Consider the following 72,089-nt stretch of genomic DNA (forward strand, 5'->3'; position numbering starts at 1 on the left):
AATGGTTTTTGCTGCCATAATAATTTAACACATTCTACATACAGATATCAATTTGTAATGTTTATAGAATTAGTACACACAAGATATTTGTCCTGCTCCTTGGTGAGACTGAATGACAAAGTAGTTTCATGGGTAATTACCCATCTAGAACAGTTGTGTATGGCAAAATCAATGTGGGGAAATCTACTCTGTGGGGTAGTAAATGGAATGGCCTTAAGGCAGCATGAGGTATTTACCCAAGAACATACAGTGATATTCACTATGGGGGAATTACTTATCAATACAGTTCACACAGGGGAAGGAGCTTGCCAGAAAGTAGCATTTACAGTAGTTCAATCAACAATGTTGCATGGTTGGTTAGAAGGACAGGTGAAGTTATCTCGTCTGGAAGATGTGGAGTTCCTCCACCACAAATGGACAAGGGTGTGATTGAATTTCAGGAGGGCTCCAGGAGTCCATGAGGCTGATCCATGCAGAAGAAATCATAACAGAAGGCACCTTAATAAACACTTAATTCACTTGAGTTATGTAACAGTATACCATTTATCACTCCCTGAATAACAGGTTACAACAGTATTATTGTTGCCTTCTGCAATAATTTCCACAGTCTTAGGTGTCTCATGTAAATGTATCCCTATCCGAACTTTAGTCCCTACTTTTTTATTAGTGGAGCCAAAACCTCCACTACGGGTAGTACTGGTGGGTGGTTCTTTGATATTTTAGCATTCTACTTTTAAACATGGTATAATTATTAATTGACACACTCTTGCTCCTTTAAAAGTTATGAATTGGGGAGGCTAGGTGGCACAGTGGATACAGCACCAGCCCTGGAGTCAGGAGTACCTGAGTTCAAGTCCGGCCTCAGACAATAATTACCTAGCTGTATGGTCTTGGGCAAGCCACTTAACCCCATTGCCTTGCAAAAAAAAAACCAAACCACTAAAAGTTATGGATGTATAAGAGGGAGGATACACCTTGATTTCCCCTCTGTAATCACTATCTATAGCTCCACTCACCACTTGTACATGTTGAATAGCAATGTTTGATCTGGTGATTAATTGACCATAATGTCCTTTAGGGAGGTCAATTTCTTTTCCTTTAAAATGTGACCCATTATCACTCTGTGTTTGCATAGGTGAACTGTAATATAAAGTTATAGCATCTCATGTTTTACAGGTATTCTTTTTGAGTAGCTCTTTTGTTGGGACAGGCTTTAAGTACTCCAGAATAGGTGTCTATGCAGGTGCAGGCATATTGATACCCTTGACTAAAAGGCAAAGGCCCAATAGAATCAATTTGCCAAATTTGGGCAGGCAGAGTGCCCCTTCCTATTTCCCCAATAACAGTGTTGGGAATTGGTCTTTCTTTAAACAATTGACCTTGGGTACATTGATCATTAACTTGTCTTAACAGTGAAAGTGGAATTGATATGCCCCAAGCAAGGGCCCATCTGTGAGAGGCTTGAGGTCCTAGATGTCCTACAGTTACGTGGAGCCGTCTGGCCAAATTCAATAAATCTTCAGGTTCCTCAGTTTCTTTACAAGCAACTTGTGTGATTCCAATCTTTGTCAATCCATCTACATATGCACTGTACTCACATTCTGGAGTGTCCATACTGGCATGGGCATCTACATGAAAGACTGAGACATTAGTATATTGGATCCAATCCCATATACCTTCCCACATTTCATGACCCCAAACTTGCTTCCCATTAAGATCCCAATTTTTTGCATGCCTCACAGGCATCCAAGTGGTTAGGCCACTTGCTACTGCCCAGGTGTCTCTAAAAATATGACATTCTCCCCCCTTCTCCTGTTTCAATACTTGATATACAGCCATCAGTTCTGCCCACTGATTTTTTCTTTGAAGTATATCAAATTTATGGAAGTTAAAGCATGTAGAATGCAGGTATGAACAAGTTTGACTTTGTATAAATAAGATATTGATTGCCTGTACTTTCTAAAGTAACCTTAGTCACTGGATTATATGCTACAGCCTTCCAATACCTATTTTGTCCTAAACATTTAGCAGAGTCATCTGTGAACCAAGTGTGTTTCTTTTGTTCAGGACTCAAGGCATCAAATCCGTGATTCCATTTGACTGGTGAAACTACCTTCTGAGGGGGAGTGGTCAGTGGAGACTGCCCTGAGGTTAATTCAGACACTTTTGCAGATGCCAGATTTTCCTGGTTTAGCTCTGTTCTGTATGTCTCATTTCCATTTAATTATACTGGACTTCTAGGCATGTCCTATCTTATGAGAGGCCAGAGTCTATCCAGCTCATAATAGGTATTTGGGGCCTTAACAGAACTTCATGTTTTAAAGGGAGCCATTCAGTTTCTACTAATGCCCAATATGCAGCCAGCAGTTGTTCAAAAGGAGTATAGTACTCTCTTACAGGTAGCAGTCTAATGTTAAATTTTTAAAATTGCCCAATAACTTTTAAGAATATATCTCATTTTAGTAAAAATCTGTGTTGCACAATCCCAGAAGAAATTCCATAACTTATTAGTTGATTTGTAGCTCTCTATAGTCTTTCTTACTTTACACTGATTTTTAAATCAACTTTCAAAACTTCCAAAATCAATATCTTATTTATACAAAGTCAAACTTGTTCATACCTGCATTCTACATGCTTTAACTTCCATAAATTTGATATACTTCAAAGAAAAAAAAACAACCTTCTCTATGTATCTTCATTTTTTCCTTGCAACCCTTTCATTATTCTCTTCACAGGTCCTTAAATCCAGTATTCAGACTTTACAACTTGCATTTTCTGTTAATATACTATTTAAGCATATTTCAGACTTTATTTATCTCCTTTCTTCTTCTTCTTTTATTTTAACACTGTTCTTGACCAGATCCACTGACATTTAAAACCTTACTTTTACAGCTAAATCAGCATAGTTCTATTTACAAGTTTTTGGGCAAGATTTTTCTATGTCCCTAATTCCATCATATACTTAAAATTTTACAGATTGTGATCATCCTTGTACTTTAGCAAGAATAATTTCTCATCAGGTAAATTTAGAGTCATCCCTCTTAAAATGTTAATTCTTAATACATACTCGGGGGAAAGGAATAATCACTACTGAGTACTCTTTTTTGGGTAATAACTTGTTTTACCTAAATTTCTTTTCCTCCCAAGCCTGTAATTTTAATGGACATTCCATTTCTAAATATACTAGGATTGCCATACATCAAAGAGGTCTTGCCCCAGTATCAAAACAAAAGAAAGAAACAGACTCTAGTAACAGCTGTATATCCATTTTTCCAATTTATAATTTATTAACCTTATGAGTGGCTGATAACCCCTTTGTCTGATCTCCCTTACCGGGGTTGGTCCCTATCTACTATTCTCCTTTAAGATGCATCAAATATGGATAAAGGGAGGGTGCTGATGGAGTGGCCCTAATTTCCCTATTTCTATTTTCTTGTCCTTTCTTCTCCTTACTCATCCTGAACAAGTTAGGAGTATGGAGTCCATTAATCTTATTTCTATCCACTCCTGCTCTTAGCAGGGCAATAAACAAATCTTTTCAGGGCATTCTATTTTTGTACTTATCTTGAGACTGACCAGTAGTACCATGTTCACCACTCTTGTATCAAGATTTATTGCCATCAGTATACTGGCAGTTGCCTGGGTTCTCTAATTGGGAGATAATTGTCATTATCAAATTTTTGTATCCAGGAGGCCCCTCTGGACTAAGGTATTGTAGTGGGCCACTCCAACCAAAGTCAAATCAATGTATCTGCGTCCCCCACCATAGTATGAACTTTCTTTTGGTCAATCTTCCCTTTTTTCTTCCTATATTTAAACTGTGAAATTCTAACAGCAGCTTTTTCAGCTACACTCTGATTAATTGCATACCTGATCTCCTAAAATAAAGTTCTGACACTGTAGAATTTCTTCCACAGCCTTATCTATCTGATCCCACCCCTTCTACAAATTCCTGCCCTTTCTTTGCCTTTTCCACAATTATTTGCTTCAAACATTCAGTTACTTGTGTGTGAGACCCTTGTTTCATATGACTTCTCCTATCTTCACATGGCTCAGTGCCATATGCCCATTCAAGGGATAAATCTTCCCAACCCAGCATATACATATCTCTTTCTTTTTCTACATTTTCCTTAAAAAATGGCATTTTGTGGAGCAAATTCTTTTCTTGATGTCAATTTTGTTTGATTAAGGAGTTTTGGTTTTGATTCAGTCTTACAAAATGACAAGTTCACATCAACAAAACTAAAAGGAGTATATTTAATAAAGTGATTATAAAAACAGGTAGAAATAAATCAGTTTTACAGCAAAAGTAACCAATAAGTCCCAATATAATAAAAAGAAGAGCAAAGCCTACATAAGCATAAATATTAAGAGAAAACATCACCAATTGGGGGAGTTTCAACTTCTGAATCAACAGCAGTTGGGGAGTCCCAGAGCACAGCCTTCAGGGTCCCGATCAGGAAAGCCTCAGGCAGAGGAGTCCTCTCCGTGGATGAGACTCCAATTAGGTGAGGGTGTAATTAGATTTTATATAGCTTGAGAACAAAGAAGGCTTCTTGCCAATTGTTTTGTGAAATAAAACCAGATTTTCTAGATTGTCCGAGGAGGGAAAGGGTGGTAGTGACAAAGTTGAGACTAATTCTTCCATGGAGTTCTGTGGGAGGACAGCTGCTGTAAAGGGACTGTGGGGCCTCAGTCCCTGCCCTGCAGTGGGGCTCAGGAACTCCTGGCAGATTTGCTGGAGCAGAGCCTGCTACTGGCTTGCTAGGACACTGCCTGCCCTCAGTTGTGACTCCTTTTTACCTGAATAAGAAAGACTTTTACTGCCAACTTCCCAAATTGTCATGCTGTAGAAAATTATTTTATTTAACCCTGTCTTTTTTGTTGATTCTGCCATTTCAGAATTCATTTTAGGTGCTATTTTATCATTGTTTTGGAGGTGAATATGGCTTCCATCATCTTAGCTCCCAGAAGGCCAAGCCAAGATGTCTACACATTTGACACTTCAACGATGTTCTCCCTCATAATATAATTTAATGTATGATACTGCCGAATCTACTTCCTTTCCATATTTTTTCTTTTCTTTGAAGTTCTTGATCATTTACTCTTCTAAATGAACTTTGTTATTATATTTTTAACTCAATAAAATTATTTTTTGTAATTTAGTATTACATTGAATAAATAGATCAGTTAAGTAAATTGTTCTTTTAAAAATTATATTGGCTTTACTTACCCATGAACAATAAATATAATTTCAATTATTTAGATCTGAGTTTATTTATATAAAAATGTATTTTATGTTTGTGTTCATGTAGTACCTGTATCTGTTTTGGCAGATATACACATATTTTAAATGCCTACATATTTTAAATGACCTAAAACAATATTGAGTAATATCACTGGCACAGTGTTTTCTCTATTTTCTACTTTTGATTAAATTTATTTTAACTATTACTTTTTCTGAAATCATGATTACTATCCTGTTTTTTTTTAAACAAACTAAATTTTATATCTGTCCTTTATTTTACCTTTGTATATATCTAGTCACTTAATTTTGCAGACTGCATGTATTTCTGGACAACTCTGTGAGGCTACCTTATGTTAGGAGGCTCCCTATTTTCTTACCTCTGTATTTCTTTCTGATTTCTTTTATAGATCTGGGTAACAGAACTCACTTATTGTGGTTTCCTATTGGATTTTTCTCTCATTGTTTGAATGTGATTGAACTCCAGTGCTTTGTTGGAACGGATATGTAGGAGCAGGGTCTACCCACCCTGCAAGTTAAATTTTGGAATGAAAGAGATTTCTATTATATTTTGTACTTAATATTTTCCAGTGATCAATTTATCTATTTTCAATCCATTGTGTAATAGGTTTTTATTAATATTGCATTGTAGTATAATTTTTGAAGTGATCCCAATAGTCCTTTTTATTTTGATTTTTTCTTCTCCATTATAATGTTTTAGATAACCTTTATATCATTAATCTTTTGTTTTTTAAAAAATTAATTAATTTTTTTAGTTATATAAAAAAGGTTCTTAAGTTTTCTGTGTCATGGACCCTTTTTTGTAGTCTAGTAAATCCCTTAACTTCCACAAAATAATGTATATATATCTCTCTATATGTATATATATATATAAAATAATTTATATTTCAATGATAAAAAATATGCAATTTTTCCCATTCAAGTTCACTGAAACTCTGAAATCTATCATTGTAGAATCATGGGTATATATAAAATAAATATTTTTAAAATTTGATTAGTTTTATACTGAATAAGAAAATTAATTTGGATTGTGTTATAAATTTTATTATATTGGCACAACCCAACAAGAGAAAATAATATTGTTAAATTATATAAATCTGTCTTTATTGTTTTAGTGTTTTGTAATTATTCTTACTGAAATTTTTGCTGGTAATATACTGAAAAGCTAATTAGTTATATGGATTCATTTTATTTCTGATGACTTCACTGTAGCAATTATTTCAATTTCTAATTGAATTTCTAGGTTTTCAAATTAAACATCACCAGAAAAAAATGAATTTTCCGCCTTGAACTTTGCTTTTTCTCACATTTTTTCTTATATTGATATAGCTTGCTTTTTACATTTATATCAAATAACAGTGGAGAGAAGTGATACTTTGCTTTATAGCTGATGATATTTGAAAGATCTTTAACATTGCTCTATTATGTAGTGATAGTACTTAATGTTAGAAACATTCTACCATGTTGAAGAAAATTACATTTATTCCTTTACTTTAAAGTGTTTTTTGCAAAAAAAGTTTAAATCATGTTAAACCTTTTTTTCTGAATTCATTGCTATAACCATATATATTGTTTTTGTTAATGTCTATTTTGTTTATAATTTTCCTAATATTGAACTGACCTACAATTTTTACATAAATTCTGTTCTTTGAACCTATCTTCATAAAGCTGCTATTTTCATTCTATTCATCAGCATAATCTGGAGAGAGTCCACTTTAGAATTTCTTTTCTATAAATGCATCATTCAGTAAAAAAATCCACTGTCCAGATGTAGACTAATTTTTAAAAGTCACTAAAACTTTAACTTTTTTAGAATAATATTATTTTAAAAATAAATTTGTTTATTTTTCCAACCACATGCAAAGATAATTTTCAACAATCATTTTTTTTAGTTTTTTGCAAGACAATGGGGTTAAGCAACAATCATTTTTGTGAGGTATTGAGTTTCCCAAATTTTCTTCCTCCCTTTCTTCCCTTTTCCCTCCCCCTGACAGAGAGCAATCTAATATAGATTATACATGTTAAACATATTTCTATAATAATCGTGTTGTGGTAAAAAAGAATCAGAGAACAAAAAAAAATCATGTGAAAGAAGTTTCCCATCTCAAGTTCTTTAGAATTGTCTTGATTATTGTAATGATGAGATGAACAAGTCCATCCTAGTTGATCATCACACAATGTTACTATTAGTGTGTATAATATTCTACTTACTTCACTTAGCATCAATTCATGTAAGTTTTTCCAGATTTTTCTGAAGTCCTGCTCCTCATGCTTTCTTGTAGAACAATAGTATTCCATTACATTCATATACTACAACCTGTCCAGCCATTCTCCAGTTAATGGGCATCCCCTAATTTCCAATATTTTGCCACTACCAAAAAGACATTCTAATAATTCTATTTTTTAGATCAAATTAGAGGGGTGGGATCATTTAGTAAATGTGAACCAGCTTAAGTGTCAAGAAATATGATATTTATGTCACAACTATTGACTATGTGACCCAGACCAAGTCACTCCAGTTCCACCATATTCCTAGTTAACTTTTATGAAAGCTATGTATTTTCCAGTCTTCATTAATAGAGGTAGTTTTGTTAATTGTAGCCCCTTTTAATGACAAAATGAGAGATGCCTATGTTTATCTAAAAGTTAGGGATTATCATTTAATAATCTATCAATTAGATTTCCAGTGACCTGACTAACTTTTTTTGTTACCATGAGTCCTTATGCCATAGATTGTTCAGTTTTACAAAATTTAGTGTACAATTTATAACCTTTTTGAAAATTCTACATTGATAAAATTTTTGCATGAATTTTCCATATCAGCAAAACTCTACCCAAATCTTTGGAGAGATTGATGCATCATCTCAAATTCTCTCAGTATTTGAATCATTGTGAGGATATGCAATAAATGTAACACACATATATGTTTACAAATACACACATGTATATATAGATATACATGAAATAAAAGGAAAATATTTTCATATATTTCCCACTACTAGTCACAGGGAAATGAATGTTTTCTATGAGGTTTGCGAAATGATTATAGCTGAAGTTAAGAGATCTGGTCAAATGGATTTTTAATCACAAAGATCAGGATTTCATCCTGCTGACTACATTCCTCAATGCTCTTGTCACTTCCTTATTTCTCAGGCTGTAGATGATAGGATTAAGCATTGGGTTTATGACTCCATAGAACACAGCAATGCCTTTGATCTGCTCCCTGGAGGATGTGGGTATCATATAGGAAATTATTAGTGTCCCATAAAAAAGGATGACCACAAGGAGATGGGAACCACAGGTGGAGAATGCCTTGAGTCTTCCAGAGGATGTTTTCATTTTGATGACAGTTACTATGATGGAACCATATGAGATCAGGATCAGGGACACAGGTGCAAGAAGAATCATGACACCCATGAAGAAAATGGCTATCTCTGCTTTACGAGTATCTCCAGATGCCAGGCTCAAGAGAACTGGGGCATCACAGAAGAAATGATCAATCCTATTGTCTCCTTGGTAGGGGAGGCATACTGTGAATGCAGTGTCAACAGAGGATATTATAATTCCAGAAACCCAACATGCCAGTGCCAATTTGCTACATATCCTCCCTGTCATGATAAGAGAGTAATGCATGGGATCACAGATTGCTAAATACCGATCATAGGACATCACAGCTAACACTGAACACTGTGCAGCTCCAGAAATGATGGACAAAAAAATCTGAGCTGCACAGCCCATGAAGGAAATGACTTTCTTCCTGGTCAGCATGTGGACAATGGCTTGGGGAACAATGGTAGTAGAGGCCCAAAGGTCAGCCAGAGACAAATTGCAAAGGAAAAAGTACATGGGTGTATGGAGCTGTGAGTCAGTTACGACAAGGTAAATGAGAAGTAAGCTCCCAAGAACAGTACCTAAGTAGACCACCAAGAACAATACAATGAGTAGCAGCTGAGTCTGAGGGTTATCAGAAAGACCCAGGAGGAGAAATTCAGTTACCCATGTATAATTTTTCTGGTTCATTTTTGATCTTCCTAATTCTTTTGAAATAAGGCAATAGATACTTGATGTAAGGATGTAATATTAGCATTATTGGATATTAGATTTGAAAGGGTCCTGAGATGTCATCTGGTCCAATCTTCCACCAAACTTTCAACATCACCCATGATAACATTTCCAAAAAATCATTTTCATTGATGAATAGTACATCCTAAGAGAAGAAAGTCATTTTAATGTTTGAAAGCTCAAAACATCAGAAAATATTCCCTTATATGATAAACTAATGTTGACACATATCATAGTGTAATAGAGAGGACATGACTTCGTTAATTTATGTGTCTTATTAGCAGGCAAAAGTATGTTGCTAGTCACTGGCAAAGTTCTAGGGAAATAACAAAAGGATCATGGTTAAGATCCACTGGAACATCAAGGTAGAATAATCATGGTAATTTCAGCCCTTAGTTTCCTTTGCTGTCTTGTGTGTTTATGTGCTTGGTTGGTAATTGGTCAAAAAGTTTTGTTAAAGAGGAGTCTATTGGGAGATTAATAGGTAAGGATCACCCTAATTTTCCTACTTTATGCTAATCAGCCTTCTTACATTTTTTTGTTCTGTGCTCAACCCTTTACTCTTGCTGTAATAAATCATACAATATAGTGACACTGACTTCCTTGATATTTTTTAGACAAGATACTCCAACTCCCATCTCTGGTTGTTTTTCAGAGACACTTCCTCATGATTGGAATGTTTTCCCTTCTTATATCCACCTTCTGGCTTTCTTACTTTCTTTAAGTTCAAAATAAGCTTCCACCTTCTGTAAGAAGCCCTTTCTGATTCCCTCAAAGCTAATTCCTAACATCTGCTGATTATTTTCAATTTATCCTGTATCTAGTCCAATTAAACATAATTATTTACATATTATTTTTACTTTGGACTGTGATCGCCTTGAGATAAGGGACCCTCTTTTGTCAATAAACATTTACAGTAGTGTACTAACTATTGAGAATATCAAGAAAGGCAGAATAGAACAACTTTAGCTAGGGAGAAAACCTGCAAATAGTTTTGGACAAGTAAGTTTTATATAGTATTAGAAATAATACAGGGAAGATCTTTGAATTATATCATCTGGAATGGCATTCTGTTGAAAATGGATTTAGCTGAGATGTGAAGGAAACCAGGGAAGCCGGGAGTTAGAGATAAAGAGCATTCCATCTATTAAATATAGACAGTGAAAATAACCATTTTCAAGGAACAAAAAGGAAGTCAGTGTCATTGGATTGAAGAGTATATGTGTATAAGAAGACTGGAAAGGGAGAGAGGCTCTAGATTATGAAGTGATTTGAACATCAAAGGTCAGATGGCAGATATCTAATTGAGATCATGAGCAGTGGTCAGGTAGGATGGTGAATTCGTGTTTGAGATCCTTCAAGGTTTCACTTCAATGAATCTTGTTATGCATGGTAACCTTTGTTACTAGTAAATCTGAAGGTATTGTTCTGAAATGATCTGTTACCTCGTGGAAAAGGACTGTCTTCTTTGGGAAAATTATCAGTAGGTGACTAAGGAGGCTATGTTAAGTCAATGATTTTCTAAAAAACTATTCTATGACATAGTTTAATGAAAAGTGCACTGGTTTGGAATACTTTGTTATGGAGTACTCAAGTGATTTGGAGCAAATCATTTAACATCTCTTTACCCCTTTACCTGCAAATGTAGGAGAATGAATGTGACACTTCACTTCAATCTCATTTTATGAAGGGCAGCTAGGTGGCTCAGCTATCTGGCCCTGGAGTCAGGAGAACTTGAGTTCAAATGTAACCTCAGACACTTAATAATTGCCTAGCTGTGTGACCTTGGGCAATTTACTTAGCCCATTGCCTTTAAATAACTTTTTTTTAAAAAAAAGATCATTTGATGATCATTTTTTTGGCATTTAATGGAGATTAACTATATTATTGAATAATCATGATTTTCCTGTATGGTATTTCTTAGAGCATAACTTTTTTTTGAGACTCTGGGAAAAAGACTGTCATATATTTAGCATATGAATATACATACCTATTCTCTTCCATAGTTGTGATGATGAGCAAATAATACACAGTATAAATATCCATTCCTTTCCATTCTATTTTAAAACTAGAGTTGATATTTAATAATATATTTGTATACGCATACTGTATTTAGTAGTTATCTTTTTCATGGCATTCTCTACAATTTTTCTTCTTCCTCTTTCATCTTCCTTTTCTCTCCTATCATTTAATCTTTCTCCTCCATTCCTCTCCTGTCTTCTCTTGCCCTATCTCCTCCTCCTCCTCTTTCTTTTCCTTTTCCTTTCCTTTCCCTTTCTCCCACCCACTCCTACTTCTCCTTTCCCCCTTCTTTCTTTTCTGCTTCCCATTCCTCTTCAGCCTCTTTATTCTCTTTCTCCACTTCAACTCCAGCTCCTTCTCTTCTTCCTCCACATCTTCTACCTGCTGTTCCTCCTGTTCCTCTTCTTCTTTTCCCTGCAATCTTTGATGATTAACCAATAACTTTAACATCTGATCTGAGAATTACTCTCTTGAACCCTTCTGGTATAACTATAAGAATGTTCAGTAAAAGGTAGACAGCTTATATAACACTACTTCCTTCTTGGCATTTTTTTTTACATAAAAGAATCCCAGCACACAAACGACTTGGCATAGGGAGCCTCAAACCCCCAACCCCAGCCATGTTGCTATTCTTGAATACTCAGCATCTGTAGTGATTTTCCAAATCAAGTTTTTCTTTACAAATCTTGACAAAATTAGTCAACTGGACTTAAAAGTTCAGAATCATCTGACTTAAATAGTATAGTAGCATAAACTAGATTCAACCAAGAAAGGGAAATTAGATTTGCTAAGAGAGAAATGAATATTTTACCTATAAGAAAAACACTCTAAATTCCAGTGGAGGTTAGGCAGAAGTAAGACTAAACTCCATGCTCTGATAATTTTTGATGTGTTTTTATCCAATAAGCCTCTTGAACCTTGGTTTCCAATTCTCACTTTACCCTGGACATCTTACTCAGCAGTTACCAATGTTCTTCCTAAAATATGACACCTAAGAATAAAGATAGTACTCCAGATATTGCATAAAAAGGAAAACCTGATGAGGTAATAACTATTTCCGTAATCCTATTATTGGGTTTTTTTAAAAATATATAGAATCAAATTGAATTGGTTTCTTTATCTTCTCTATGAAATTATTGACTCATTTTGAAGTTGTCATCAGTAAAACTCTGAGATCTTTTTTTTTTTTGCAAGGCAATGGGGTTAAGTGATTTGCCCAAGGCCACACAGCTAGGTAATTATTAAGTATCTGAGGTCAGATTTGAACTCAGGTCCTCCTGATGCCAGGGTCAGTACTCTATCCACTGTACCACCTAGCTGCCCCCTGAGATCTTCCCCCCCCGAATCATACACAGCCCCCCTCATTCTGTACAAAAAAAGATATTTAAAAAAATTCTTAGTAAAGAATTTTTCTACCTATTAAATATCATTTCATTATGGTGAACCCATAATTAAAGTCTGCCAAAAATTTCAAGAAATTGTTCAAATGAATCTACCACTTTTTTCAGTCATTCAACTGGTAACACATACATCTATTTTTATAATTATATTAGCCAAATCTCTTCAGTTTATCCCAAAAGGATTTCATGATTGTTTTTAAGAGTTTCAAATGTATAAGAAAGTTAAATTCAGAGGGAAGAAACCCTCAATTTATCAGGTTACTGTCTTGTGAAATGAGGATGCAAAGAAGAGCAAATTCATAAAACCCTGCAATCCCATAGATAGAAGCTATCTTAGACCTCATTTTATTCAATCCATGTCTTGTTAGGAACTGTCCTCTCACCCTTCCAACAAATTACTATTGTGCTTTAAAAAAAAACTTGCCTTTTCCACTTTAAATATTTCTATAAACATTAACTTATTTTACTATACCATTAACTGTGCTTCACTTTATTGTAATTCATGTGAAATATTCTTTACAAAACTTGGCATAATCTATTCTCATTCAAGAATGAGACAACATTAATGGGGGCTAACAGTATTTATTATTTCCAAAAACCAAATACAGTTAATTTAGGATCTTCTCTACTTTAAAGAAGCCATGTTAGCTTTCAGGCATAGTTTTTCTCCTTAAATACTCACAAATCTTTTAAAGAATATGTCCTAGAATTATAACCAGATTGAAAGGGAAGTTCAATTGTGTCTAATTTATGTGCTCTTATGCTTTTGAAAATTGGAACAATATTTTCCTTCCTCTGCCCTTCTGGACCTTTTTTTCATTCATAATAAGTTGTAGAATTTAATGAAATAGAATTATCAGAGATACAAGCACTAGCAGGCAAATTCCATTCTAAATTAACTTACAAAAACCTTAAATCTCCATTACACTAAATATATACATTTCAAATTTCCAAATTTGTACAAAAAGATATAGGATATACTTTTTTGAAGATCGTTCCTATTGATTTTTTCATATTATATCTACTATATCTTACACAATGGATAAATCATAATAAGTTCCTCAATTAATGTTGATTTATTGCAGAAGACAATGATGGGTACAGAGTATTAACCTACAAATGAAGTGAGCTGGAAGAAATGATCTTGCCACTTGAAAGAAGCCCTACACCAGATTATGGATTGTTGAAATGATTTGCTTCATGTCCCCAAGTTTGTCTTCCATAATTAAATGTACATAATTTGAATATGGAAAGAAACATTTTTGCCTTGAATTTTGTGTATGCTTTCTTATTATGGAAGTAAGTGAAATTAATTTTAGTGTATTCCACACACACACACACATGCAAAATTATATATAGTTCAATGAGAATGAATTGTTTAAGCTGATTTTCAGTGCATATATGAATTCCAGGATTTTCCAGGCATCTAATGATATGTGAAAATGCCTTATAACTTCTAAGGAGTTTTGCACCTGTTTAGAGTGGCTAAACAATAAACTCACAAGTGCATCAAATTTCAATTTTCCAGTTACTCTCTGTTCTTTTCCTCCCTCCTTATATTTATTGAAGATAGCAATCAGAATATAATTAGCCAATAACATCAACTGATAATCTGTGAAAAGCCAACTGATCCATATCTCTTCCTTAGTTTTTCTTGTATAATCTCACAAGAAGGACAGTCTCTATCTCAGACTGTCTGGCTTTCTCTCTTTTCATGACTTTTTTTTTCAACCTCTCTTTTTCCTCAAACTTTCTTGTCTTTAATTTCTTTAGTTATCCAGAATGTTGGCCAATAAATTTATGAATCATGCAAAAGATTTAATGAAATCATGGAAAATGGAAAGAAATCTTATTTTGAAGTAAGTTTAGACTAAGAAATTAGTGTGAATATCTTATAAAGGCCTTATGATTTCTAAAATAATGCTTTTTTTAAACTTTCCTGAATAGCTGTATCTAATTTCCATTCCTCTTTAATTCAGTCTAAATGTTTTAATCAAAACCTCTTTAGGGAAACCAAACTGTTATTCTAGCTAAGGCGCTGTTTTGTTCTGATGATTACAAGTGTGTTTTCTTCTATTTCTGTTTAAAATGTGCCATTTTATTTTAGGCTTTTGTATATAGGTATAGGAACCTACTACCAGGGATTATATGGTATATATAGAGGTTTGAGATCTAATCAAATGCTCTGATTTACAAGTGAATTTCTCTAACATTAACTGCTTCTAATTTGGTAGTACTCTAGAAAGAAATGTCCATTCATTGGAACTGATGGTCATTCCCAATAAATCAGTCTACATTAGCTTCCATGTGCTTCTAACTTGTCCAAAAAATCTTATCATGTTCTTTAAGAAAATTCTGTTTAGGATAAGCATATTTGTTTGTATTAAAAAAAAGAAATTGTTTTTCTTTATAAATATTCTAAATGCTAGACTAACTTAGCTTCATAATAGCCCAGTAATGCTACAAGTGAAATTTGATTGTTTTGATTTCCTTATTCATTATGAAATTTTATACTCTTGGATAATAAATAAGATGTGATTGTTGTGAGTAAAATTACTGGGAGTTGGAATACTGTATTCTGGTTCTGATCCTACTTTAGGTTTGCTCCTTCCCTGTTTCCATTTTCTCTGTTCCCTTCCCTATTTTTTAACTCGACACCCTTAGAACCTGATTGTTTTTAAGAGTTTCAAATGTATAAGAAAGTCCTCTACTGTCCTCTCACCCTTCCAACAAATTACTGTTGTGCTTTTTTAAAAAAAAAAACTTACCTTTTCCACTTTAAATATTTCTATAAACATTAATTTATTTTACTATACCATTAACTATGCTTCATTTTATTGTAATTCATTACAAGTTGTGATCCTTTGAAGTATGCAAACTAGAAGAGTGCAAGTATGACCTTTATTGCTCTGGAACTGATGCTGCTAAGATTTCATTAGCTTTTTCAACTGTTATGTCTCATATAGTAAAATCAAATTTCGATACACTTGAAGAATGTATTTTAAAAATATGAATTGTTGTCTCCCTGTTTCCCCAATTGGTTTGAACTGAAATATAGGAAATTGTACTTGTGTTTATTATATTTTATGTTTTTATTTGTCCCTTTCCTTTATTTTGTAAAGATCTTCTTAGATCTCAATATTCTATCCAATATTTAACTAGCCAAGATTTTGATGATCATGGTATCCCATGCCCTGATCTAAATCACTGATTTTTAAAGACAAAGCAGTGACTTTGATAAGAGGATAACACTCCCCTCCTTCCCCTCCTGCCCCAACCCACCTATGGAACAGCAGATTTGTTTTGATTAGACTTTACTTTCTCCATGACATAGTAAAATAGTAAAGAGAAGTTTTGGGTGCTTGTAAGAAAATTCATTATAATGGATTTGGGTTTTTGATGGAGATACAACTGAAGATTTTGAGAAAAAATTTTGATGTTCAGAGGCTGTTAAAGATTAAGGGAATGAAAAGTAGATACCAGAGGAGAATTTTAATATCCCTGGGATTGTTGATTTTAATATATGGAGTTTTGCCAAAACACAGCAATCAATTAGGTAAATATTGCTATTTTGGACCCTGGGATTTTTGTATTATGTTAAAATCCTGATTTCAATAGCTCATTGCAACATGAGATTTTAAAATGGAGGGTTCAATTGGTCCTCATAGTCAATCATATAAACTTCTTATTCCAAATAAGGAAATTGAAGCCCAGACATGTCAAATTATTTTCCCAGCATGAGAGAGGTAATAAGCATCAGAATTGAAAACTGAATCTAGATTCACTGATTCCAGAGCCAGTTTTCTTTCTATTAGGTCATGGACTATCTTGGACAATGAAATACCTCATGTTTGGACACTGGAAACACTCTATGATCATTTACAGCTTGGTTTTTAAAGGTCTGAATAAATATATCACTTCCTTCTTTTTTCCCTGGAATTCCATTTTGGGATTACTTGTTCAGTCTTTCTTCCATGGATCATTGGTATGCCTGTGTAAGGTAGGGTATTTTTTTTTCCCGAGTGAGCATGAGGAACTAGCTCCTCTCCCTCTGTCTCTCTGTCTCTCTGTCTCTCTGTCTCTCTGTCTCTCTCTCTCTCTCTCTCTCTCTCTCTCTCTCTCTCTCTCTCTCTCGGCCTATAGGTATAAATGATCAGAGAGATGTTTATTTCACTCCAGACTAGTTTTTATGACAGTAATAACAATTTATAATGTTTATATAATGCTTTAAATTTAGCGATGCTCTTTATATAGTTTTCTTCAATCAAATACACACTACATTTATGTAGTTGCTATTACTATCTTTAAAAAAATAAGAAAATTGAGGTTGATAGAAATTAAAGAATTGTCTAGTGTCATATAGTAAGTAAATATCTGAGAAAGAATTTGCACTCAAATCTTTTAAGGTCCAAGTCAAGAACTCTAGCCTCTGCTTAAATCTGAAAATACAAATAGTATCCATATACTTCTGCATCAAAGACATTTTTAATTTCATAAAAGCTGTCACTCAGTATGCATTTTAGGACAGTTTCTGAAGAGTTTGTATTGGTGATGGGAGATACAGAGCCCATGGAAACTCATCTGCCTGTCTCTGTTCCTGAGGGAGAATGTTGACATTTCAGATTTTGTGGTTAAATGCTTCTAAAACCACAAACAAGAAAGATACATAATTCAAATCCCCTTTAAACATTTAATATTAAATCCCCCCGTAAATTTAACCACTTTGCCCCTCCTCTCTCCTAACCCTAACATTCTCACCTGGATGCAGAAAAGAACAGGAAAACATCTCATAACCAATGAAGAGACTTCAAATAAGATTATAGAACAGAGAGCTGAGAAGAGAGACAAGAGAAAAAACAGTAATCTTATCCAAAGGGCAGAAAGGGATAATGAAAATGGAAAAGAGGAAGAGAGAAAAGAAAAATTAAAATCAGCTCCTTCTATCTTCAAATACCATTGGCAGTTCAGAGTAATTACCTTTCCTATAAGAGCTGATTCTTTAAGGATAGTCCCAATTTAATGGGCTTTGGTGTATGCTAGTCTATGGAGTATCTCATATACTCTTGAGTATTCCTCATTAGGGTAGATATGATTCTCTATATTTCTGTTCAAGATGGTTGTCAGGTGCTACCAAGGGGGCTATTATAGTGGCTATATCCTCATCTCTAAACTCTGAATAATCTTCTTTGTGACTTCATAGGACAGTAGCTAGAAGGGTGACTAAAAACTAGTTATGGAGTTAACTCAGTTTTCATTGTGATACCTGACATTTCATCTGTTTATAAAAAAAAAATATGTCCCTCCCCCAACAATGTGATCTCATTCTCTTCTGAAGTATCTCATTTTTAAAGACAGCTATAAATCATTTCAAGAATTTCTTCTTAAAGGGTTGAAATTTGCCTCCTTGCAACTTCCATTTCTTTTCCTAGACTAGTCTTTTGAATGTGTCTTCTTTATCAGTGCAACTCTATAGAGAGATACATGCTTCCTCAGTGGGGCAATGGCTGTCCTCACCTGCTCTCATTTGCTTTTCCTGGCCCTGCTCACCGTACATTCACTCCAGGCTTCCAATTCCATTATTGCATTCCTATGTTTGGGTAGAATTTTGCTTTCCCTTCTTGTAGGAATGTAGATCACACTCTTTGGAGGATGGGCAATCTCATTACTGAGCCACTTCCATCATTGGCAACACTATTCTCTATGCTATTGAAACCCCCTTTCTATTCCAGCTAAAATTTCCCTAGAAGCAAATGTTTCTAGTTGTTTCTCTTCTCTCAGTCACCAAGTGGAGCAATTCTAATCAGTTTTCAATATAATGGCTATTCAAACACTTGAAGATAGCCATTATGCTCACTAACTTTCTCAGGATAAATATTCTCAGTTGACTCAATTAATCAATCATATGAAAATATATTTTATTGCTGATATAAGAAAATAAATATTTACTGGACAGGTCATTGCAAGTTTGTTTTTGCCTTTCCTTGGATTGACCTCTCTGCATTATTGAGAGTCTCTGTGTCATATCTTAGTATGTCTCTGTTTTGCCCTCTCTGTTATATCTTCCTTTCCATCTTCCTTCCTGCTTTTCTAAGGAGGAAATTTTGCTTAGAGCTATTGCACTAAATATTCTTAGATTTTTAATATCTTAGTAGGCTCCTCATCACTCTCTTGTCACTCTATTCAAAGCTTAAATCATCAATATAGCTTCTAAATAATGGTGGATAGAAAGTACTCTACTTAAAATCTTTCAAGGTCTTCAGCTTTGGGCACTACATTTCTCTTAATGAAACTCGAAGATTGAGCTAAAAACAGTAAGATTCTTCACACCTTCAGTCACATCTTTGGGTCAGGAACCAAATTTAAGGGTCATCTGATGTTAGGATACAGTTTGTCAAGGTCTTGATAAGGTCCAAAGGAAAAATTGGGCTGAATAGAATCCTAAGTGTGAAATCAATAATCTGAATGGCCAAATTATGGTGACAATTGAGAAATGGATTGTATTCTTATAAATATTATTTAGTTCTCTATGTATTTGAAGAAAGGAGGCCTTTATTTGAGACTCTAGCTATAAATATTTTCCCTGGCTTTCTACATTCCTTCTAATCTTGGTGGCATTGTTTTTGTTTCTGCATAAGTTTTTTAATTTGATATAATCAAAATTATCTATTTTATATATCATAATACTTTCAATCTCTTGTAACCTGTAAGCCACTTAAAATCATTTAAAAATTTAGATGCTATACCATAGATGCATATGTATTTAGGATTGTTATTACTTCATTGGTTATGATCTTTTTTAGTAGTTTCCTTCCTTATCTCTTTTAATTAGGTTTTTGTTCTTTTTCTTTGTCTGAGATCAGGATGACCACGCCTGCTTTTTGGTGTGTCTCTCAACAATGTTTCTTCTAAACACCAAATTGTAAGATTCTGGTTTTTTATACACTCTGCTATCTATTTTTGTTTTGTGGGACATTTCATACCACATTCACAGCTATGATTTCTATCTGTGTATTTCCCTCCAACCTATTTTTCCTCTTGTTATCCTCTCCCTTCTTTCACCCTTTTCCTCCTCAACAGTGTTATAATTCTATCTACCACTTTCCCTGATCTGCCCTCTTTTCTGTCAGTTCCCTTACTTAGCCTGGCCAGTAAGATGGATGTCTAAATTCAACTGATTGTGTATATTATTTCCTCTTTAAGTCATTATCAATGAGAGTAAGATTTAAGCAATGCATATTGCTCACTCCCCCATGTTTCCTTCCCCTCTTTCATACCTCTTCAAGTGAAATACTTTATCACTTTTTACCTCTCCCTTCTTTCTGCATTCAGTGAATTCCTCTTTCTAATCCCTTAATTATTTTTCATGTCATTCCCTCAAATTCCCCTTAATCGTATAAGTATTGGTATACTCTCTCTATGTATATTTCTTTTAACTGCACTGTTAATGGTATAATTTTTTATTTTAGGTTTTTGCAAGGCAAATGGGGTTAAGTAGCTTGCCCAAGGCCACAGAGCTAGGCAATTATTAAATGTCTGAGACCAGATTTGAACCCAGGTACTCCTGACTCCAAGGCTGGTGCTCTATCCACTGTACCACCTAGCTGCCCCAATGGTATAATTTTTAAAAATTACCAAGTATCAAGTTCCCATGTAAGGATGTAAACAGTTTATCTTCATTGAATCCCTTATGTTTTCTTTTTCCTTTCCCTCTTTTTAGTCTTTTCTTGGGTCTTGACATCAGAGATCAAATTTTTTGTTCAATTCTAGTCTTCCTATCAAAACTTGAAATCCTTCCATTTCACTGAATAATCATTTTTTTTCTTTGTAGTCTTATCTTTTATTTCATTGGGTGGGTGATTCTTGATTGTAATCCTAGTTCTTTTGCCTTACAGAATACCAAGTTCCATGATTTTAAATCCTTTAATGTTGTAGCTGCTAAATCCTGTTTAATCCTTCTGGCATCCTTTCCTTTTTTAAAAATTATTTCAAATTTCTTATCTAAATATGTGGCCTAATTCATAGCTTCACTTAATTTGTTTCTATATGTCTGTTTATCTTTAGTCCTTTTTTACATAGATTAGTTCTTTCCTTTGTCATCTTTGCTAATTTACTGGATCACTTGAAACCTCAGTGTTGCTTTTATTTGTATTTCTCTTATTTTTTTTTGCAAGGCAAACGGGGTTAAGTGGCTTGCCCAAGGCCCCACAGCTAGGTAATTATTTAAGTGTCTGAGACCAGATTTGAACCCAGGTACTCCTGACTCCAGGGCCAGTGCTTTATCCACTACACCACCTAGCTGCCCCTGTATTTCTCTTATTAATAGTGACTTAGAGGAATCTTTTCCATGATTGTTAATGGTTTGCAAATATTTTTAAAATTTAGTTATTTTTCCAATTGATATTTTATTTTTCCAGTTACATGTCATTAAACTTTTTCAACATTCATCCACATGAATATGAATATTTTAAAGTTACAAATTTTTCTTCCACCCTTCTTACCCTCTGCCCTTAGCAGCAAGCAGTCTGGTGAATATTGTACATATACATTTGTGTTTAACATGCTTGTAGATTAGTCCTTTTCTATATGAGTAATTAGGATTAAGGGAAAAGAAAGAAAACCATGAGATAGCAAAGAAAGACATAAAGTAAATTTTTAAAAAATGAATAAAAAGTGAATAGCAGGGGCAGCTAGGTGGTGCAGTAGATGGAGCACCTGCCCTGGAGTCAGGAGTACCTGAGTTCAAATCTGGCCTCAGACACTTAATAATTACCTAGCTGTGGGGCCTTGGGCAAGCCACTTAACCCCATTTGCCTTGCAAAAAGACTTAAAAAAAAGTGAATATCTTGAGGTAGGTAGGTGGCACAGTGGATAGACCTTGGAGTCAGGAGCAACTGATTTGAAATGATTTGACTTTGCATGATGCTTTGGATCATGGAGGAAGGTATTTGAAAAAGCGGTAAGGTAAAAAGTGATTATAATTTGATGTGATTCCTGACATTTGAGAAGTGTATTTCTAAAGAGACAGAAGAGGGGAGGGTACTTAGTGACTATGTGGTAATGTTGCGTATCAATCAATAATCGGGGCGGCTAGGTGGCATAGTAGATAAAGTACCGGCCTCAGTCAGGAGTACCTGGGTTCAAATCCGGTCTCAGACACTTAATAATTACCTAGCTGTGTGGCCTTGGGCAAGCCACTTAACCCCATTTGCCTTGCAAAAACATAAAAAAATCAATAATCAACCTTTGATTGATGGTATTTTGATAGTACTTTGATAGTGCTTCTTTCAGGTCAGATAAAAGGAGTATAATTTGATAAAAGTAATGTAAGTATAAGACCTGGCTAAAACCATAAAAATTTAAAAAAAGATAAAGAAGCACAAATAAAGAAGTACAACTACCTATTATAATAGAGGGAAAGAAGGGTGGGTGTGAACATCAAGTAAATCCTATTCAATAAATTTGACCCAGAGAAGGAATAAGATGCATTCTCAATTGGGTTTAAAATATCTATCCTACTCTACATTGAAATGGGGGTGGGGGAAGGATAGAAAAGGAAAGAAGAGACTGATAAAAGGAAAAATGAATGTATAAATGAAAATAAACTTGAAGTTGAAATTTGAAAGAAAAGTTAAAGGGGAAAGGGAATAAATCTTTGGTGAGGAGGAATAAGAAGAAAAAAAGAGAAACATATAAATGGGGAAAGATAGCATAGAGGAAATACAGAATTAGTAATCTTAGGGGTGGCTAGGTGGCATAGTGGATAAAGCACTGGCCTTGGAGTCAGGAGTACCTGGGTTCAAATCTGGTCTCAGACACTTAATAAGTTCCTAGCTGTGTGGCCTTGGGTAAGCCACTTAACCCCATTTGCCTTGAAAAAACCTAAAAAATAAGAATTAGTAATCTTAACAGTAAATGTGAATGGTATGAACTCTTGCATTGAGTCCATTACTTCCTTATCTTGCTATAGTTAGAATTTTCCTTTGTGAGTCCTCTTGTCCTTGTCTTTGATCATTGTATTACTGAGAAGAGTTTGATCATTCACAGTTCATTATCACACAATGTTGCTATACTGTTTTCCTGGTTCTGCTCCTTTTATTTTGCATTAATTTGTATAAATCTTTTCATGATTTTCTGAAATCTGACTGTTTATCTTTTCTAATTGCATATTAGTATTATATAACATTCATATTCTACACCTTGCTCATTCCTCAATTAATTGATGGACATCTTCTCAATTTCCAATATTTCAACACTATGAAAATTACTGCCATAAATATTTTTGCACTTGTAAGTTTTTTTCTCTTTTTTATGTTCTCTTTGGGATTTAACCCAGTAGTGGTATTACTGGATTAAAGGGTATATACAGTTTGGTTACCTTTTAGTTACAGTTCCACTCTCTAGAGTGGTTGGATTAGTTCCACAAATAGTTCATTAGTGTTCCAGTTTTCCCATATGTCCTTCTACATTTATCATTTTTCCCTTTTGTCTTATTAGCCAATCTGACAACTGTGAGAAGGTATCTCAGAATTGCTTTAATTTGCATTTCTCTAATCAATAGTGATTTGGAGCACTTTTTCATATGCCAATAGATAGCTTTGATTTCTTTATCTGAAAACTGCTTGTTCATATCCTTTGACCATTTATCAACTGGGGATCTTTTCAACTTTTAAAACATTGTCATCTTTAACAGTCAAGATACAAAAATATTTTGATTTTTCTGAGGCATATGGGTAAGCTGTAGATCCAAATCAGGAGATCTGAACCTGGAATTTTTGAACTTGATTTAAAAAAATGCTTTGTTTACTTGTATTTCATTATAATTGGTTTCATTATAGTGTTATTTTATGACTTTAACTAAGGATTCTGAAAAGGTGACCATAGATTCCATTAGCCTATTAACAATTTTTTTTTGCAAAGAAATGTGACTTGCCCAAGGTCACACAGCTAAGTAAGTATTAAGCATCTGAGGCTGGATTTGAACTTAGGTTCTTCTGACTTTAGGTCCAGTGCTCTATCTTATTAATGATATTAATGACAGAAAATGTACATATGTGGTACTCTAAACTGTCAAATCCCTTTTAGTTTTCTTAGCAGTTCTTGTCAAATAGAGAATTCTTACTTTTCATCTCCTGTTTTTATTCACTGTTTAACTAAATACTGACTTATTGGTTCCATTTTTTTCTCTTCTTAATCCAGGTTCTTACAACTGAGAAATATTTTTTTAGTCATGCTAAGTGGAATTAACAATTTTAGTTTTATAAAATAAAGTTAGTTCTCCAAATGTTATCCCTACTTCATTCTTCTTTTAATTATTTCCTTTTATTTGTCAGATCTTTTATTTTTCAAAATGAATTTTCATATTATCATATACAGGTCTACAAAGAATCCCCTTAGTAAATTGTTAGGTATAGCACTATCTATGGAAATGAATCTGGTACAAATTCACTCTCAGTTCTATTTCCAATAAACCAAATTGACTAATTTTTCATATTCTACTTTTTTGGGGATCTTTTAAATTCTGAACTGACAGTTCTGAATTTGATTCTAAATTTATATCTGCACCTCATTTGAAACAGTATTCTCTATTCCAAAGATAATTTATAATCATCAAATTCCATCCAAAACTACTGAGTGATCAATATATCATCTTTGATTATTCCCCATAATTGAAACATTGCAATCTTGTACTATGAATATGTTATATGTGTAAATGTACATACATATGTACTTAAAGAGCAATTGTCAGAGATGGTTTCAAGAATATCTAATATTCTTTGATGAAATCTTCTTGACTAAGATAGACTTGGGCTTTGTGATTATTTTCACCATGGTTACCAGGTATTCAGGCAAGAGAACTGGTATGTTAAATCATTGGTCATAAAACCCAAATCTGGATCTCCTCTACCTCTAGTCCTCATATTCTCTGGGTCCAGTAGGGTAGGAGCATTGATGAGTGATTTAATTACCATATTTGAACAAAACTATTTTGGGGGTATGATACAAAAATCAATCAATAAACATTTAGTAATTGTCTACTATGTGCCAGACATCGTGCTAAAAACTGGGGATACAAAAAAGACTAAAAAGACAATCTCTTCTTTCAATGAGCCAATAGTTTATTAGAGGAGATAACGTGCAAACAAATATATACAATGGAAGCTATATACAGAATGAACAGGAATTTTAAAATTTCTAATAGGAAATAATTAACAGTTGGGAAATGCTTCCAATAAAAAAATGGAATTTTATTGGGGTTTAAAGGAAGCCAGGAAGGTCAGGAGTTGGAAAAGAGAAAAGAGAAATTTCCATGTGTATGGGACAATGTTCAGAGGAAATGTTCAGAGTTGAGGTCAGAGTTAAGCATGGAGTGTCTTCTTTGTGAAACAAGCATTTTCACTGAAAGAAGCATATGTAATCAAGAGTAAGCTATAAGAAGTCTGGAAAGTAGGAGGCTGGCAGGTTATGAAAGACATTGAATACTAAACAAGAATATTTTATTTGATCCTAGAGGTCATGGGAATTCACTGCATTGCATTGAAGAGGGGAGTGATATGACTAGACTTGTTCTATAGAAAATCACATGAATGAACAGAGAATGGATATGAGTGGGGAGACATTTGTATCAGGCAGACCCTCCAACAGGCTATTACAATAGTATAGGCATAAGGTGATGAGGGCTAGTTCTATAATGATGTCAGTATCAGATGAGAGAAAGGGACTATATAAGGCTTGTAAGGATGAAATTGAAAGAACTTGGAAGTAGATTGAATATGGAGAGTGAGGAATAGTAAAGAGTCTACCATGTTGAAAGCCTGAGGAACTGAGAGGATAGTGTTGCCCTCTTCAGTAATAAGGAAGGTAGAAAAGAGAGAAAGTTTAAGGGGAAAGTTAATTAACTCCATTTTAGAAATGTTGTTTTAAGATATCTACTGGACATGAAATTCAAGATATCTGAAAACTAGATGGATAGGTAAGACTAGAAGTCATTGGAGAGTTGGGAGCAGAATAGGTAGATTTGAGAATTATAAACTTAGAGATTAATTAAATCCATGGCAACTGAAGAGATCATCAAGTGATCAAGTAGAGGGAAGGAAAGAGAGCCCAGGACAGAATCTTATGGGACACTTTCCATTAAAGAGCATGATCTAGAAAAGGTCATGATCATCCAACAAAGGAGAGAAAGAGGAGCAGTCAGATTGGTAGGAGGAGAACCAGCAGAGAGTGGCATCCTGAAAACTTAGAAAGAAGTGAATATCAAGAAAAAGAGATTTTTTTCACAGTCAAAGAGTAAAAAGGAACAAGGAAAATGACATAGGTTATTTTATTGGGCAACTAAGAGATCTTTAGTAACTTTGGAAAGAGCAGTTTCAATGAGGTAATAAGCTCATAACATGATTGTAAATGTTTGAGAAGAGAGTAAGAGGAGACAAAGTGGAGACTCCTATTGTAGATAGCCTTTTTTGAAGGGTTTAGCTACAAAGGACAGAAGGGAGGTAAAATGATAATAGGGATAACAGGATCAAGTGATAATGGGATGTCTTTAAGCAATAGGAAATCAGCCAGGAAACAAGAAGAGATTGAAAATTAGTGAAAAAGTGGGGATAAGAGGGGAGCAGTCTATTGACTTGGAAAGACTAGTATGGAATCACTTGAACAAATAGTGGGGTTGACCTTGGTAAATTGTAAGGCCACTTCATCATATGAGACAGGACTGAAGAAGTAACTAAGGACAGTTGACATTTGAGTGATAGAAAGGATAACTGAAGAGTGAGAAAGAGGGAAAAAGAGGGATCTCATCTTGAATGCACTAATTATTTTTCTGTACAATATGAACCATATTTCCTCATTTAGAGAAAGGGGTATGTGTGAGCCATGGGAAATTTGAGGAAGGATGAAAAAGTTTGGAAGAGTTGTTGTGAAGAGTGAAAAAATGGATTGATAAGGGAGGTAAAGTAGGATTGCTTAGAAGCTCTGAACATCTAGTTGATGTTATATAACATAAATTTATAGTGAATTCACTCAGAATGGGAGTGTAATTTTCTTTGTCTTTATTCAACAATATGAAAAAAGAACCACTTCAAGACTTTCTATAAAATTAGAATTCTTTTATGATCCCTGACAAGGATTGGGTTCTGAGGGGACAAATATATCCCCATAATAGAATGTAAACATTTTATTCCTCAGTGTCTTAGGATTCCTTTGCTTATTTTTTCTTTATTTTTTAACTATTAATTTCTGTATTTGAACTTCCAAATTTCTATTCAGTTCTGAATTTTCACCTGGAAAGCTTGGAATTTATCCAGTTCATGAATGATACATTTTTTCCCCTGTGGGATCATATTTAGTTTTTCTGGATAAATAATTCTTGATTATAAATATGACTTTTGAGAATAACTTATTCCATTATCACTGTTCATTTATGTTTGTAACTTCTACAACTTGTCTGATCTTGATTGTGACTCTTTTATACTTGAATTCTTTCTTTTTGAGTACTTTCAATGTTGAATTGAATTCAGTATTCAATATTTGCTTTTACCTGGAATCTTTGGATTATATGTTTAATACTCTTGGGAAATATAATTTTGGGTATGCATTCTTTCTATTTCTACTATGTCTTTTGATTCTAAGAAATCTGAACAGTTTTCTTTTATAATTTATGGCTATATAATGACTTATTAATAGATGTCAGTAAAGTGGGTACAGAGTATTGCATATACTATGAAATGCTTAAAAAGTTGAATGACTTGCTGAATGACTTTTTAAATTTTATTTGTCTATTCTTTGATAACTAGATATGCTTCTTTGAGTTGGGCAATAGGAAGGATATAAATAATGAATATGATATAAAAGAAAAACTATCAAAAATAAATCTAAGAAAATGAATATCATGTCAATTCAATTTCATTATACTTTTGGTCAAGGTTATTAAGTTGGTATATCAGGAGGGAGGTATAGATATAATAAACCCAAATTTCATGATTGCCTTTGACTTTATACTATTCTAATGGACAAGGTTGAGGGAGGGGAGTTAGCTCCTCAGAATAGTTAGGTATATCTGGATCTATTTGAGTGACTGGAATAAAAAAATGATAAATAACAAATTAATGCCAATCTGTAGATAAGTTTTAGTGAGGTGTCATAATTATGTGTTCTTATGTTATTCATTTTTTAAATCAATGACTTGGATAGAGGTTTGTCTACAAGCTTTTATGATAACTGAAAATTTGGACTGACATATAACTTACTGAATGCTCTAGTCAGAATTCAAGAGAATAGCCACAATCTAGAACAGTAATATACTTCTTTTAGGATGAAATTTAATTTGGAAAAATGTAATGTCTTGAATTTGTATTAAAATATCTACTGAAATGTGCAAAATGTGGGTAGAGAGTTAGAAATAACTTGTTTGAAAAAAGCTGCAAAATTAATATGACTTAATTATGTGAAACTGAAACTTAAAAAACTGGGAATATTTAGTGTAGTAGCCTTAACTTTCTAGTTGGAAGGGACATGATGACTGCATTCCAATTTTTGCAAGTCTGTCAAATGGAATAAGAATTGTGCTTATTCTTCTTGTTCTTTGTAGGCAGAGTGGGAAAAGATGGAAAAGTATGTAAAAATGTAGATGGCTTGTTATAGGAAGAAAAACATCCTTCACTGTTAGAACTGTCTAAATTTTGAATATACTCTTTTATGATTTTGAGCCAGATTATTGGTTTAATTACTTCTCAAAAATATATAGTTATATAGCTATAAGCTGAAATAAATCATCTCTGAGAATTATTTCAAAATATATAGTTTTAGGCCTATTACCATACGCATTTTCCTCTTTGTCATATTTGTTACCTTCCTTTGGATAGTTGAGCAATATTAATTCAACCCATTGATTGAGCATATACTAAGTACTAGATACTATGTCTATTACTCAGTATAACTTTTGTGATTAGTACTACCTAGAAAGAATATAACATTACTTCTATATCTGAACATGTGAAATACCATACATTAATGACCGTCTAAGATTAGGCTAGATTTTCTCATTCATTCTTCTTTTTTTGGGGGGGGGAGCCATTAGTTTTGCAAATGTTTCCCTCTTCTAGTTCCTAAGTATCTTCACATGATGTGTTGCTCTGCCCCTCCCCCCACGTAATAGATGGATCATCTCATCCCCAAATCACTTTGCAAATATACAATGCACACATGGTCTACATACATTCCTATAGCATTATTAGCATATTTTCTTCAACACCCACCATGATGGAAAATACATTTATTTCCTGTGGAAGGATGGCAGTGATGCTTTTGATACAGAAAATTTTGGAACTAAAAGATATTTATGAATTTATGGGGCTGAGGATTTGGAAAAATTTCCCTCTGTTGACTGCATTTCCCAGAGCCTTCTTCACATCCTTGTTTCTCAAGCTGTAGATAAGAGGGTTAAGCATGGGGTTTACCACAGCATAAAACACAGACACCAGTTTTCCTTGCTCCTTAGAAGACTTGGGTGTCATGTAAGTCATGATTCCTGATCCATAAAAAAGGATAACCACAAGAAGGTGGGAGCCACAGGTGGAAAATGCCTTAAGCCTTCCTGAGGTTGTCTTCATTCTGATGATAGTCACTATGATAGAGCCATAGGAGACCAGGATCAGGGACACAGGTGCAAGAAGAATCATTACTCCCATGAGAAAAATGGCCATCTGTGTGCTATGAGTATCACCAGATGATACAGCCAAGATTGCTGGGGCCTCACAAAAGAAGTGAGCAATTTTATTATCTCCTTGATAAGGTAGGTTTAGTATGAATGAAGTGTCCACAATGGAAACTAAAAAACCACTTGTCCAACACCCTAAGGCCAAGAGGCAGCACAACCTCCCTGACATGATGATAGAGTAATGCAAGGGGTCACAGATTGCCAAGTATCGATCATAGGACATCACAGCTAGCAAGGCACATTGTGTACATCCAAAAATGAGAAAGAGAAGAAGTTGAGCTGCACATCCTATGAAGGAAATGACCTTTCTTCTGGATAGCATGTGGACTAGGGCTTGGGGAACAATGTTGGTAGAGAAGAAGAGGTCAGCTGTGGACAAATTGCACAGAAAAAAGTACATGGGTGTTTGAAGACTGGTGTCAGTCAGAACCAGAGAGATGAGGAGCAGGTTTCCAAGAACAGTAACTAAATAGACCCCCAACACTAATACAAAGAGCAGTAGTTGAGTATGAGGATCCTCAGAAAGTCCTAGAAGAACGAATTCTGTTATTCTGGTCAGGTTTGTCTGGCTCATGTTTTGACCTTCTATTTCTTTAGGAAGGAAACAATAATTTAATTTGTAGAAATGGATGATCTAGAATATCAAGGGAAAGCAAGGGAAAGGTAAGAATAAAGGGAGAATCCTGATTCTTGATCTCAAATTATGTTGTAAAATAGCAGTCATAATATTTGGTGTTGGTTTAAAGATAGAAAAACACATCAATAGAAGACTATACAAGAGAGAATCAGAAACAAGCTAGTTCAATAACCGAGGGTTCAATACACCATAAAACACAAATTACTTTGTAAAGTAATGCTTGTTTTATATAAAAAATCTGCTGGAAAATCAATTTGCCATAAATGAGGTTCAGGCTGACATGTTATATTATATTCTACAATAAATTTGAAGTGGACACATGACCTTTGTAAGTTCATGCCATTAAATAGTTAGGAAAAAAGCATTCAATAAACCTTTAAAAATTCAGAACAGAGTTTAGAATAGAAGGTAAATAAGGTATAGAGACAATTACCAAAAAATAGATAATTTTGATTCCATGAAACAGAAAGTCTGCCTAAACAAATGCATATAGGCTAAGCAGGGAAACAATTGAATCTGGGGGAAAATATTTTATATCGAATTTCTCCAATAAAGCTTTGGTATCCAAAATATTCAAATAACTTAGCAAATACACAAACATTTGGCATATATGCAAACATATATGCACTTATGCATACAGAGAGAAAATCATTCCATTCCTCAATAGGTCAAAGGTAAAAACTACTCTCTCTCTCTTTCTCACACACACACACTCACAAACACACTCACACACAGACATATATATTTAGAGTTATAGGTATTTTGATATAGCTATTTATATATAAATATTGATATTTATGCCATATCCATTCACAGATAGAAAATGACTATCTTTGAGTTGAGTCTCCAGATGGTATGGCCAAGATTGCTGGATCTCATAAAAGTATTGAGCAATCTTATTGTCTCAGTATTAGTATAGATGTAATGGAAATGTGTCTGCATGTTAAAATCATGAGAACTATTTATTAATGTTGCTTTACCACTGATGTATTGGGGAATGACAATATTTATCTATCTAACTCTAAATCCAACTCCCATCTATCCATCTATCCATCTATCCATCCATCCATCCATCTATCCATCCATCCATCCATCCATCCATCCATCCATCCATCCATCTATCTATCTATTTCTTTATCTCTCTATCATCTATTGTTTTTCATCAATTGCTCAAAGGTAAAGGGACATAAAATAGTTCTCATAATATTTGCAAAATATTAATCATCATACAAAAGGATATCCTGAATCACTAATAATAGAAATATAAATCAAAACCACTAGAGGTTTCATCTCTCACCAAGAAAATTAGAAATGATAAGAAAAATAGGCTTTGTCAGAATTTTAGGGGTGGTGGAAAAACATGAATACTATCATCTTGTTGGTAGAGCTCAATAATTTTGAAAAGCAATTAATAATTATGCAAATAAAATGACCAAAATATTTATATCCCTTAACTCAGAGTTTTGATCAGTAAGGATACTTCCAAAGAGGTAATAATAAAAATATCCATACACATAATGATATTCATAGTAGCACTTTTTTTTGCCAAGAGCTGTAAATAAAGTAGATTCTCTATGGGTAATAGTTAAACAAAGTGATGCATGAATGCTTTGCAATATCATTATGCAATATAAAAATGTCATATATGATGATTATAGAGAAGGGGAAGACATGAACTTAGGTAGATTGAAGCAAGCAGAGCTAAAATATACATTTACGTATGTTTGTATATATATATATATGTGCATTATGACTATAAAATATAATTGAAAAGTACAAATACTTCAAAATAATTGAAAATCAATCCTGCAGAATTACAAGAAAAATAATCTACCATTCTACTCCTTTTCAAAAGAAGGAGGTCTGTGGATGTGAAATACATTTTCAGATTTTCCTTTGATGTACAAATTGATTTTTACTGATATTTTTCTTTTCTGTTTCTTTTTCTTTCTAAAATAGTCTTCATTTCTGGTTTAGCCCTTGGGAAGGCTGAAGTCAGAGGGTCCAAGGAGAAATTCAGGGACAAAACCAAATAATATTGATAATATCTTTGAAAAAGAAAGGACCCAGTAGAAATTTTATGTAAATTTGTAACCTAATGAAAGATATAATTTTTGCACTGGAAGGCAGCATATAGATAATCTGGTTAATAGCCACTTCACTCATCGACTGCTTCACTGTTAGGTGTTCAACAAACACTTTGATAAAGAAGATAGATTCCATTTAATCCCTTCTGTTGAGATGAAATTTCCCACACTGTAGTTTTCTAACACTTTTAGTTCTCTGGTTCAGATCAGCATAGAATGAGTTTAACTCTTCTACTACATAAAAACCTTTCACATATTTGAAGATAGCTACCATGAGATTCTCTCTAACCCTCTCTTTTATAGATTAACTTCTTACCCTCATTTATATTGCATACTTTACTGACACTTTGGTAATAACATTTGTATCATACCGACCTAAGATATTAATTAAAATGTTCAAATGTTTTTCACATAAATGAAAAGTGATCTAGATCTATTCCAATCTTTTTTTTTTAATGCAGATGATTTGTTTAAAGGAAGTTGAAACTAATGAGTTAACCAAGCTAATTTTCATTCTTTTTCATCTTGGATTTTGCTCTGAAGAGTATTGAAAATCCTATAGAGAAATATCATATATCAAAAATTGTTAGGACTATCAGGACATTGCGAAGAATTCTGAGATACTCTCAAAGAAAACTGTAGTCACTGATAGAGTGATCATATCCGGATGCATCATAAATTCACATCAGGACTTGGAAACATTTCTCTTCTCATGATACTCAAAGAGACTCAAACCATCAGATAGTATCATCATGAGAAGGCAGGATGTGATCGTGGATAAATCACTAAATGTCTCTTGTTGCTTTATATGAAATGGAAATGGTATTATTATACAAAGGATAGTGTACTTTCCTTAGGGTTTCAATAGTAAGGGAAAGAGGTCCTGTTTACTCAGTGAATGGTGAAGAGGTCAATGGAGAGATCAGTACTAATATTCTGGGTTAGTTTGAATTTTATATAGAACAGTGATTTGGGAAAGGGAGTTCTATCAAATTCACTCTCTAAGTATTCTCTGTTCTCTGATATAATTGTTAATATTTATGACCATTTCACTACATGATTCATTTGTTTGTTATTTCTGCTGAACTGTCCAGTCTCTTTCAACATTTGACTGCCTTCAACTCATTTGTCATCACTGACCTTTACAGACATTTTCAGCTGGCATGTGGTTTTCTTTTTTCTTTTTTCCTTCTCTTTTTCTTTTCTTTTCTTTTTTTTTTGCAAGGCAATGGTGTTAGGTGACTTGCCCAAGGTCACACAACTAGGCAATTTGTTAAGTGTCTGAGACCAGATTTGGACTCAGATCCTCCTGATGCCAGGCCCAGGACTTTATCCACTGAACTACCTAGCTGCCCCTGACATGTGGTTTTCTATACAGATTTGCATCATACTTTCTTTGCTTGGACTGTATCTGTGATTTCGACAGTATAGGAGCTCCTTGTAAATTAGGACCTTGATGTCAACTTAGAGGGTTGTTTGAGGGCTATTAAAGCTTAAGTGATGTTATTCCTAATAAGTCCTTTCTGATCCTAAGATTCTGCTCAATGTACTTTGTCAAGGACCAGTTAGCTCTTAATACTATAAAGAAATCTTTTGTTTTAAAAATATGGAACATAGAGAAGACACAGGAAAGTGTACCAGTGCATTAGTTTGTCTCATCTTTCATTGTTCCATATCCTAGGAAACAGAAATGATAGTTACATTACTTTCATCTGATTTGCTGCCCTCAAGATTCTTGCACCTTTTTTCATCTCCTTTTACTGTCCTACTCTCTTAAAGCAGAAATAAACCCAGCATTAAAGTAATATCATTGCCATCACTTCTTACTTACCTCAGATTAAAATTTGATCAGATGTAGGAACCAGATGCATGATCCAGAAGATAAACCTGTAGTTTGTCCTGTTACCGTGTGAGGAAGCAGAATGTGGAGCAAACTCAGAAAAGCATAGAACTTTATTATCAGTTGAAGTAATCTTAAAATCTCTAAAAATTCCTCCATAACCAGATCATAGATGTAAAGTTGGAAGAGATTTAAGGTTACATTTAATTCAAACTCCTCACTTTATAATCCAAATAATGACAAATATCAAAGGAATTCTTTTTTTCATTTCTATTGTCAATAAATCAATAAATATCAAATATGGATTTCCTGTCATTTCCTGAGTAGTGTGTTTTGGATATAGGAAATAAAAATTTATTTTGAAAATATTGAGGTAAATCCACTGCCAAGGGGGGAAAATTGGAATATTGTACTCCTTGTTTTGGAATATTCAAACTGAAACTCTTCTTTAAAAAATTTTTCTTTTCTATCATAAACCTAACTTTCTTACCTGTAAAATAAAAAAGAGCAGGAATGAATCTCATATCTATTGGAGAGAGTTCAGGTGAGGAACATAAAACAGATGAATAAGAAGTAGCCACTGGGTAGTAGAAAGCACATAGATCTTTGTACAGGAAGCAGAGAACACATTTCAATCATTTTTTAAAAATCCAGAAAAAAAGGAAGGAGAACTGGAGAAGTAATAAATGACTAAATTGGTTAAATCAGTCTTTTTTTAGTCCTTGGTGGTTTAGAGGACGTGTCTTTAAAAAAAAGTTTGATTCTTTGAGGATAGTTTCAGTTTAATAGGTTATGTTGTATTATTGTCTCTGAGGTACATATTATGCTCTGAGGGATTTCTTTACTCATTAGGATAGACCTATGCTAGATGGTTTTTTTTTGAGTTGTTTTCACATGGTAGAGTAAGAAGGGAATTATAGCGTAGCTAAGTAGAAGCTGTATCTCCAGTCACAAATGATCAAACTCTTCTTTCATCCCTTTCCCATATTCTTTGTAATAGTATGCATGATAGGGTGCCTGAATGATCATGTGTAGGGTTTATTCATTTTTGTCGATGTACAGAAGAAAATCTATTTATAAATTTGTAAGAACAGGAAGAATCTAGATCCCATTTTTCCAATGTTAGTTTTACTGACAAAAAAGTCGATATATGATATTGACTTAAGGAATTTAATTATGTTTGTATTTTGGTGACATTTAGATATTCTAATTCATAAATTGAAACCAGAGTCTCAGAATTTTGACTCAGAAATCATTTAATTCAATATACATATTCTGAATAAAAAATTCCTGACAAGTAGTCATTAGGCTTTGCTTAAAGACATTCAGAGTTATAGACAGCATAAAATATTTTGGTATCTACCACCCAAGACAAACCCAGGAACTACATGAACACAATTGTAAAACACTTTAAACACAATTAAAGTCAGGCTTAAACAATTGGAAGAATGCCAATTGCTCAAGTCGATTGAGCTAATATAATAAAAAATGATGATTCTGACTAAATTAAATTTCTTATTCAATATCATAACAATCAAACTACAAAAAAATTTTACAGAATTAGAAAAATAGCAACAAAATTCATCTTTTGGAACAAAAGGTCAAGGATATTAAGGGAATTAATGAAAAAAGCAAAGAAAGGTGACTTATCTGTACTGGATCTAAAACAATATTACAAAGTAGCAGTCATTGAAAATATCTGGTACTAAGAAATAGAGAAGTGGATCATTGGAATAGAATGGTACCAAGAAAACAGTAGTGAATTACTATAGTAATTTTTTGTTTGATAAACCCAAAGATTCGAGTTTCTGAATTCTAAGAATTCACTATTTGACAAAAGACTGCTGGGAAAACTGGAAAATTTTATGGCAATAACTATACATAGACACATCTCATATCCTATACCAAGAGAAGGTCTAAATGAATACAGGATTTAAATATAAAAGGTTATACTCTAAGTCAATTATGAGGACAAAGAAAAGTCTATTTGTCAGATCTGTGGAACAGCGAGAAGTTTATGACCAAAGAAGAGACAGAAACATAACACAACACAAAATGAATAATTTTGACTGCATTAAATTAAAAAGTTTTTGCACAAATGAAACCAATGCAACCAAGATTAGCAGAGATGCAGAAATATGGGAAACAATTTTCACAGCTAGCCTTTCTGATAAAGGACTCATTTCTAAAATATATAAAGAACTGAATCAAATTTATAAGAATAGAAGTAATTCTCAATTGATAAATGGTCAAAGCATATGAACAGACAATTTTCAGAAGAAATTAAAACTATTTGTAGTCATATAAAAACATACTCCAAATCATATTGCTTAGAGAAATGTAAATTAAAACAACCCTGAAGTACCACCTCACATCTGTCTGACTAGCTAAAATGGCAAAAGAGGAAAATTAGCAATGTTGGAGAGGATGTGGAAAAACTGGGACCTAATGCACTTTTGGTAGAGTTCTGAACTGATTCTATCATTCTGGAGAGCAATTTGAAACTATATCAAATGTGAACCAAACTGTTCATATCCTTGGATCTGGCAAGACCATTACTCTGTCTATATCCCCAAAAGATCATCAGAAAGGGGGAAAGACCCACATATGCTACAATATTTATAGCACTTCTTTTTGTAGTGGCAAAGAAGTGGAAATTGAAGGAATGCCCATCAATTGGGGAATTATTGCACATATTTTGGGATATGAATATGATGGAGTACTATTGTTCTATAAGAACCAGAGTTCAGAAAAACAAGGAAATCTTTCATAGAGCTGATTCTGAGAGAAGTGAGCAGAACCAGGAGAATATTGTATATATTAATAGCAACACTGTGAGATGGGCAACATGATGGATGTAATTACTCTCAGTAGTTCAGTGTTCAAGGACAATCCTGAGAGATCTGTTATGGAAAATGCCATCCACATAACTGAGAAAAATATGGTGTCTGAATGCAGAGCAAAGCATACTATATTCACTTTTTAAAAACTTGTTTTATGTTTTTTCTTTCTCATTTTTCTCTTAGTTCTAATTATTCTCTTACAACATGGCAAATATGAAAATATGTTAAACATGATTGTACATGTACAACCTATATCAGATTGTTTGCCCCATGGGTTTGGCAGAGTGAAAGGAGGATGGAACTCAAAAGCTTGCAAAAGGAAGAATGTTGAAAACTATCTTTGCATGCTGGAAAATTGGAAAAAAATGAATAAATAAAAGAGAAAAAAGATATCCACTATCAATCAATCTATCATCTATCTATCTATCTATCTATCTATCTATCTATCTATTATCTATATCATAGCAGTTCATTCTACTTTTGAAGACTATAATGTGAAAAAGGCTTTTTCTTCATCTTTTCTTTAGTTTTTCTTGGTTAAATTCTATTTTTCCAATTATATATAATCATTCTTTTCAACATTCATTTTTATAAGATTTTGAGTTATAAAAATTTTTCCTCCTCCTTCACATCCCCCTGACCCAAGATGGCAAGCAATCTTGTAAACATATTTATAAATTAGACATGTGAAAGTAGAAACAGAAGAAAAAAGAAAAGTTATAAAATAAAAACAAATAAATTGAAAATAGTATGCTTAAACCCACATTCAGATTACAAAGTTCTTTCTCTGTATGTGGATAGCATTTTTCATCATGAGTCTTTTAGAATTGTCATGAGTCTTTTAGAATTGTCTTGGATCATTGCATTGTTGAGAACTAAGTCAATCATAGTTGATTTTGCAACAATGTTGATGTTACTATGTACAATATTCTTGATCACTTTACATCAGTTAATATAAATCTTTTAAGACTTTTCTGAAATCTGACTTTCATCATTTCCTGCTTGATAATATTCCATTTTATCCATATACCATAACTTGCTCAGTCATTGCCCAATTGATGGACTTTCCTTCAGTTTGCAATTCTTTGCCAAATTTTTGTCAAATTCCAATTCTTTGCCAGGGTATGCACAATTTACTTGCTGTCTGGGCATAATTCCAAATTGCTCTCAAGAATGCTTAAATCATGCATGAATTGATATTGAGTGAAGTGAGCATAACCAGAACATACTAGTGTATTTTCACTGTACATCAACATTGGATGATAAACAACTATGATGGGCGTGTTCATGTCAGTAGTACAATAATCAAGGACAATTCTAAGAGACTTGTGCTGGAAAGTATCATCCATATCCAGAGAGGAAACAATGGAATTTCAAGTCAGATCAAAGTTTACCATCTTCAAATTTTAAAAATTATCTTATTTATTACCTTTTTCCTCTCTAGTATTTTTTCCTGTTTTAAACTGATTCTTCTTACATGAGTAATATGGATTTAGGTATGCTTGATTATATATTTATAACTTTTATTAAATTGCTTTCTGTCAGGGGAAAATGGGAGGAAATGGAAGGGGGAGAAAAATGTGAAACTCAAAATCTTTCAGAAATGATTGTTGAAAACTACTGCTGCAAGTTGTTGGAAAAAATAAATAAAATATTTTAAAAAGAATGATTAAATCAATTCACAACTCCACCAACAATGCATTAGTGTCCCAATTTTCCCACAGCTCCTCCTACATTTATTCCTTTTCTTTCATATCAGCCAATTTGGTATGAGGTACTACCATGAGTTGTTATGATTTGCATTTTTGTATTTTATTTAGAATTTATTTTTCATATTGAAATATTCAGATGTTACATTTTCTATACTGATATTTTTTATACCAACAGCCTCCTTCCACCCCACAAAAAATAAAGAATTTTATAGAACATTAGGATGAAATGCACTAGAAATGAAATTGTAATTGCACCTGTTTCAAAGAAAACAGACCAAACAATGGGAAAACTGCATAGAAGACAGCTGCAGGAAAAACATTAGAAAGGAACAAGTCAGATTCCTGATGAATATCAGTGTTAATATTTGTGCCGTAAAGTTAACCTAGAGAGACCAAAGTGGTCAGAAAAGAGGACTGAATGGAAAATTTCAACAGAATGCTTTATAATAGAGTTCAAAATATCCATTTACATGAGTTAGCATGTTGTGCTCTTTCCCTTTCTGTTATGATTTCAGTTTAGGGTAAACATTTTTGAGAATTACACACATCTTAGTTTAGCAAGGTGGAATGGATAGTAAGCTTTGCTGCTCCTATGCTCTTTACAACAGGCTAATTGATCTTTGTGGCACAAACAAGAATAACCAGACCTATTACAACCTCTGCATTGGAGGCTCAATAAGGATCACTGTGTCAGATAAACACCATTTTCACAAAAGTTGCAAGTTTTTATTCCTAACTTAGAAGGAGTAGCAGGAAAAACTCAAGCGATCCTTTTGCCTTCAGAGTCAGAATTAAGGTCAATGGTTACCTTTAACTCTGGGATCAAATATTCCAAATCATCATCCTCACCACTATAGCAAAAGAGAGAAAATGCTTCCCTTGCTATTCTGTCCATTGAATAGGCAATATTTTGGACAACAGCATGGGAAAGTAATATTCAAGAGGACTGAAAAAAGATGTTCTCAACTAAGGAGGATTAAATATTTGCTTCTTGGCTCTTCCTGAAGGACTTGTACAGACTTGGGTTTTCCCTTTATTCATAGGCCAAGATAAAGATTCATCTAACCACACTCATGAAGAGGTTGAAAAATAAGGTCTAGGAGTCCCAAAAACTTAGGGTGTAATTAAATGAATAACTGCATCATTAAGTACAAACACATACATCAATAAAAGACAGCTTCAATTCCGTTCCTGAAGTGGCTTTAAGAAAGCACTCAAGTTATAGGCCTTTTAAATAGGATATTTTAAAGTCCTTTATCAGTTTAAAATATCAGGAACACTGGCACAATATGTTACCTATTCTTTTCTTTAATTATCGAATAACACATGAACTCCAACACAGAGGATGAAGGAAAGAATAAAATCAATATGTTATGGAGATGAAGTTATAATACTTTATTAAAGAGTCTTGAGGATAAAATTATCTTGGGGTACTTTTTTTAAGGTTTTTGCAAGGCAAAGGGGTTAAGTGACTTGCCCAAGGCCACACAGCTAGGCGATTATTAAGTGTCTGAGGCCAGATTTGAACTCAGGTACTCCTGACTCCAGGGCCAGTGCTTTATCCACTGTGCCATCTAGCCACCCCCTCAGGGTGCTTTGAGGGATTTTCTTAAACATTTCTCTGGGGAAGATTTGAAAGAGCTGCAACCAATGATCAAAGTTTCAAACATAGTACAGTTCTCATAATGACCTTGAGCAATAAAGTTTCTTTCAAACTTCTGCAAAAATTCCAGATAAGGGAGATAATCTGAGGCGAGGGTTTCCTCTCCAACTGCTTTCATGACTTGTATGTCCTTTCCAATTGAGTAACATGCATAGAACTGGTGGCATACGTCTGCATAGTCTTTTCTGGTCATTCACTCTCCTTTGGCAGATTTCATTAATTGGGATAAGGAGGGCAACACATTAATAGACAGTTAAATCTGTCTGTTAAGCAGCTGCCTGACCACACAAATTTGCCCTTTGGCAATATTATCCAGTCAGGTCAGGAATGGAATAAGTGATATCATCCTTGGGTATGGTAAGTATAAGGATCTGAATGATTGAGTCATTCTTGCCTTCTACATGGCCAGCTCACTCATATATTGGGGCTAAATCTGTATACATACAGCCTGGGAAGCCATGACTACAAAGTACTTCTTCTTGGGCTCCTGAAACCTCTTGAACTTTCAGAATAAGAACTCAAAATTTGTTAGAATGACCAATATTTACTTTTCACACTGACAAGGGGTGATAATACACTCAATGGTTGGGTCATTGGCCAAGTTCAAAAAGATGTAGCCAATATTTATTGAGCCATTTTCGTCAAAGTCTGATTTGAAAAATTGAGTAGTTTCCATGTTTAGACCCACAGCAACAAATACAATCGCAAAATTATCTTCACTAAACTTCACAATATCTTTGAATTTCTTCACAAAACTAACCTAAAGACAGATCTGTGCTGCAATAGAAGATGGGAATTTTCTGCCCCCTAGCAATGTTATTCATGTCATCTATTGCTGAAATACCTGTTTGAATCATTTCCTCTGGGGAGATTCAACATGGGGGTTTGGTTGATTGTCTAATAATGTGATAAGTCTTCAACTAGGACACTGGGCCTCTTTCAGTAGGTTTCCCAGAACCATTGAAAACTTAACAAATATCTTCAAAGACCTGAACCACTGCTTTTCTTCCATAACTTCTAAAACCTGATCATTTTTCTTGTGCCATCAGGAAAGCTCAAGATGTTGATCTCAACACATTTGGGAAACTTAACGATCTACAATTACCGAAATACCATTAACTCCTGATACTGTGCTATATGTGAGGTGGGATTGAGAGAAATAGTTTTGGTTGATGACTAGCACCTGATCCTGGGACCCTGAAATGGGGGCCACCTGCCTGGTTTGGACAACCTAGACAGCTTGGCTGCAGTTCCATTTATGAACCCCAATTCATTCACACCACCACCTTGTCTCCTCCATTCTGCCCCCTTTAAAATTATTTTTATTGATGTTTTACTTTTCTAAATATGTGTTATAAAAGATTTCTAAAAAATTCATTCATATACCTATGCATATTTCTAAGTTATAAAATTTTCTTCCACCCTCTCTTCCCACTCCCTCTCCTCAGCAGTGAACAATCAGGTTAATATTATACATATACATTTGTGTTAAATATGTTTACAGGTTAGCCATTTTTGGTATGAGGAATTAGGATTAAGGGGAAGGAATACATAAGACATTTTTTTAAAGTTAATATAGTGTTCCTCAGATAGTGAAGGATTTTTGTTTTGTTTTGTTTTGTTTCTCTTCCTCCGGATGTGGATAGCATTACCCATAGCCAATCTAATAGGTTTGTCCTAACTCCCTGAACTGCTGAGAAGAGCTGCATCCATCAAAGTTGATCATCTTACAATGTTGTGGTTAATTGTACATTGTTCTCTTGGCTCTGCTCCCTTTGCTCAGCATCAGATCCTGTAATTCCTTTCATGCTTCTCTAGAGTCTGACCATTTATGGTTTCTTATAGAATAAAGATATTCCATAACATTCATGTACCATGACTTGTTCAACTATTCCCCAATTGATGGGCATCCCTCAATTTCCAATTCTTTGCAACTTTAAAAAGAGATGTTATGAATATTTTGGAAAATGTATGCCTTTTCCCATTTTTATGATTTCTTCTGGGTATAAAGCCTAGAATTGGAATTGCTGGGTCAAAGAGTATGAACAGTTTGGGCATAGTTCCATATTTCTCTCCGGAATGGTTGGATCAGTTCTCAACTCCACCAGCAATGCATTAATGTCCTAACCCTCCCAATATCTCTCCAACATTGATCATTTTCCCTTTTTTGTTATATTAGCCAATCTTATAGATGTGAGGTGATACCTCATAGTTGTTTTAATTTGCATTTCTCTAACCAATAATAATTTGGAACATTTTTCATATGATTATATATAGCTTTAATTTCTTCATTTGAAAACTGTCTCTTCATATCCTTTGACCATTTATCATTTGGGGAATGACTTGAATTCTTATAAATTTGATTCAGTTTTCTTAATATTTGAGAATTGATACTTTTATTGCAAATACTTGTTATAAAAATTGTTTCCTATCTTTCTGCTTTCTTCCTAATCATGGTTGCATTAGTTTGTCATTTTCATCAAAGCAGTCTTGATGGGCAATATTCTTAAGATTTCCCAATCACTAATGGAATGAAACATGGCTGTGCCCTTGGTACCATACTTTTTAGCATGATGTTTTCAGCCATCTTATCATATGCCTTCACTGGGGGATGAACATGACCTCAAGGCCATCTACTGTATTGATGGTAAATTCTTCAACTTGAAAGGGCTACAAGCCAAGACCAAAGTGGAGGGGTGTTAGAGCATGGTCTTCTGTTTGCTGATGACTGTAAACTCAATGCAGCCTCTCAAGCTGAGATGCCACAAACCCAACTGCTTATGCTAATTTTGGCCTATTAACACCAAGAAAACACAGGTACTCCTTCAGCCAGCACCATCCATATGTAGTACCATTGATTATAGTAAATGGAGAAATTTTGAACAAATTCACAGTGGGTAAACATTAACAATGAAGCTGATACTTGCATTGTCAGAGCTAACTCCATTTGGGAGGCTCCGAAAGAAAGTGTAGGAGAGAAGAGGCATTAGACTAACTACTAAACTGAAGGTCTACAGACCTGTTGTGCTGATTTCATTGCTCTATGATTGTGAAACCTGGACAATCTACCAGTGCCCTATCATTTTAACTGTCTCACAAAGATTCTGAAGATAACCTAGGAGGAGAAGATATCAGATACTGAGGTCCTTTCTCAAGCTAAACTGACAAGCATTCCAACATTACTACAGAGATTGCAACTACAATGTTCTGGGCATGCTATTAGAATACCAGAAGTGTACTGCCAAAAAAGACTATTTTATGGAGAACTCACACAGGGCAAGCACTCATAAAGGGGTAAGAAGAAGTAATATTGTGAGACCCTAAAGATCTCTCTTAAGAACTTTAGAATTGATTGTATGGCATGGGAAACACTGTCACAGTATCACCCAGCAGGGAATGCCCTCATCAGTGAGGGTGTTGAGCTCTATGGGGAAGACAAAATTGAAGAAACTCAAAGTTTAGAGTAATCATCCCAAGGTGTTCATATGGACTATTTGTACCCCACCTGTGGTAGAGTGTTCCAAGCTCATATTGGTCTGCTCAGCCACAGTTGGATATAATGTAATTTGTCTCAAACATAGTGATATCATTTTGGTCTTTTTTGATGACAAAGGACAAGAATCAACCAAGTTTGTTGGCATTTTTAATTTAATATAGTCAAAATTATCCATTTTGAATTTTATAATTTCTTCTCCTAATCATAGAACTATTCCTTACTATCCCAAGTTGTTTTTGGTCTTACCCTTTATGTCAAAATCATGTACCTATGTATATGTACCCATTTTGATTTTATCCTGGTTTATGGGGTGAAATGGTGGTCTATACCCACTCTATGCTATACTGTTTTCTAGTTTTCCCATCAGGTTTTGTCAAATAGTGAGTTTTTATCCCCAAAGCTGGAGTTTTGGGGTTTATTAAAAAAGTAGATTACTATAATTATTTACTGATGTGTCTTGTGTTCCTAATCTATTCTTAGCCGATGTTTCTTAGCCAGGATTAAATAGTTTGATGATTACTATTTTATAATATAGTTTTAGATGTGGTATGACTAGGTTACCTTCCTTTGCAGCTTTTTGTCATTCATTCTCTTTATATTTTTGATCTTTTGTTCTTTCAAATAAATTTAATTACTATTTTTTCTGATTCTAGCAAATAATTTTTGGTGTGTTATGGTATTAATTTTGATTGTTGTGGCCCTGAATAAGAAAATTAATTTGGGTAGAATTATTATTCTTATTATATTAGCTTGATTGCTCAGAAGCAATTGATAATTTTCCAGTTATTTATATCTCATTTTATTTGTGTAAGAAAGCATTTTGTAATTGTGCTCATACTGTTTCTAGGAGACTCCTAAATAATTTTTTTACCTATAGCTATTTTAAATAGCATTACTCTTTTTATCTCTGTTTGCTGAGCTTTGTTGGTAATATATAGAAATGATGATTATTTTTGTGAGGTTTATTTTACATCCCACAACTTTGCTAAATTTTTTCAAGTAAATTTTTAGTTGATTTTAAACACCATCATATAACTATACCATCATATCATCAGCAAAGATTGATACTTTTGTTTCCTTATTGCCTAATCTAATTCCTTTAATTTCTTTTTTTCTCCTATTCCTAAAAGTTAGCATTTCTAGTACTATATTGAAAAATAGTGGTGATAATGGGCATCTTTGTTACACTCTTGATCTTATTAGAAAGGCTTCTTGTGGGGCAGCTAGGTGGTGTAGTGGATAAAGCACCGGTCCTGGAGTCAGGAGTACCTGGGTTCAAATCTGGTCTCAGACACTTAATAATTATCTAGAAGTGTGGCCTTGGGTAAGCCACTTAACCCCATTTGCCTTGCAAAAACCTAAAAAAAAAAAAAAAGAAAGGCTTCTTGCATATTCCCATTCAGATAGTTTTTGCTTGTGATTTTATGGTTTTAGTCATGCACTACTTTTCAATTTAGGGGAAAGTTCATTTATTTCTATCATTTCTAAAATTTTTTATATAGGAAATGGCGTTGAATTTTGTCAAAAGTTTCATGTATTGAGATAATATGATTTCTATCAGTTTTGCTACTAATATTGTCAATTATGCTAATAGTATTCCTAATATTGAACCAGCCCTGCATTCCCACTGGTCATAGTATATTATCCTCATGATAACTTACTGAAATCTCTTTGCTAATATATTATTTCAAATGTTTACATCAAAATTCATTAGGGGAAATTAATCTATAATTTTCTTTCTCACTTTGACTCTTCCTGGTTTAGATATCAACACTATATTTGTATCATAAAAGAAATTTGGTAAATTCCTTGACCAATTTTCCACATAGTTTTTATTAGTATTAGAATTAATTGCTCTTTAAATGTGTGGTAGAATTCATTTGTGAATTCATTGTGAATTTTTTTTCTTAGTGAGTTCATTGATGGCTTGTTCAATTTCTTTTTTTATGTGTCAAGTGGGGATATTAAAGTATTTTATTTCCTCTATTAATCTGGGAAATTTATATTTTTTAAATATTCATTTAACTTGATTAAATTGTCAGATTTATTGGCATATAACTGGGAAAAATACCTCTGAATTTTTGCTTTAATTTCCTCTTCATTAGCAGTAAATTTACTCTTCATTTTTGATACTGGTAATGTGGTTTTTTCTTTTTTAAAAAAATCAGATTAACCAAAGATGTATCTATTTTAATGTTTTTTTCATAAAATCAACTCTGTTCACCTCTAATCCTTTCATCTGGAAAGTTTAAAAACCCATGATTTCATTTAATTTTCATCTTTTCTCCTGAAAGTCTCTGATCAGTTTTCCTGGGTAGTTGACATGTGATTGTAATGCAAGCTCTTTTTGGCTTCCAGAATATTATACTCCAAGTCCTCTGATTCTTTTGTTATCCTGATTGTGGCATCACAATACTTGTTTATTTCTAGCTTCTTGTAGTATTTTTTACTTGAAGTGATAGTTCTGGAATTTGGCTACAACGTTGCTTGGAATTTTCATTTTGGGATCTCTTTTTAAGAGGTGATTGGTGAATTCCTTCAACTATTTTACACTCTAGTTCTAGAACATCAGACCAGCTTTCCTTGATAATTTTTGAAAGATGATATCCAGGTTTTCTTCATTTGTTTTGATTTTTGATTCTCTCTCTTGAATCCATTTTCCAGGACAATTGTTATTCCACTTTTTCATTCTTTTAATTTTGTTTGACTGATTCTTGATGCCTCATAGAGTCATTAGCTTTAACTTTCCCAAGTCTAACTTTTAAGAATTATTTTCTTCTTCAAAGGAACATCCTTTTCCATTTGGTCAATTCTACTATTTTTTTTGTTTGCTTTGTTTTTGCAAGGCAACAGGGTTAAGTGACTTGTCCAAGTTCACACAAATAGATAATTATAAAGTTTCTGAGGCCACATTTGAACTCAGGTCCTCCTGACTCTAAGGCCAGTGTCCATCCACTGTGCCACCTAACTACCTTCAACTCTACTTTTAAAGGAATTATTTTCTTCCATGTATTTTTCCACAATTTGCTCAGTACTGTTTTTAGAGCGTTGTTTTCTTCAGTTAATTTTTGTGCTTTCTTGTATAAACTGTTTATACTTGTTGTACCCAAAGAGCGAGATGGAGACCAGACTTTAATAAGGTTGGAGATCTTTATTCCCCGATGACTATCTGGGGGTTGAGTGCCCAAATCAGACAGTATCTAAGTGTTCAGGGGATAGGGTTTTTAGAGTGTTTTGGGGGGGGTACTGAGAGCAAGCAAAATACAGAAAAGCAAAGATAGCAGTTAGATATAGTATCTTGAAATATACATATGTAAACATATGGTTCCCTATAGATAGGAGTGAGAAGGGGTCAGGGTCATTGTGTAATGATTGAACATATTTTCTGAGATGGAGAGAGTTAGGAATTTACTATTTTATGGTTCCAGCTGCATCTGGGGAAGGGGGAGGCAGTCCTGGAATTTAACAGATACAGCAAGACAATTAGGCTAACAAGGGTGCTTTGTAAATCTTTAGACAATTTTATGGTCTATCCATGACCCCTTGGGTCCTATCGGATTATCTTCAGACCTAAAGGTGCCTAGCCAAAGTTATATTTCTAAGGAATTTCTCAGGGCCCAGAAGGATGTCAGGGACCCCTTTCTATATAAGAATTTCACAAACATTGATATTGTACTTCATACTTTCTTTACAATTCTCTTACATAACTCTCATTACTTTTACCAAATTTTCTTCTCTCTTTCTTGATTTTTAAAACCCTTTTGAGCTCTCACAAGAGGACTTTTTGAGCTTCAGATCAATTCAGCTTCTTTGAACCTTCTCATGTAGACATTATTGGCCTATTCTGAGTTAGTGTTTGTAATCTCTCCCATTGTGGTAGTAACTTTCTATTGTCAGGGAACTTTTATTTTGCTCATTTTAAAAAGTTGAGCTCTGTTCTTGGGAAACAGGAAGCACTGTCCCAAACTTCTTGTACTGGGGACTACTTACTTGTTTTCTACATTGGGACATCTGGGCCTGGCAGATTGTTTACTGTGCTAGGTTGATCTAGTCTCTCTGTGTCTCTTGTGTCCTAGATTTGGGGGCTTCCAGTTTGCTTCCTGTGTGAGATTGGAGACCTCATAACTGACTTGCTGAGCCATTGTTCTACAATCAGTACTGTGGGGCATTGTTTGCCAATCTTTGCTGTGGCTAAGATCATCCTTCTGACTTACCTACATACCACCTGTGCTCCCCTTTTATTTAAGGAATATTTAAGGAACTTCATTCCTGAAGTCCTTCTAACATATGTTGGACTTGAAAATTGTTTTACTTTTTATATATTAGATTACACAAAAGATTTTTAGAGAATTGATTTAATATTTCTGAATGAAATTGGGGAGACCAAACAGCTTTTTGTTTTTTTGAGGGGGTGCATCTTGACTTGATCCCTTTTTTTCTAAAAGGCTTGAAATTACCATCTTGTAAACGCTACTCATTTTTCCTAGTTCTGTCTTCTGTCAGATTCACATCTAGCACATCTCAAAGAACCAAAATAGTTTTATCCATGAGATCATGGCCCCAGGGCCGGTGCTTTATCCACTGCACCACCTAGCCCCCCCCATAATATTCTAAGGTTAATGAACACTACTTATTTAATTCAAATATTTCTATTTCTTTTTGATATATCTTGTTCCATTGATGTGTTTTCATATTTTGAACATTATCGTTTTTGATAATTATCAATTTATAATATAAATCAAGGAATACAAACACTACTCTTTTTATTCCTTCCTTTACCCATTCTTTTTCTTGAGATTCTAGAATTTTTTTATTCTTATTATTTTGTTTTTATTTTATTCTTATTATTTTGCATACCCATTAGTATTTTGGTATAATATTAAGGTCTTAAATTATTTTGTGCAGTTTTATAAGTTTTATTATTATTGTTTTGGCATTTGTGATTTTATTTATATGAAACTTGTGTATTTTAGTTGATTGAATCAGATTTTTTATCTTTAGAGATTTTGAAAGAGGTTTTCATTTCTATTATTTTTTGACTTTGTTATTGCTAAATAAAATGATCTTGATTTTGAATAGTTTTATTTTATATCCTACTACTTTAATGAATATATTGAATAATTTTGATCCCATAACAATGGAAAGTTTTGTACACACAGACACACAAATCAATACAACTAGAATAAAAAGAGAAAATATTATTTTATTTATAGTTTCAATATTATATATTTTTAATAAAACTCTGAATATGGAATTTTGATTTGGGTTTGATTTTTTTGCTTGTCACTAACTGGGAATGAGACACCAAAATAAAGTTTTAAAAAAGGAACTAACACACCTACCCTGAGTTCATATAATACCCTTTATGCCAACTCCCAACACCGTTATTTTTTGTTCTTGGTTTATTTATTTTATATTATTACAATAATCTTGTTGTGAGAGTAAACATACCCCCCCCCCCCAAAAAAAAGATAGAGAAACCTCAAGAGAGAAAAAAAGTGCACTTCAGTCTGTGTTCAGATTCCAATGACTGTCTCTGGAATGAATTGCCTTCTTTCTCATAAGTCCACCAGAGAAGTTGCTTCAATATCTTTCCCACAGTCCAGTCACTATTACTAGCTGTATTTCCCTCCATTCTATTCATCCCCACTCTCATTTATTCTATTCTCTCTCTCCTTTCAACCTGTCCCTGTTTGGAAGTGTGTTGTTACTGAGTACCCTCTCCCACAATCTTCCCTCTCTTCTATCACCTACTTCCCCCCTCCCCTCCCCCCTCCCCTTTATCCCATCCCTTTCCTCTCATTTTTCTCTAGGGTAAGATAGATTTCTATACCCTATTAAATGTGTACATTATTTCCTCTCTGAGCTATTTCTGATGAAAATGAAAGCTCACTCATTTCCTCTTGCCTTCCCACCCCTTTCACTCTCTCCATTACAAAAACTTTTTCCTTGACTCTTTTATGTGAGATACCTTAGCCCATTCTTCTTCTCCTTTCCCTTCCTTCCAGTACTTTCCTTTATCACCCACTAACTCCATCTTTATGCCATATTATACTATTATATTCAACTCCCTCCTGTGCCTTGTCTATATATGCTCCTTCTAACTGTTATAATAAATGAGAATGTTTATGTAAGTTATCAGTAACTTCTTCCCATGCAGGAATACAAACAGTTCAACATCATCAAGTCCTTATACTTAGTCCTTCTCATTCACCCCCTCTATACTTCACCTGAGTCCTGTTCTTGGAGATCAAACTTTCTGGTGTGACAGAATTCTCTCACTACCCCTTCAAGCTGTAACTGGTGATCCCTGGGCCAAGAGTCTGGAAACTGTCCCCTCTGTCATGGACCCAGGTGTCCCCACCACCCAGGCAGTATATGGGACTGTTCCTGGAAGGTTGGAGCTGGTTTCCTCATGCCTGGCTGCCCTTTGGCTGTGCTGAAACTCTTTCTAGCCCCCCAGCCTGGTGAAACAGACCTTTTCTGCAGAACTTTTAAGTTGTCTTGGACTGGTAAACTGTATCACTCAGTCTTTCTGTGGGTTACACCCCCTAAATATTGGCTAGAGTCATAATTTGAGACCTTTGTAGTTTTTGGGGGAATGAATGTCCAGGAATACTTTTTTTCACATTGCCATCTTAGCTCTACCCCCTCTCAACACTTTTCAAGAAGTAATGTTGCACTAGATGACTTAACCCACGGTATAACAAGAAAACATAATTCTCTACTCCAGTCCCCCTTGCCTTTCTGGTTCCTTGGAAAAGTTTACAGGCCTTCAGTGGCCAATGTCCCTGCAGTACTCTGAGCTTCAGGAGAGCAGAGGAACAGATAAAATGGGCTAAGAAACATGTCTGACTTAAAAATTTTCCTCAATCTCACCCTCTTTTTTAGAGCCTCTGAGTCCCAGACTTGGAATGACAGAAGTCTTCTATTTCTAATAGTGTAGCAATTTTTCTAAATTGCTTTGCCAAAAATTGAGGAACAGAAAAAAAAAAGAGTCAGGCTACTGTATGCATGTGGGGGTGGGGTGGGGAGTACTCCACTAAGTCTGACAGAAAAATCTCAGCATCCATCAGAGTTAGTTATATTCTTTCCCAAGTTCCTTGGCAAGGGACTTGTGAATTGCCCAGAGTGGAAAGAGACTGAAACACTTTGAGATTCAGCATTCAGTGAAATGAAGATCAGAGGGGAAGGAGTCAGAGAGCAACAGCAAAAAATAAAGAAAAAGTTTAAAATTGCTGATGACCAAGGGAAGAAGAAAATGCAAAGATGTGGAATGTAAGCAGAACTAAATCATTGGAAAAGCATTAACAAGAGAAGGAAATATGGTCTTCAGATGTAGAACACATGTACAAACATCTATGAATAAAAATGGAAAACAAAGAACAAAAATGCAACACTTGAGACACAGGATCCTATAGAATTTGGGGAGAATATAGAAGCATAGTACTTGTTTTATGAGAGGTTTAAAAGAGAAATGGGATTGTGAAAGCCAAAATTATTTCCTGTATAGCCAATATAGTGGGTAAAAGAGGAACATTTTAGTCTGTGAAGGACAGTTTCACCAAAGAAATAAAAAAGAGAGAATAAGATACTGGAATGTAAATACAAAGAAGCACATAAAAAATCTAGAAAAAGAGAAGCAAAACTAATGACATTAAAAGAAAATATGATTTCTATGTAATCAACTTATAGTGATCTCAAAGATAGAAACAATCTAAGGATTATAGGTCTTCTAGAAGAGCAAAAGTTAAAAAAAATCTGAATACCATAAACACAGAAAATAAAATGCAATTTGGAAGAATTGATAGATTGCCTCCAGAAGAAAAAAAATACAAGGTTGAAAACCCTACAAGACACATAGTGATAAACTGCATAGTCAGGAATGTATAGGGTCCTACCATGGGTCAGTGACATCTCTCTCACACCTTCAAGAATTAGCATTACTTTGGGAGAGAAGCACAATAGGAAAAAATAATCAGGAAGCAGAGAAAGTTTTATAAGACAGTGGCAGAAACTGCTTAGAAATAAGTTCACAGAATGGATACTTGGAAGTTTTGATTCTATAAGGAATACACAGAATAAAGAGGTACTAGATAATGACAAGAGAACTAAACAATAAAAGTTTAGAATTAAAAGAGAGGATAGATAATGAAGAGAGTAGGATAAATATTTTCTGAGAAAATGATTCAAAACATAAAATATAAAAGAAACTAATGAACAGAGCTAATTGAAGGGAAGAAGAGGAAAAGGGAATCTACTTGACTAAAAGCATGAAATTGGTACAAATTAAATACCAATAAAAGAAGTAAAGAAAAGGGAATTAATCAATAAATGATATGAACAGTTCTCAAAAGAATGACTAAATATCACTAATTACAAGAAAAATGAAAATCAAAACAACTTTAATGTTTTATCTCACAATCATCCAATTGGTAAAAATTGACAAAAAGTGATAATAATGAATATAGGAGGGTCAATGGAAAATCTTTGTAGCATATTTTCAAGAACTCTTATTCCCTTAATCACTATGACTTTGAATGACTATAGTCTAGCAATATTACAGAATGTAGTATTCCAGATAACATCTTTTCTTGATAAAGCATTATAACTCAGGGCTGTATTAGACTTTGATTGTCCTAGAAGAGTTAATTTTAAATTTCAGTGTGAACAACTCTACCTTAAAACCAGGGCTTGCTTTTTTATTTTGTGATTGTCTAGACTTAAGAAAAGCATAGGAAAAATGATTATAGTTCAAGTTAAATTAAACTTAAAACTTTTATGCATACTTTTTTTTTCTGGAGATTTGACTGTTAAACGTTTACTAGCATACCTCCGCTGCCAACCTTACTTGTTTTAAGCACTATGCTTCTATTGATGATATTCTAAGATAAAAGCAATGATCCAGTATTTATATTGGAAACCTAGTCAGACTCATGGATGAGAACTTCTCTGTTCAACTTCCATGTGACTTTATGGTCTTGGACAAGTTACTTTCTCTACTCCTCCCACTCCAAGTATCACAGAACATAAAGTCTTCTGATTATGTACTTTATAATAGTTGTCAAACTTCACTGGTAGAAAGAATATTTTCAATGATGTTTCCAATACTAGTAAAACATAGCTTCCTGGTGAGGGGGAAAGACAGTTTTTTTTAAAAATTTATCTCAACAAATATACATAGTCATTTATAAGAATAAGAGCCATACCCCAATTAATAAATTATCAAAAGACATGAATTGTGAAGATTTTTTTCAAGATAATTCCATATTGAAAAATCTTTTACCCGAGTTATTCATATTACCCCCAAATCTCCAAAGTAATAAATACATCATGACACATTTCTCCCCAAAACTGAGATATATTACATATATATATATATGAAATGTTTAAAAATTCTATATATAATCCAAGCATGAATTCCCTATTATTTGTAATAAGGCAAAGACCATTTTCTTGAGGAGAAAATACAACAAGTTTTGGAGGATAGAAATAAAGTTAAATACAGTTATAGTGAGAGGATCATGACCTGAAGGATTTTACCCCATTGACTGTATTTCTGAATGCTCTCTTCACATCCTTATTCCTTAGGCTATAGATAAGAGGATTAAGCATAGGGTTTATCACAGCATAGAATACTGACACCAGTTTTCCCTGTTCCTTGGAAGATTTGGGTGTCATGTAAGTGATAATTGCTGACCCATAAAACAGGATGACTACAAGAAGGTGAGTACCACAGGTAGAAAAAGCCTTGAGTCTCCCTGAAGTTGTCTTCATTCTAATTACAGTTACTATTATAGAGCCATAAGAGACCAGGATAAGGGACACGGGTGCAAGAAGAATCACTACTCCCATGAGGAAAATAGCTGTCTCTGCTTTGTGAATGTCTGCAGATGCCAAAACCAGAAGGGCAGGGGCCTCACAAAAGAAATGAGCAATTTTATTTTCTCCTTGATAAGGGAGTTGTAAAGTGAATGTAGTGTCCACTAAAGACACAAGAATACCACTGATCCAGCATGCTAAAGCCAAATGGCCACACATCTTCCATGTCATGATGAGAGGGTAGTGCATGGGGTCACAGATTGCCAAGTATCGGTCATAGGACATCACAGATAACAATGCACACTGTGTACAACCAAATATGAGAAAAAGAAGAAGCTGAACTGCACAGCCCATAAAGGAAATGGCCTTCCTCTTAGACAGCATATGGACTAGGGCTTGAGGAACAATGTTGGTGGAAAAAAACAGGTCAGCAAGAGACAAGTTGCCCAGAAAAAAGTACATGGGTGTATGAAGGTGTGAGTCAATCAGAACCAGAGAAATGAGGAGCAGATTTCCAAGCACAGTAGCCAAGTAGAGACCTATGAATAGCACAAAGAGCAGTAGCTGAGTCTGAGGGTCATCAGAAAGTCCCAGGAGAAGAAATTCTGTCACCCAGATTTTGTTGGTTTGGTTCATGTTCTGTTTTTGGACTTCTTTAGAAAGGAGTCAGTAGATATTCAACATGAGAATGCAACCTATAGAATCACAGAATGTTAATGTTGGAAGGGACCACAGCAGTTATCTGGTTCAACCTACTATTATTATCAGCTTCCCTAATAGCTCTTTGAAAAATTTTATTCCTAAATTGTGCACTGTCTCAAGATGAAGCTGCTCCATTGTTAACTAGCTCTTATAGGAAGTGGCCCATTCTAGTGAGCTGAATTCTCACAAGATTTTCTTCTACATGTGTTCTACTTTGTTATTGTTCTATTTAAATATATGATTAAACTCAGAGCAAAATACTCTTTATGAAATCTGAATACTAAAGAGTTCAGTGAAGCTATTGTCTCATTATGAATAAAATTTGTTGTTCAGTCTATTCACTCAAGTCTAACTGTGACAATCAATATGAGGTTTTCTTGGCAAAGATATTGGAAGGGTTTGTCATTTTTTTCTCTAATAAAATTACATTTCTTTAATGCAACCTGTGGTAATGTTATCTTTTTATCAGGCACACAACACAATTTATATCGAGTTTTCATATCCATGGTTAACTTAGATCTCTCCCATACTGTGATTGTTATCCTGTACTTTTCTTGTGCTTCCTTTGAGTGGTAATCTTCATAATATACCATAAATTTTGGGAAAATTTGGATTAGCTGGTAAATCATAAGCCTAGGCCACAGATAGACACTGATACCTTTGTATAGTTGATAAGGGATAATTAAACATTTATTGGTGATAACATTAATATAATTCTCCTGAATTTTTATAACAATGCTGCTTTCTTTAACCTCATATATAAACTCTATACTCAGACTGCCAAATCACTCAACTTCTTAGTGTCAATAATGCTATAAATTATAGAAGTTCAGAAGAGTCTTTGATCTGCCATGGTAGATGTAGTTTTCTCCATGATAATCTCCTATACCAATGAATTCACATTGGTACATCATATATATATATATATATATATATATATATATATATATATATATATCTGTCTATACACACAAACATGTGTGTAAATATACACATAAACTTAAAGCATAGATCTGAAGTTATATGGTATCATTGAAATTGAATACCCAGTGAGTAAATTCCACCTACCAAGAAAGATTAGAAATTCCAGTATAGCTTAAAGTCTTAGAGAATTTTGGTAGTACTAAGATTCTGAGTGACTTTTCAGATGTCACAGATATGTTAGATGTTGGATTTGAACCCAGTTCTTTCTAACTTTAATAACAATTCTTTGACCATTTGATGATACTTTCATATATATAAACATATCTATATGTCTATAAATTTTATAAATATAATTTTTATATGTAGAATAGCTATATAAAATAATAAATATTCATGTTAATTCTGTGAATCCATAATTTCTTGGATCTATATCCCTGTATTCACTATATATAAATATGAATGTGCAGCAAGAGAGAGAGAGGGAAATGGGAGAAAGAAAGAGAAAGGCAAAAAGAAACAGAGACCTAAACAAATAAACAATGTATCAGTAGCTTATTACTGTATAAGATATGAATATATTTAAGAAAACATAGGAAAAAACTATTACTACAAAATAAGATGGACAAAAAAGAGAAACAATTCTGTTATTCCAATATTTAGTTATTCTCTTCTTAACTAAATCAATAAGTATATCAAAAGCCCAGGTATAAGACTTGCTCTCTCACCTGGATATTCACCAAAATTTATACTCATAAAAATTACCACATAAGGGTTCCAGAGGAAAAGTATAAATATTCATTTTAAGTATGAAGTAAACTAGATGAGGCAGTGGATAGAACACTTGCCTTTGAGTCAAGAGGAGAGTTTGAATCCAACCTCAGACTCTTGACACTTACTAGTGTGTGGCCTTGTGCAAATCACTTAACCCTGATTGCCTTGCATCTAGGGTCATCTCCAGTTGTCCTGATTCATATTTAGTCATTGAATCCAGATAACTCTGGAGAAGAAAGTGAGGCTGGTGACTTAGCACAGCACTTTCCTCACTCAAATCCAATTCATGTGCTTGTGATGGCATCACCTCCTATCATCACCTGGTCTTATTCGAGAATGAAGGACAAACTTCATAAGTGTTCATTGAAGTAGTTAATCTTAGTTAAATGACCAATACAGTATTATATATTTAGATTTTAAAATGATAGTAGAAATCAAGTCCAATACCCTCAATTTATGGATAAGGAAACCAAGGTCTTGAGATATAACCTGATCTATCTAATATCATATGGGTAAAAAGAAGCAGAAGCAAAATTGAAACCACATCAATTGAGGATAATGGGAAGATGGCAAGGAAGCCAAGTACTTTAATAAATATCTGGCTAAAATCAACCAGAAGGAACAATTGATAAAGAAAACCAAAGAAAATCAGTAATAAACCTCATTCAGTAATAAATCTCATTCAGTTGGGGACCATATCAAAAGAATGTCAGAATTCTGCAGAGTGGAGAGACAAAACTAAATTAAGAAGGTGAACTGTGAAATATTCTAATTCCATAGCAAGAGACAGTTCAAAAAGAAAGTCTGAAGAAGGATGACTATACAGACCTTCTTCAGCAAGAGACAAGGTTATAGCAATCAAAAAAATGACACAGGGTACTAATCTCCAGTAGGAGACAGGTCTGAGCTGAAATTAATTGTTGTTTAAATATTTGGTAGAATTCACTTGTAAATCCATCTCAACATGAATATTTTTTCTTAGGGAGGTCATTAAAGGTTTGTTCATTTTTTATTCCTACAATTGGGTTATTTAGGTATTTTATTTCCTCTTCTGTTAACCTGGGCTATATATTTTCTATAAATACGAATCCCTTTCACTAAGATTGTTAGTTTTACTTGCATAGTTAGGTAAAATAGCTCCTAATTATTGGCTTAGTTTCCTCTTCATTGGTGATGAAATCACCCTTTTAATTTTTGATATTGGTAATTTGATTTTGATCTTTCATTTTTTAAAAATGAAATTAGCCAAATATTCATTTTATTGGTTTTCAAAAAAAACCCATCAGTTAGTTTTCTTTATTAGTTCAATAGTTTTGTTACTTTCTATTTTAATAATCTTGACTTTATTTTCAAAATTTTAAATTTAGTATTTAATTGGATATTTTTAATTTGCTCTTTTTCTACCCTTTTTAAAATTTTATGCCCAATTCATTGATCTCTTCTTTCTCTGTTTTATATTCATGTAAATATTCTGAGATATGAAATTTTCCTTATGAACTGCTTTGGCTACATCCCATAGTTTTGTTATCTTCTCGATATTGTCATTCTCTTGAAATTGTTGATTGTTTATATGATTTGATAGTTAATACATGCCTTTTTTAGGATTAGATTATTGAGCTTCCACGTAGTTTTTAGTATATCTTTTCATGGCCCTATATTAGATGTGATTTTTATTGCATCATGTTCTAAAAAGTATGCATTTAATATTTCTGCCTTTCTGTATGGGATTTTGTGGTTTTTATGCCCTAGTACATGGTCCATTTTTGTGTAGGTACCATGTACTGCTGGGAAAAGGAAAACTGCATTGTTTTCTCCAAAGATCTAATATATCTAACTTTTCTGAAATACTATTCACCCCTAACTGCCTTCTTTTTTATTAGTGGTTGGGCATATCTAGTTTTGATTTGGGGAAGTTGGGGTCTCCCACTCATAAATTTGATGTTAATTTCTCCTGTGACTCACTTAACTTTTCTAAGAAGTTGGTTACTCTACCATTTGTTGCCTGTATATTTTGTGTTGGTATTACTTCATTTTCCATGATACCTATTAACATGATGTAGTTTTCTTTCTAATCTCTTAATGAGATCTATTTTTGGTTTTTAGTTTGTCTGAAATCAGGATTTCTATCCCTCCCCTTTTAAAATATTGTGTTCCATTCTTCTTACCTTTCCTCTGTGTATATCTCTCTGCTTCAAATATGTGTCTTGAAAAAAAATAAAAAAATAAAAAAAATGTGTCTTGTAAATAACATATTCTAGGATTCATTCTGCTCTCTACTTCCATTTTATAAGAGAGTTCATCTCATTTACATTTACAGTTCTGTATTTTCCCCTTCATCCTCATTTCCTCTGTTTATACTTGTCCCCCCTTCACTAGAGTTTTATTTCTGACCACCACCTCCCTCAATCTTTACTCCCTTCTGTGAGTTTCCTTTTTTTTTGTCTCCTCTTACTTCTGTTTCCTCCTATGCCCTTCTAACAATCTGTCTCCTTGCGTTTTTCTTTCCCTTTTCCCCCCACTACATCCCCCAAAAGTTAATATGAATTTCTGTGCAAGTTATTGCCTTTTTGTGCCAAATCTTAAGTAAGGTTCAAACAATGCTCACCCCTCCCTTCTTTTCCTTTTTATAATAGGACTTTTGTGTATCTTCATGTGTTAAAATTTATCCTAGCCTGGGTCCCCATTCTTCTTTTTTCTTTTTTTCACCACTTATTTTTTTTACCTTATCACTTCAAAGTCAACTTATATTCATACTCTTTAGGAAAACTACTTCTAACTTCATGGTTACAGGTACTACATAAATACAGTTTTATATACATATATATATATACATACATATACACATATAAAAACTATATATATATATACATATGTATATATGTATACACACATCTATATATAGAGTTTCTGCATAGTACAAATCATACATAGTACATAGTACATAGTACAAATAGGAGTTCCAAGTATCATCTTCCCATGTAGGGTTGTAAATAGTTTAATCTTATTTATTACCATGTTTTTTCTTTCCTTGAATTGTGTCTCTTGAATTTTGTATTTGAAGATCTATTTTCTATTCAATTCTGGTCTTTTCATCAGAAAAGTTTGAAAGTTTCCTATTAGAAACTTTCATATTTTTTCTTGAAAGATTATGCTCAATTTTGCTTGATTATAATACAAGCTTCTTTGCCTTATGGAATATCATTGTCTTCTCATCATGTGTAATGTTGACTGTAGTACTTTAATATTTGAATTGCTTCTTTCAAGCTTCTTGCATTATTTTCTCCTAAACTTGATAATTTTGGAATTTGTTTATACAATTTCTAGGAGTTTTCATTTTGTGATCTCTTTCAGACATGACTGGTGAATTCTTTCAATTACTATTTTACATTCTAGTTCTAGGATATGAGGGGATTTTTCCTTGATAATTTCTTGAAAGATTGTGTCCAGAATCTTTTTTTTTAAGTCATGCCTCAAGGTAGTTCAATGATTCTTATTCAATGATTTTTCTCTCCTGGATCTATTATCCAAGGAAGTTGTTTCTCCAATGATGCATTTTATATTTTCCACTATTTTCCATTCTTTTAATTTTCCTTGACTGATGCTTGTCTTATAGAGTCATTGGTTTACGAAATTCTAATTTTTATTAAAGTCAGGACAACTGGTTATGACTCACGGTGCCATATTCTTTTTTTTTTTTTTTTTTTGCAAGGCAAACGGGGTTAAGTAGCTTGCCCAACGCCACACAGCTAGGTAATTATTAAGTGTCTGAGACCGTATTTGAACCCAGGTACTCCTGACTCCAGGGCCGGTGCTTTATCCACTACGCCACCTAGCCACCCCGCCATATTCTTTTTAAAAATTTTTGTAAGGCAATGGGGTTAAGTGACACAACTAAGTAAGTATTTCCTAATTAAACTCAGGACCTCCTGACTCCAGGACTGGTGCTCTAACCACTGTGCCACCTAGCTGAATTCACTGCCCCCCCATTTTAATTTTCAAGGAATTATTTTCCTCAGTAAACTTTTGTGCCTTCTTTTCTATTTGGCAAATTCTACTTTTAAAGGCCTTGTTTTCTTCAGTCAGTTTTTGTTTTCCTTTTCCAAGTTGTTCATACTTTTCATAATTTTCTTACGTAATTAATTTCTTTTCCCAATTTTTCTTCTACTCTCTTCCTTGATTTATAAAATTCCTTTTGAATTCTTCAAAAAGGACTTATTGGTCTTGAGACCAATTCATATTTCCCTTTTGAGGCTTCATGTGTAGGGCTTTTGACAGTGTTGTCCTGTTCTGAGTTTGCAGTTTATCCTTCCCCATCACCATAGTAGCTTTCTATGATTGGGGCCCTTTTCTATTTGTTATTAATTTTTAGCCTATTTCATGACTTTGAAAATTTAGCTCTGCTCCTAGGGCATGGGGATGCTGCCTAAAGCTTCTTGTGATGTGGGCCATGGGCCTGGTTACTGGTTTTTCATGCTGGGCTCTCAGGTGCTTACAACTTGACTACAATGCTGTAGTGGCCTGCTCAAGTTGTACCTATTTTTACAGGATTCTGGGGCTTGTAATTTTCTTTATGTGTTGGAGTCCTAACATCTGGCCAGAACCAAGGGGTCTTGAATGCTGATCTGTGCTATGGCTAAGAGTATCCTGCTAGCTTGTCCAGATACCATTTGACCATTTGTGCTGAGCTAGGCTCTCCTTTTGCCCAAGTGAGACAGACCTTTTACTAAAAATTCTTCTAAGTTACTTTAAGCTGAAAAAATTTTTTCACTCTATTTCTTTGTGAGTTCTGTTGCTCCAAAATTCATTTAGGGTCTTGATGTAATATTGTGTCAGATCTGAGGGAAATTGGATAGAACTCAGGCAACTTCTTGAATTCTCCCTGCTACCTTGGCTCAACCTATAAAGGTTTAACTAATGTCCTATGTAGGAACTAAAGGGCCCCATCCATGGCAAGGCACAAGACAAAACAAGCATCCAAAACCTCATTCTCTATCAAGGTTCTGAGAAATCAGGGATTGAATCATAGTAATTGAAAAGGCCATATAGAAAGCAAGGTGTAAACTTATTAACCTAGAATTAAGTATGACCCCCCACTCAAATCATCTAGGAGTACAGAAGGAAAATTTGACCTAAGCACAAACCTGCAAACCTAAAATGATACTGGAGATATACAAAGAAAAAATCAAATACCTTTGACTGAGAAGAGTATACAATGGTGAATCAAGAAGAAAAATGCAACATCATAGCAAGTTTAGGACAACTTTAGAGAAAAGACAGGTCAATAACCAGAAGAATACCTAGAAAAAACAATGATACAAAAGACACAAAGTTGAAAAACTATAGAAAAAAGGAGGAGAATCAGTTCCTTAGTGCACATAGTGATAAACTTTAACAATGAATTTAACTATATGGAAATTATGAGGCTAACAGAAAATAAAGACTTCATGAGAATAAATATTATAAAAACCAAAAAAGATTAAATAAATTTAAAAAAACTTAAAGTTTATGTCACAGAAAAATATGATCTTGACTTAGAAAATGGGTCAAGGGGAGATCCCATTAGAATCTATGAAGTACTTAAGTAATTATATTCCTAAAATGATCTCTTAGAACCAGAGGTGAATTTCAAAATAGAAAGAATCAACCAACTGTCACCAAAAAGAAACTTCAAAGTGAAAATTTCCAAGAGCAGGCTACTTATAATTCAGAGCTTTGAAGTTATTAAAAAAAAAAACCCTGAAAGCAGCCAAAAAAAGAGCTCACTATCCAAGAATCCACAATGAGAGTTGCACATTATTGTTGGGATTTAAAACATACAAAATTATTTAAATAACACAAGATAAAAAATTGAATAAGCTATAAATGAACTCCCAGATAGAAAGGATGGTTTTGCATCATATATAGAGATAATAGGGCATCCTTTTTTTGTATTTTTGCAATTAGTGAAGTATTAGAAGAAATTGTTTTTAGTAGTTGAAAGAATATTCTTGTGAATCTAAATGTTTCGATATTTTAACTACTAAAAGAATAATTGCTTCTAATATTTAGATTATAAAGAAACAAAACAGAGAAGAAAATTATAGATTATATCACTAATGAAAATTGATATGAAAATCTAAGTATGATCATTTACTCTATAACAACATAAAAAAATCATGAATCATGGCCCCATTGGATTTATGTCATTGTATTAAAACTTTACAAAATAAAGACCTCATGATTATATCAATAGATACTGATCCAATATTTGCTTTAGTAAGATAAGAACAAATATAAATAAACAAAAACATTACAAAGCAAAGAAGTGATTACTTTTCCTAAACATGGCAAAGTGAATCTATGTAAAACCAAGAGAAAGCCTTATATAATGAAGAAAAATTAGAGTAATTTTCAGAAAGATTAAGGTTAAAGATATCTTTTATTGTCACTCTGGATTTAACATATGCATTTAGAAATGCTCTCTATAAAAATAGATATGAGAGACACTTCCTGGATGAAACCAATAAGTTAAAAAAAATCTTAAAAGCTTCCAGAGTTTTCCCCACTCTCCCTCTAAAGCAACTTTAAATGAAATGGGGGGCAGCTAGGTGGTGCAGTGGATAGAGCACCGGCCCTGGAGTCAGGAATACCTGAGTTCAAATCTGGCCTCAGACATTTAATAATTACCGATCTGTGTGGCCTTGGGAAAGTCACTTAACCCCATTTGCCTTGCAAAAATCTAAAAGAAAACTTTAAATGAAATGTCTAAACATACCCCAAAGCAACAGAACCCACAAAAAGACAGAAAGAAACAACTTTTCAACTCAAGATATCTTGGAGAGACTTCAGGAAAGGTCTATTTCATGTTGGAAAAAAGAGAATGTACCCCATCATAGGCAGGAGAACTGGGAAACCAAAAGGAGGCTCTTAGTCATAATGCTGTTCAGTAATCAAGTCATCTGGGTCCCAGCTCAGCAAATCAATGGTACAGCAAGCCAGCATTGAGGGACTAAAGCCCAGCACAGAAGGCAAATTGAAAGCCCTGGAATACAGATGCAACAAGCAGTACTGGGTCAGGCTACTATTTATTGCAATAAATAAAATGAGAGTAACTGAGATCCCGGTATAGAAAGTCAGGGACTAGGACCTGGTCCCCCAGCACAGAAAATTTGGCAGTGAACCCCTTGTGTCCAAAAAGCAGAGACCAACTTTTAAAATAAGCAGAAACACAAAAAGAACCCCAGCCATAGAAAGCTACTGTGATGACAGGGAAGATCAAAATAAAAGGAAAGCAGTGAAAAATGCCTACACATGAAGCCTCAAAGGGAATTATGAATTGGTCTCAAAACCAAAGTGGTTTTGGGCACTTGGAAGTGCCCAAAAAGGATTTTAAAAAACAAATAAAAGTTAGAAGAAAAATTGAGGAAAGGGGCGGCTAGGTGGTGTAGTGGATAAAGCACCAGCCTTGGAGTCAGGAGTACCTGGGTTCAAATCTGGTCTCAGACACTTAATAATTACCTAGCTGTTTGGCCTTGGGCAAGCCACTTAACCCCATTGCCTTGCCAAAACCTAAAGAAAAATTGAGGAAAGAAATGAGAGTCATCCATGAAAAACTGGAAAAGGAAACACAAAAATTGACTAAAGGAAGCAATATCTGTAAAAGTAAAATTGACCAAATGGGAAAAGAAAACAATTCATATATAAGTAGAATTGACCAAATGGAAAAGGAAAATGATTCCTATAAAAGTAGAATTGGGGGCGGCTAGGTGGCATAGTGGATAAAGCACCCACCCTGGAGTCAGGAGTACCTGGGTTCAAATCCGGTCTCAGACACTTAATAATTACCTAGCTGTGTGGCCTTGGGCAAGCCACTTAACCCCATTTGCCTTACAAAAAAGAAAAAAAAACTTAAAAAAACCTTAAAAAGTAGAATTGAATAAATGGAAAAGGAAACACAAAAGCTATCTGAAGAAAATAAAACTATAAAAGTTATAATTGAGCAAGTGGAAACTAATGACTCTCTAAGCCATCACAAATTCATCAAACAAAACCAAAAGACTGAAAAAAGTAGAAGAAAATGTAATGTACCTCTTTAAAAAATGTCCAACTTGGAAAATAATCCAAGACAGATAATATATGAATAATTGACCTACTTGAAAGTCATGATTGAAAGAAATCCTGGACAATAGTTTTCAAAAAATTATCAAGAATAACTGCCCTAATATCCTAGAACAAGAAGATAAAATAGCCCTTTAAAGAACCTACTGATCACCTCCAGAAAGAGATCCCAAAATAAAAGCTCCAAGGAATAGTGTAGGTAAATATAAGAATTATCAACTAAAGGAGAAAATATTGCACAGAGTCAAAAAAAAAAAAAACAATTCAAATACCAAGGAACCAAAGTCAGGATTAGACAGGATTTAGCACCTTCAAAACTGAAGGATCAGAGGACCTGAAATTTGATATTCAAGAGGGCAAAGGTGATTGGATCACAACCAAGAACTACCCCAGAAAATTCAACATATTCCTTCAGGGAAAAAGATGGAAATTCACCAAAATAAGAGACATTCACATCTATCTGATAAAGAGACCAAATTGAAGAAGTGCTGTTCAAACACAGACTTAAGAGATGCATAAAAAGTTAAACAGAAAGAAAATAGTGTTAGTCAATAAGAGCAAACTGTTTCCATCCCTACATGGATACAGATTTGTAACACTTGAGTATGTATTTCTATTAGACATTTGAAAGGAGCAATCTTAGACTTAGACTGTGGTTATTAATTAATTATGGTGTGAAGATATTTATAATTCTTGAGAATTATATTTCTATTAGGAAAGTGGAAAGGAAAATATTTGAAAGAGAGGGGGTTTAAGACAGTTATAAATAAGACATGGAAAAAAAAGAATTATACTAGGAGAAGAAGGGGATTCAGGAAAAGGGTAAATTACAATATGTGAAGATATGCAAAAGACCTATTATAATAAAGGGAAAGAAGGAAGGGGTTGAGCATTGTTTGAACATTAGATTTGATTTAAGGAGGGAATAATATACATTCCCAAATGAGTTTAGAAGTTTATCCTACCAAAGAGGAGAATAGGAGGGGAAAAAGGGAAAAAAGGGAAAGGAGGGGCTGATTGAAGGACAACAGAAATAAGAAGAAAGGCGAAATTAAAAGGTGGAGCTTGATAGAAGAGAAGGCAGATTGAGAGATCTGGTGATCAAAAGCAAAATACTGGTGAGGAAGAATAGGGGGAAAGGAGAGGAACAATTATAAATGGGGTAAAATAAGATGGAGGGAAATACACATTTAGTAATCATAACTATGAATATGAATTGGATGAACTCACTCATAGAATGTTAGAGGCTGAGTGGATTAAGATTCAGAATCCTACAATATGTTGTTTACAAAAAACACATTTGAAGCAGAGGGGTACATATAGAATAAAGGCAAAAGACTGGAACAAAATATATCGTGCTTTGTCCGAAGTAAAAACAAAAAAAAAGAGAGTAGCAATCTTGATCTCAGACAATCAAAAGCAAAAATAGACCTAATTAAAAGAGATAAAGAAGGGAAAAAAGGGACCATATACAATGAAGTATTATCAATGCTATTTATGTGTCTGTGTGTCTGTGTGTCTGTGTGTTTCTGTCTGTGTGTGTATGTATGTGTACATGTGTATGTGTATGTATGTGTATGTGTATATATATATATATATATATATATATATGTATATATATATATCCACTATGTGATATAGTGTCATGCTCAAAGAGGTGAAATCAAGTGAGTTACAGGAAAAATAGTAAAACAATACTAGTAGGGGGCAGCTAGGTGGCACAGTGGATAGAGAACCCATCCTGGAGTCAGGAGTACCTGAGTTCAAATCCGGCCTCAGACATTTAATAAATACCTAGCTGTGTGGCCTTGGGCAAGCCACTTAACCCCATTGCCTCACAAAAAAAAAATACTAGTAGGGGACTTCAACCTCCCTCTCTAAGAATTGCATAAATCTAATAACAAAATAAATGGAAAAAGAAATGAAGGAGGTGAACAGAATCTTAGAAAATCTAGATATGCTAGATCTTAGGAGAAAATTAAATGGTGATAGAAAGAAATATACTTTTCCCTCAGTGGTACAAGGAACCTGCACCAAAATTGACCTTGCATTAAATCATCTTTCTTGAATCATGATACAATAAAATTACTTGTAACAAAGGGCCATGGAAAGATAAATTAAAAATTAATTGTAATTGTATAATTAAACAACCCAATTTTAAAGAATGATTGGATCAAACTACAAATCAATGGAACAAGCAACAATTACATTGAAGAGAATGACAATAATGAGACAAAATACTAGAACTTACAGAATGCAGCCAAAACAGTTGGCTATCTCTAATGTAAATTTGTCTAAATGAAAGTATGCATAAATTAGATAAAGAGAAGATCAATGAATTGGACATGAAACTAAAAAAAATAGGAAAAAACAAATAAAAAACTCAATGATTTACTAAATTAGAAATTCCAAAAATCAAAGGACAGATTAATAAAATTGAAAGTAATGAAACTACTGAATTAGCAAATATAACTAAGAATTGATTTTATAAAAAAAACCAAAATGTATAAACCTTTTGTTAATTTGATTTTTAAAAATGAAAGAAGAAAACTAAATTACTGGTATCAAAACTGAAAAAGGTGAATTTACCACCAATAAAGAAAAAGATAAAGTATTTTATTTTGTCCAACTATATGCCAATAAATGAATGAATATTTTTAAAAAGTCCTAATAACTCAGATTAACAGAATAAGAAATAAAAATACTTAAATAGCCCCATTTCAGAAAAAAAAGAAATTAAAAGACCATCAGTGAATTCCCTAAGAAAAAAATATCTAGGGCTGGATTCATACTGAATTCTACTAACATTTAAAGAAAATAGTGGGAAAATAGGTGAAGAACAAATCCTATAAAATTATTTTTATGATACAAAAATGGTACTGATAATTCAATTAGGAAAACCACAGATAAAGAAAATTATAGCTCAATATTCCCCATGAATTTTGGGGAAAACATTTTAATTTGTATATTAGCAGAGTGATTTCAGCAAGTTATCACCAGGATAATGCACTATAGCCAGATGGGGTTTATAACAGGAATATGGAGCTGGTACAATATTAGCAAAACTATCATCATAATTTACTATATCAATAAAAACTATCAGAAATCATAAGATTATCTCAATAGATGCTGAAACATATTTTGACAAAATACAGCATTATTCCTATTCAAAATATTAGAGAGCTTAAGAATAAATGGAACTTTGCTTAAAATGATAAGCAGTATCCTTCTAAAACTATCAGCAAGCATTATAGTTAAAGGGGATAATTAGAAGCCTTCAGGTATGAAACAAGGCTGCCTATCATAATGACAATTATTCATCATTGTACTGGAAATGTTAGTTTTAACAATAAAAAAAGAAAAAGGCATTAAAGGAATTAGGAAAAAAATCATCACTTTTTGGAGAGGGCAACACGGTGCATTTCAAGAATCCTAGAGTATCAACTAAAAAACTACTTGAACCAATGAACTACTTTGGTAAAGTTATAGGATATGAAATAAATCCCATATATAGCATCAACATTTCTTTATATTACCAACAAAGACCAACAGCAAGAGACAGAAAAAGAAAGTCCATTCAAAACAACTGTAGACAACAAAATATTTGGGAATTTGACTGCCAAAATAAATTTAGGTACTAAATGAATATAATTACACAACACATATCATTTCAATAAAAATATCAGTTGCTCATGGGAGACTGAGCTAATGTAATAAAGATGACTATTTTACCTAAATTAATCAGCTTATTCAGTACCATATCAATCAACTTACCCGAAAAGTATTTTATAGAGCTAGATCAATAATAACAATGTTCATCTGGAAGATGAAAAGATCAGAAACATGAAGTAAATTAATGAAAAGAATGCTAAAGGTGATGGCCTAGCAATTCTAGATCCAAAACTTTGTTTTTAATTAATTGGTTTTATAAAATTAATTGTGTTAATTAAAACTATTTGGTATTGACCAAGAGTTAATATGCTGGATCAATGGAATAAGTTAAATTTATAAGACACAGTAGTAAATAATTTTGCTAATCTCCCATTTGATAAACCCAAAGACTCCAGATTCTGGGCTAAGAAATAACTACTTGATGAAAACTGTTGGTAAAAATCAGAAAATAGTATAGCATAATAGGCATAGACCAACAACTTTCAGTGTAAACCAAGATAAGGTCAATCAGGCACATGATTTAGAAATAAAGGAGGATACATAAATCATTTATAAGAGCAAGGAATCATTTACCTATCAGATATCTTGAGAGAAGAGAATTTATGATAAAAAAGAGTACATTATGGAATGAAAATTGGATGATTTTATTACATTAGATTTAAAAGTTTATTCACAAACAAAATCAATACAACCAAGATGAGAAGGAAAACAGACTTCTGGAGTAAGAATTAACTATTTGACAAGATCTACTGGGAAAAATAGAAAAGGAGATGGCAGAAACTGGGCATAGACTAGCCCATCATGACCAGGATAAGATTGAAATGGGTACAGGGATTAGATATATAGAGTGATACCACAAGCCAATTAGGAGAATAAGGAATATTTTATTTGTCAGATCTATGAAAAGGGAAGGAGTTTATGTCCAAACAAGAAATAGAGAACTTAATAAAATACAAAATAGACAATTATGATTACATTAAATTTTTGTTTTTTGTTTTTGTTTTTTGCAAGGCAATGGAGTTAAGTGGCTTGCCCAAGGCCACACAGCTAGGTAATTATTAAGTGTCTGAGACTGGATTTGAACCTAGATATTCTTGACTCCAGGGCCGGTGCTCTATCCACTGCGCCACCTAGTCGCCCCCTGATTACATTAAATTTAAAAGATTTCATGAATAATATCAATGCAACCAAGATTAGATGTAATACTGAACATTTAGAAATAATTTTAACAACTAGCATTTCTGATAAAGAATTCATTTCTAATAATATACAGAGAACTGACTAATATTTATAAAAATACAAATCATTACCCAATTGATAAATGGTCAAAGGATATGAATGGGCAGTTTTCCGATGAAGAAATTAAAACTATTTATTGTCATATGACAAACTGCTCTAAAACATTATTGATTAGTGAAATACAAATTAAAATGACTCTAAGGTACCAGCTCACAACTGTCAAATTAGAAAATGTAACACAAAAGGAAAATGGTAACTATTGGAAGGTATGTGGGAAAACTGGAACAATAATGTGCCATTGGTGGAGTTGTGAATCCAATAATTCTGGAGAGCAATTTGGACCTATATCCAAAGGGTGATAAAACTGTGCATCCCCTTTGATCTAGAAATACCAATAATAGGTTTGTAACTCAAAGCTATCACAAGAAAGCATAAAAAAACCCCACATGTACAAAAATTTTTATAACAGTTCTTTTCATAGTAGCAAAGTATCAGAAATTGAAGTGTTGTTCATCAATTAGGGAATGGGCTATGATATAAGAATATAATGAAATATTATTGCACTATAATGAATAATGAGCAGGCAGATTAAAAAAACATGTAAAGGCTTATATAACCTGATTCTGGGTAAAATAAGCAGAACAAGGGGAACATTGCATACCCTAACAGCAGCATTGTGCTATGATGGACTATGATTGCCTCAGGTCCTCTCAGAAACATAGTGATCAAAGACAATTCTAAAAGTTGTGTGATGGAAAATTTTATCCAAATGCATGGAATCTGGAATCTTCTCATGCAGATGAAGAACTATGCACTGGCAGATCAAGTCATACTATTTTTACCTTTTTAAAGTTATTTTTTTTCCTTTTTCCTTCTCATAATTGCCCCCCCTCTTTTTTTCCTGATTCTTCTTTCACAGTGTGAATAATAGTGCAACACTATTATACATGCATAACCTATATCAGAGTACTTTTTAGCCTGGAATGGGGAGTGGGATAGAGCAAATTAAAATTTGAAAATTATCTTTAAATATAATTGGAAAAATAAATTGAAATAAAAATATATATGAAATTAAAATTGTCAAGATAAGCAGAGTGAAAGAAGAAATAAAATTATTCCTCTTTTCAGTTGATATGATGACTTGCTTAGCAATAATAGTCAAATAAAAATTAATTTAAATAATTAATTTAGCAAAATTCTAGGATTTGAATTAAATTCACATAAATTATCATGATTTTATATTTCACCATTAATTCCCAATAAGAAATAGAAGAACAAATTACATTTATATGGATAATGTATAAAAATACTCTGGAAGCTATCCACTGATTGAAACATGAATTATATGAATGCAATTACAAAAGAACTCCTTGCCAAGATAAAATCATACCTAAATAATTAGAAAAAATACTAATTGCACATGGATATAACCAATAAAATAAAAATGGTGATATTAGCTAAATTAATTTTACTTATTCTATGCCACATCCATCAAATTATCTATACATTTTTAAGGCACTAGAAAAAAAAAGAATCACATGGAGGAACAAAAAGTACAAATATTTCAAAGGAAACATTACCAGATCTTATACAATACTATAAAGCAGCAACCAACAAAACCAAAGCAACAAAAATTATTTGGTGCTGCTCAAAATATAGAGAAGAGGAAAAGTTTAGGTATACAACATCCAGAAGCAAACTATATTTGATAATCATAAGGATCTAGTAATTAGGATAAATCTGGTTTGCACAAATTTCTGAGGAAAATGAAAATAAATCTGGCTGAAATTAGATATAAAGTTATACCTTGCACCACATGCCAAGATAAATGCCAGATGGATATATTACATAGAAATAAAATGGGACATTACAAATTAAAGTTGCCTTTATATTTATGGAATGGAAACTTTTCTCAATTAAAGCAAATAGAAAGGATTAGGGAAGTTAAAATGAGCAATTTTGATTACAGGAAACTAAGAAATTCTTGCACAAACCAAACCAATTTCATAAAAATTGGAAGAGAAATGAGTAGAAAAATCTTTACAGAGAATTTCTCTGATAAAATCTCATATCTCTAATATGAAAGTAAATATTTCAAATTTATAAGAACATGAGCCATTTTCCAATAGAATCATGGTGAAAGATATGAGCAGGAAGTTTTCAAAGGAAGAAACCCAAGCTACCAATTGGCATGTAAAAATGTTTCAAATTACATAAATAATTTGAAGTTAAAATAGTTCATTTTGGGCCTAATTTCCATTAGATGGGCAAAGGTGTTTAAAAAAAAGAAAAAGAAATTTATTGAAGAAAAAGAGTAGACAATTGTGAATTGGTTCAAACTTTCTGGATAGCAATTTGGAGCTATGCTACCAAAGTTCCTTCACTGCCTATATCCTTTGATCCAGATATACCATGACTGCTCTCAATCTTATACCCCAAAAGAAATTAAAGGGAAAAAAATCATATGTGTGTGTATGTGCACACATACATATATTTGTCTACACATATAAAATATATGTAATATAAATGCATACATATATAAAAGCAATGTGTATATATATATATATGCAAAAATGCTTATAGTAGCTTTTTTGTGTAGTATCAAAGAATTTGAAACTATATGAATCTACCTTAGATCTATTTGAGAATGACCAAGCGATTATTTTTATCAATATAGTGGAATGTTTTGTGCCATAAGTGATGAGAAATTTCAAAGAAACCTAGAAAGATCTATAAGAACTGATATAGAGTGAAGTGAGTAGAACTATAAGAATAGTTTATAGAATGGCAATAACATGATGGAAAAAAAAAACTTAGAAAAATGTCAGAACTCTGCTCATTGCTATAATAAATTATGATTCCAAGGCTCTGAAAATGAAGAATAATGTCCATTTCCTGACACAGCTGTTATACTCAAAATTCAGAGGCATATATTTGGATATGAACAGCCCAAGAGTTTGCTTTTCTTGACAATGCATATTTGTTACAAGATTTTTTTTTCTTTTTTAGAAAATAGTAAGCAAGTGAAGGAATAGAGGTATTGGGTAGCAAAAAAGATAGAAAAGAAAAGAAATGTTTTGGCATCTTTTTATTTTTTAATACACCAAAAGAATAGAAAGA

The 72,089-nt window shown here is 33.5% G+C and overlaps 3 protein-coding genes and 1 pseudogene across 3 annotated transcripts; all 4 read right to left on the reverse strand.

Moving 5' to 3' along the window:
• Positions 1–8,359: 8,359 nt before the first annotated feature.
• On the reverse strand, positions 8,360–9,350 carry LOC141517313 (olfactory receptor 2D2-like). Its single transcript, XM_074228183.1, has one exon. The coding sequence runs from the start codon at positions 9,284–9,286 to the stop codon at positions 8,360–8,362; it is 927 nt and encodes a 308-aa protein (XP_074084284.1). The 5' UTR covers positions 9,287–9,350.
• Positions 9,351–29,084: 19,734 nt separating this feature from the next.
• Positions 29,085–30,038, reverse strand: LOC141496019 (olfactory receptor 2D2-like). Its single transcript, XM_074198062.1, has one exon. The coding sequence runs from the start codon at positions 30,036–30,038 to the stop codon at positions 29,085–29,087; it is 954 nt and encodes a 317-aa protein (XP_074054163.1).
• Positions 30,039–32,698: 2,660 nt separating this feature from the next.
• Positions 32,699–42,833, reverse strand: LOC141496073 (V-type proton ATPase subunit B, brain isoform pseudogene; annotated as a pseudogene).
• Positions 42,834–53,264: 10,431 nt separating this feature from the next.
• On the reverse strand, positions 53,265–54,200 carry LOC141496122 (olfactory receptor 2D2-like). Its single transcript, XM_074198330.1, has one exon. It carries the CDS (start codon positions 54,198–54,200, stop codon positions 53,265–53,267), a length of 936 nt encoding a protein of 311 aa, XP_074054431.1.
• Positions 54,201–72,089: the final 17,889 nt, after the last annotated feature.

This window comes from Macrotis lagotis, chromosome 1, assembly GCF_037893015.1.
Source record: "Macrotis lagotis isolate mMagLag1 chromosome 1, bilby.v1.9.chrom.fasta, whole genome shotgun sequence".
NCBI classification, from domain to species: Eukaryota; Metazoa; Chordata; class Mammalia; order Peramelemorphia; family Peramelidae; genus Macrotis; species Macrotis lagotis.

Excerpts from the sequence above, each read along its gene's own strand:
- LOC141517313 (XM_074228183.1), bottom strand. The coding sequence starts at position 9,286 with ATGAACCAGAAAAATTATACATGGGTAACTGAATTTCTCCTCCTGGGT.
- LOC141496019 (XM_074198062.1), bottom strand. The coding sequence starts at position 30,038 with ATGAGCCAGACAAACCTGACCAGAATAACAGAATTCGTTCTTCTAGGA.
- LOC141496122 (XM_074198330.1), bottom strand. The coding sequence starts at position 54,200 with ATGAACCAAACCAACAAAATCTGGGTGACAGAATTTCTTCTCCTGGGA.